The sequence below is a fragment of the Peromyscus maniculatus genome, chromosome 8 (genome assembly GCF_049852395.1).
Source record: "Peromyscus maniculatus bairdii isolate BWxNUB_F1_BW_parent chromosome 8, HU_Pman_BW_mat_3.1, whole genome shotgun sequence".
NCBI lineage: Eukaryota > Metazoa > Chordata > Mammalia > Rodentia > Cricetidae > Peromyscus > Peromyscus maniculatus.
In genome coordinates, this window is record NC_134859.1 from 11,843,237 (window position 1) to 11,904,184 (window position 60,948).

At 46.0% G+C, this 60,948-nt stretch overlaps 3 protein-coding genes, 3 non-coding genes and 1 pseudogene across 8 annotated transcripts in view; all 7 read right to left on the bottom strand.

Moving 5' to 3' along the window:
• Positions 1 to 1,546, bottom strand: part of LOC102916488 (olfactory receptor 1f45-like) — a 3,969-nt gene extending 2,423 nt beyond the window's left edge. Inside the window, exon 1 of the mRNA XM_076577499.1 lies at positions 605 to 1,546. Coding sequence (XP_076433614.1) covers positions 605 to 1,539 — 935 coding nt within the window. The 5' untranslated portion in view covers positions 1,540 to 1,546. The remainder of the gene's footprint in view (positions 1 to 604) is intronic.
• A 25,656-nt stretch (positions 1,547 to 27,202) lies between these two features.
• LOC102905459 (olfactory receptor 1f45-like) lies at positions 27,203 to 29,879 on the bottom strand. Its single transcript, XM_076577504.1, has one exon. The coding sequence runs from the start codon at positions 28,181 to 28,183 to the stop codon at positions 27,245 to 27,247; it is 939 nt and encodes a 312-aa protein (XP_076433619.1). The 5' UTR covers positions 28,184 to 29,879; the 3' UTR covers positions 27,203 to 27,244.
• A 6,569-nt stretch (positions 29,880 to 36,448) lies between these two features.
• Positions 36,449 to 37,145, bottom strand: LOC107399918 (non-histone chromosomal protein HMG-17 pseudogene; annotated as a pseudogene). Its single transcript, XR_013053124.1, has 2 exons — positions 36,982 to 37,145; positions 36,449 to 36,627 (listed from the first exon to the last, which is right to left on the bottom strand). The product of XR_013053124.1 is annotated as a non-histone chromosomal protein HMG-17 pseudogene (transcript).
• Positions 37,146 to 40,260: 3,115 nt separating this feature from the next.
• LOC102905773 (olfactory receptor 1f45-like) lies at positions 40,261 to 44,867 on the bottom strand. Of its 2 annotated transcripts, XM_076577506.1 has the most exons (3): positions 44,275 to 44,867; positions 43,999 to 44,130; positions 40,261 to 41,492 (listed from the first exon to the last, which is right to left on the bottom strand). In XM_076577506.1, the coding sequence occupies exon 3, from the start codon at positions 41,424 to 41,426 to the stop codon at positions 40,491 to 40,493; it is 936 nt and encodes a 311-aa protein (XP_076433621.1). In that variant the 5' UTR covers positions 41,427 to 41,492; positions 43,999 to 44,130; positions 44,275 to 44,867; the 3' UTR covers positions 40,261 to 40,490. The 2 variants fall into 2 exon arrangements, with proteins under 2 accessions (XP_076433621.1, XP_076433622.1); XM_076577507.1 differs by lacking the exon at positions 44,275 to 44,867 and having other exon boundaries at positions 43,999 to 44,248.
• An 11,772-nt stretch (positions 44,868 to 56,639) lies between these two features.
• On the bottom strand, positions 56,640 to 56,712 carry Trnar-ccu (transfer RNA arginine (anticodon CCU)). The gene has a single exon. It is a non-coding gene; the product is annotated as a tRNA-Arg (tRNA).
• Positions 56,713 to 59,200: 2,488 nt separating this feature from the next.
• Trnap-agg (transfer RNA proline (anticodon AGG)) lies at positions 59,201 to 59,272 on the bottom strand. The gene has a single exon. It is a non-coding gene; the product is annotated as a tRNA-Pro (tRNA).
• Positions 59,273 to 59,649: 377 nt separating this feature from the next.
• On the bottom strand, positions 59,650 to 59,722 carry Trnak-cuu (transfer RNA lysine (anticodon CUU)). Its single transcript has one exon. It is a non-coding gene; the product is annotated as a tRNA-Lys (tRNA).
• Positions 59,723 to 60,948: the final 1,226 nt, after the last annotated feature.

Consider the following 60,948-nt stretch of genomic DNA (forward strand, 5'->3'; position numbering starts at 1 on the left):
ACATTGATAGCACAAGACACAAAAGACCATGTTGTGACTACATCTTAACACAAGCACAAGGATCACCCACTCCCAACAAAAACAACTGCACCCATTGCCCTGGGATGGAAAACTCACATGGCTGTCACTCCATGACCAACCAGAGCCCAGTCTCCTAGGTAAGAGGCATGAAGATAGCCATTCAGAATCATCCCAACTCAGAAAGTACATCCCATCTGAGACAGGAATCAATTCCCAATTCCAACCACACCCAACACAGGCTCTGGCTTATCATTAGTCCCTTTCCAGTGCTGTCCCATTGAGACTCCTCCCCATTCCCCATGGCTGTGATCTCTTATAGTGAGAGGAAAAGTACAGGTGTGTTCATGGTGGATTTTGCCAAGGCATTGACAAGACAATCTGAATAAAGACATTAGTTAGAGTTTTTATCATTATTTTACCTAAGGAATTGTAACCTGGGTCTTGTATCCAGGATGGATAGTACATACTTTTTGTATAAAAGACAAGTGCTGTTTCAGATAATTGATAAAAACACAAAGGATTTTTGGACATTAGTTCCCTCTGTGATATTCACAGCCTTTAACATTTCTGAATAGATAAATATTTCATGGTAAGCACTTTCCTTAAAGCTCCTTTCATGTCCTTGTTTCTCAGGCTGTAGATGAAAGGGTTCAGCATGGGGGTCACCACTGTGTACATCATGGCAGCTGCCATGTCACTCCCAGCTGAATGTGAGGAGGAGGAGGAGAAAGGATTGAAATACAGGGATATGATGGTGCCATAGAAGAGGCCGACCACAGCCAGGTGGGAGCTGCAGGTGGAGAAGGCTTTCCATCTTCCCCTCGTGGATGAGACTCTCAGGAGAGCACAAGCAATAAGGACATAAGACACAAGGATGCAAACAAATGGGGTGATCATTAACAGCCCTGCAACATAGAGAATCATCAGCTTATTGAGGTGTGTGTCTGAGCAGGAGAGTTTCAGGAGGGGAGGCGTGTCACAGAAAAAGTGGGGGATGATGTTGTCTGCACAGAATGAGAGTCTAGCCATGAGCAGGGTGTGCAACAGAGCATTCAGGCTGGATACCACCCATGACCCGACCACAAGGAGGACACAGAGCTGATGGGTCATCTTTGTTGTGTAGTGTAAGGGGTGGCATATGGCCACATACCGGTCATAGGCCATCACAGCCAGCAGGAAATTGTCCATGTCAGCAAACACACAAAGAAAGTACAGCTGTGTGAGACACCCAGAGAAGGAAATGGCCTGATTCCTGAGTACATGAATGGCCAGCACCTTGGGGACAGTGGTGGATGAGAAGCAGACATCCACAAAGGACAGGTTGCTGAGGAAGAAGTACATGGGGGTGTGCAGGCGGGAGTCTGTGCCGATGGCCAGGATGATGAGCAGGTTTCCCAGGACAGTGGCCAGGTACATGATGAGGAAGAGCAGGAAGAGGAGCTGCTGCTGCTGCTGGGGCTGCCTGGAGAGTCCCAGGAGGAGGAACTCGGAGACGCTGGACTGGTTGCTGCCTCTCATGGTCTGAGCCCAGCTACAGAGAAGAGAGGCAGAAATGTTGGAGCTAAAGGGTTTGAGTGCAAGAAATCATACTACAGACACTGTCATGTAAAAAAAAAAAACATAATTAAACAAAAACCCTGCATTAGAGCTGGAGAGATGTTTTAACTATTATAATGCCTGGCTGGTCTTCCAGAGGACCCAGATTCCCAGCACCCACAGGGTGGACAGCAATAGTGTATAACACTTTCCCAGGTGATCTAGAGACTTCCTCTGGCATCTCTGGGCGCTGCGTTTTTGCTATACATACACTCAGAAAAATGCACACAGACATTACACACACACACACATACACACACACACACACACACACACACACACACACACACACACACACACACATATATTTAAAAAGAAAACCTCAGTTAGATTTGCTGACTCAGGATCAACTGAATCACACTGTCAGCTTCCAACACCCTGTCCTAGATTAATCTGGTCCACCAGATTCACCCTTGTGCAGATTAAATATAACATAAAAACATACATGCATGGGCTGCATGACATTTCAGTGTGTTAAAGTGTTTACTGAACAAACATGACAACCTGAGTTTGACCCCAAAACCCTTTTAAAGGTGGAAGGAGAGTACCAGCTCCGCAGTTATCCCTTGACCTCCACATGTGCATGGGGCATATGCACCACCCACACTTACCCACAATAATGCATGTTTTCTCTTAATGCATGCACAGATGGCCCTTCCCTGAAATCATGTACATCCCTGTTAACTTCCCCAGTCCTTAGCAGCTCATAGGAAAAAGAAAATAGCAAGGGTCAGAGAGAAATGAAGACACTTATCCCTAGCCTGATGTCCTGTGTCCAAGCACCCTGGATTCTCATGGTAGAAGGAGCAGAAGAACTCCCCTTAAAGGTATCCTCTGAAGCCAGGCGGTGGTGGCACATGCCTTTAATCCCAGCACTCAGGAGGCAGAGCCAGGCGGATCTGTGAGTTTGAGGCCAGCCTGGGCTACAGAGTGAGTTCCAGGAAAGGTGTAAAGCTACACAGAGAAACCCTGTCTGGAAAAACCAAAAAAAAAGGTATCCTCTGAACTCCACATATACTGTATACACAAACACACACACACACACACACACACACACACACACACACACACACACACACACACCACACCACATCACATCACAATAAGTGTAATGAACTTCCAAAACACAAAATGAGAAATACCTAGTTACTATTGTGTTCAACTCTAATTTAGCCTCATGGACTCAACACAGAGGAGTGAGCCTCATTTTCTAGTAAAGAAATTGGCATCAGCTCTGATATTACAGTACCTGACAATTCAGTGCTGTAACTGGCCCATGTTCACTGCTTGGACTTGCTGGGCAATGGTGTTCTTATTCTAAAGGTGGGAAAGTGTCAGAATCCAGGGAGGGTTCTGAGCAAATGAAAAGTGGGTGATCACCATCCTAGCCTTCTGTGCAGCAAGGAGGTTTGGGGGACTCAGGTGGGTATTTCCTGCAGCATCCTTCCCACTGGGCTAGACTCCCTGAGCATCTCATTAAAGACAGGCAGACAATAATTGTCCTGCCTAGCTCCTGGTCTCTGTGGACCAACAAGAGGGAGAAGGGTAACATCTTACTCCTGGGTCAGAAGTTGGGATAAAGCAGTCTTGGTGGAGACAAGTCCCAGAGGAAATTCCCTGAGTACTTCTTTATCTCAGCGCCCTAAGCCTGTAGGTTTGCAGTTAGTCCAGATTCTCTTTGTTTCAGCAGAAATACTGGAGGTATTACAGCTCAGTTTAGTGAATGTTCTTCTTTCTTTCCTACCTGGCCATTTACTACACAAGACTTAAGGCACATTTCCAGATGGGAAGATGGGAGATGAGACTGGAATAGATGGAATTAGAACCGAAGCTGACCCGAAAAGAATTTGATGGAAAATACAGGGAAAGGGGGGAAAGATGGAAGAGTATGGAACCAGCCATGACTGAGAAACTCCATGCACCAAGAGTCGACCCTCTTTGCTGTCTTCACGACACACAAAGGATCACCCATGTCTGTAAATCTATAGATTCTTAAGAGTGTGTCTCCACCAGCCCCACCTAAGCGCTACCTCATGACTGGACTCAGAAATCTCCTGAATGCTGTGTTTAAAGGCATGAGCCACCATTCGAAGCCTGTTTATGTTTTCTGAGACATCACACAGTAACCACCAAGGCTGGCCTGGATTTATGTGTCAGCTTTTGTTATTTCCTTCCTTATTTCCTTCCTTCCTTCCTTCCCCCTCCATCCCTCCCTTCTTTTTTTCCTTTCTTCCTTCCTTCCTTCCTTCCTTTCCCTCCCTCCCTCCCTCCCTCCCTCCCTCCCTCCCTCCCTCCCTCCCTCCCTCCCTCCCTCCCTTCTTTCTTTCTTTCTTTCTTTCTTTCTTTCTTTCTTTCTTTCTTTGTTTTTTTGAAACAGAGTTTCTCTGTTTAACAACCTTGACTGTCCTGGAACTCACTCTGTAGCCCAGGCTGACCTTGAACTCACAGAGATCTGCCTGCCTCTGCCTCCCTAGTGCTGGGATTATAGGTATGGGCCACCACCACCCAGCTATTGCCTCATTTTCTACAAGAAGGCTGTTGAACACAGTTAGCAAAGTCATAAGTGGTTATTCATACATCTCTAAGTCAGTTTCTGCTAACCTGAATAGACTTTTATAACCTTAGGAATTTGTAAACCCTAATCAAACATACTTTATCAAACATATGTGGTTTCTTATCTAAAATTTATTTGAAACTTGGTGTTGAACAGTTACCAAGGACAGAAGTAATTATATGTATATCTCTAAATTAGATTTTGTTAATCTAAGTAGACTTTTATAACCTTAGGAGTTCATCACACAAAGATTCATGCTAGGGCTGGAGAGACAGCTCAGTGGTTGAGTGGCTGTTCTTCCAGAGGACTCTGGTTCAATTCCAGCACTCACATGGCAGCTCACAACTGTCTGTAGCTCCAGTTCCAGGGGATCTGACACACTCACACAGACATACATGCAGGCAAAACATCAATATACATAAAATTTAAAAAATTAATTATGGTGATATTTTATTTGCACTGAAATGTGATTTTATTTGTATGTTAATAAATGAAGTTGCCTGAGGGTCAGAGCTAATAGGAAGCCATAGCAGAAGCTGGGCAGTGGTGGTGCACACTTTTAATCCCAGCTCTTGGGAGGCAGAGCTAGGCCTGTGTGTTCAAGGATACAGCCAGCATGGAGACACACACCTTTAATCTCAATACCAACCTTAGAAGAACTGCAGATCTGTACAGACTGGCAGTGACGAGGAGGTCATGTGGTTGGGTTTACAACCAATGAGAAGGCAGAACAGAAAGTCAATAAAAGGACAGACACAGGAAGTAGGTCTCTTTCTGAGGGGAAGGATGACAGTGGCAGCTAAGGGTAAAAAAGGCGGTTTTAAGTCTCAGCTCTCAGCTACTGCTCTGACCTCTTGGGCTTTTAACTCTGCAATTGGCTCTGTGTTTCTTATTTAATAAGACTGTTCATCTACAATTAATAGCAGTCCAAAATATTTTGGAGATCTGCTATTGTTCCCTTAGTCTAAAGAGGACATACAGTGATAAACTGAGGCCTCATTGGACTAAGAAACTTTATGACTGCTACCTTAGTTGGTTTATATCATGTAGCCATCTTACTCATGATGGTGGTGAAGTTGCAATGCATGTACTTCTTAAATCTCACTAAAGATGGCTGCCAGTCACATGATTCTTCTATCCTAATGAGGTCATCAGTCAACATGGAGGCAAGTCACATGGTTGCTATTTAAAAACAGCTATTCTCCTAAATAAGGGTTGAATTTGTTACATATACAGTGAGTAGATCTATTTTTTAAATAAGAGTTGAATCATATATAGCAAATTAAGCTTCACTCTTTTGTTACATGTTTTATTTTGTTTTGGTTTTTTGATTTTGTTTTTTTGAGACAGGGTTTCTCTGTGTAGTTTTGGTGCCTGTTTGGGTCTCACTCTGTAGACCAGGCTAGCCTTGAATTCTGCCTGCCAGAGATCTGCCTGGCTCTGCGTCCAGAGTGCTGGGATTAAAAGCATGCGCCGCCACAACACCCAGCCTTGTTTTGTTTTGATTTGGTTTTCGGTTTCACTGTTACAAGTTTTAAGCTAACTTTTTGTTTCAGATTTTATAGATTGTTTAATCACATCCAAGGAATTTTCAAATCCTGAGCTAAGTGTTTACAAAACAGTTTTTAAGAATTTCTAAGAGCAGGGCACAGAGAAATCATAAAGATAAAGATTTTTAGTCGGGCAGTGGTGGCCCATGCCTTTAATCCCAGCACTCAGGAGGGAGAAGCAGGCGCATCTTTGTGAGTTCCAGACCAGCTTGGGCTACCAAAAAATGACACGGAGACATATTATTAACTATGAAATGTTGACCTTTGCTTAGGCTTGTCCCATTAGCTCTTATAATGTAAATTAACCTATAACTTTTAATCTATGTTCTCTTACATGGCTGGGTTTCCTTTACTCTGTACTGCCGCCCATCCTGCTTCCTCCACATCAGGCTGGCAACTCCTCCTTTCTTCCTCCTGGAGCTCTCTATCCCCAGATGTCCCCCCTGTCCTCTTCCTGCCTAGCTGTTGGCCATTCAGATCTCTACTGAACCAATCAGTGACACATCTTCACACAGTGTAAAGGAATATTCCACAACAAGAGACTTCTGGGAGTGTAGAGCAGAGAAAGGTTAGATGTACAAGAATTTGGATCACTTGTTTGTGCAGTGGTGGAGGTGGTTAGGATTTGGGAGAATTTGAAAAGCTAGTGTGCCATCTTCAGCCACTGAGCTGGACTGAGGACCTCTGCCCCAGCACAGGGAGGCCTTAGTGAGGAGACAAGGAAGGCTCACAGGCAGGAGCTCCATCTGAGGGAGGCTCTATACCCAACACTGCTTGCAGATGAAGCTCCCAGACAGGAACTAGGTTACATCCAATTGAGTTATTGGCCATGGAAATCTCCAACCAACCTGGGCTGTTACCAAGACAATAGGTTGCTCTCCACAAATGGACAGTAAGGCCCTATTGCTCAAGACAACACCCACACAACTCACTGAACATGGAGAGGTTGAGCTGGTGCCTACATAGAATTTCACCCCTCTTTTCTAGTGTCTTTGGTGAGGGAAGGTACTCTGCAGGCTACCAAAAGAAAAACATAAACACCAACTCAGCCACACAACCTTTGCTCTACAATGCTTTCCTGCATGCAAAATATGCTAAGGCAATGGAGGCACCAAGCTTGTGGGAGTAACCAACCAATGTCTGATTTGACTTAAGGCCCACTCCATGAGGTGGAACCCATACCCAACACTGCTTGCATGACCAAGAATCAGAGACTAGATAGCCCAGAGACCTAGGGTAAAACCAAATATTAGTGGGCTTAAAAAAAAAAAGTAGTGATAAAATGACTCTTAATGATATTCTGCTGTACTCAGAGATCAGTGAATAAGGATTCAGCCATCATCAGAGAAGCTTCCTCCTGAAGAAGATGGGAACAAATACAGAGACCCACAGCCAGACATGATGCAAAGAGAGACCTTGGAACATACAAATCTAACTGGGATGTCTCCATCAATTCCCTCCCCTCAGAGCTCAAGGAACCTGGAGAAGAAGGAGGCAGAAAGAGTGTAAGAGCCAGAGGGGATGGAGGACACCAGAACAAGACCCTCTGAATCAACTAAGCAAAGTTCATATGAACTCAGAGAGACTGAAGCAGCGTGCACAGGGCCTGCACAGGTTGAATATCAGATATCCCACACATTAGATATTTACATTACAACTCATAACAGTAGCAAAATTACAGATATGGAAGCAGCAAAGAAAATCATTTTATGGCTGGAGTGTCATCACAATATTAGGAACTGTATTAAAGGCTGCAACATTAGGAAGGTTCAGAACCACTGGTCTACAGCTCACAGGTGTGCTGTTAAGTTACTAAATATAAGATTTCTCTAGTTTTGTTGTGTTTTTTTTATGTAGGGGCTTAGTGCTATGAACTTGCCTCTTAGAACCATTTTCATTGTGTCCCATAAGTTTGAGAATGTTGTGAATTCACTTTCATTCAATTTTAGAAAGTCTTTAATTTCCTCTCAGTTTCTGCCTTGTCCCATTTTTGCATTCAGTAGACAATTGCTCAGTTTCCATTAGTTTGCAAGCTTTATGTTGTTGTGGATATCCAGCTTTAACCCATGGTGGTCTGATAGGATTCAGGGGGTTATTTCAATTTTCTTGTGTCTTTTGAGACCTGCTTTGTGTCCAAGTATGTTGTCAGTTTTGGAGAGTTGCAGAAGGTGCAGAAAAGAAGGTATAATCTTTTGTGTTTGGGTGAAACATTCTGTAAATATCTGTTAGGTCCACCTCCAGCAGAAGGTGTGCTTCAGATTAAAAGTGTGTCTTCCAGCCTCAAGATCCAGATCATAAGTATGCCCTCCATTTCTGTATTATAGTTCATTCCAGATATAGTCAAGTTGACATCCAAGAACAGCCATCTTAGTCATGTTCCTTTATAAACTTGGATGCCTTTGTGTTTGGGCATAGATGTTAGGAATTAAAATGCCATCTTGGTGGATTTTTCCTTTGATGAGTATGTAATGTTCTTCCCTATTTCTTCTAATTAATTAACTAATTTGTTAGATATTTTATATTAAAATGTCTACACCAGCTTGCTTTCTAGGTCCTTTTTTTGTTTGTTTTGGGTTTTTTTTAATTAAAATTTTTAAATGTATTTTAAATTAGCATGCAGAGAAATAGGTTCCATTATGACATTTTCTTTTTCATTATTACTAAGAAATTTTCTATTTATTTTATATACCAACCACAGATTCCCCTCTCCTCCCCCCTCCACCCCCAGCCTTCTTCTCCAATCCACCCCCCCATTCCCACCTCTTCGAAGGCAAGGTCTCCTATGGGGAGTCAGCAGAGGCTGGTACATTCAATTGAGGTAGGACCCAGCCCCTCCTCCCTGGACCAAGGTAGCTTAAGGTGTCCCACCATAGGCCCTGGGCTCTAAAAAGCCTGCTCATGCACCAGGACCAGATTTTGATCCCTCTGCCTAGGAGCCCCCTAAACAATTTAAGCTAAGCAACTGTCTTGCCTAACCAGAGGACCTAGTCCAGTACTTTGGTATCTTTTTCTAATCTTTGACTCTGAGGTAATGTCGATCCTTGATGTTAATGTGTGTTTCTTAGATGCAACAGGTTGAATTCTGTTTCCATATCTATTGTTGTTGTTGGTGGTGATGGTGGTGGTGGTGGTGGTGGTGGTGAGTGTGTGTGTGTGTGTGTGTGTGTGTGTGTGTGTGTGTGTGTGTTTCTCTTCTTTTGGTTTTGCTGGTCTGAGATTGTTTATTTCCTGTGTGTGCATGGTTGTAGTTAATTTCCTTAGTTGCAGTTTCCCTTCTAGTACCTTCTGTAGGGCTGGATTTGTGGACAAATATTGCTTGAGTTTGGATTTATCATGAAATGTCTTATTTTCTCCATCTATGGTGACTGACAACTTTGCTGGGTATAGTAGTCTGGCCTAGCATCCATGGTCTCCTAGAGTCTGCTGTATCCTTGACCACACAGAGATCTACCTAGCTCTTCTACCAAGTGCTGGGATTAAAGGTGTGCGCCACGAACGCCCAGCTCTGCTATGGCTTGTTATTAGCTCTGACCCCCAAGCAACTTTATTTATTAACATACAATTAAAATCACATTTCAGTACAAATAAAATACCACCATAGGGTGTGCCGGTGGGAGTCTGTGCTGATGGCCAGGATGATGAGCAGGTTTCCCAGGACAGTGGCCAGGTACATGATGAGGAAGAGCAAGAAGAGGAGCTGCTGCTGCTGCTGCTGGGGCTGCCTGGAGAGTCCCAGGAGGAGGAACTCAGAGATGCTGCACTGGTTGCTGCCTCTCATGGTCTGAGCTCAGCTACAGAGAAGGGCCATAGAGGTGAGAAGTGAGGGATTCTGTCACTACAGCCATTGTCTTAGTCAGGGTTAGTAATGCTACGATGAAACACTGTGACCAAAACCAAGTTGGGAGTAAAGGGTTTATTTTGCTTACACTTCCAGATTGTTGTTCATCATCAAAGGAAGTCAAGACAGCAACTCAAAGACAAAACCTGGAGGCAGAGGCCATGGAGGAGTGCTGCTTACTGGTTTGCTCTCATGGCTTACCCAGCCTTCTTTCTTATAGATCCCAGGACCATTAACTTAGGGACAGCACCACCCATATGCACCCATAATGGGATGTGCTCTCCCCCGTCACTCACTAAGAAAATACCCTATGGGGTTGCCTACAACCGGATCTTATGGAAGTACGGTTTTTTTGGTTTTGTTGTTGTTGTTTGGTTTGTTTTTGTTTTCTTGAAACAGGGTTTCTCTAAGTAGCTCAGTCTGTCCTGGAACTATCTTTGTAGACCAGGCTGGCCTCAAATTCAGAGTCTTACCTGCCTCTGCCTCCTGAGTGCAGGGATTAAAGGTATGTGCCACCACCGCCCGGCTGGGGGCATTTTCTTAATTGAGGTTCTCTTCTCTTAAATGACTTTAATTTGTGACAAGTTGACATAAAACTCTCCAGCAAAGCCCTGGTAAAGAAAATCTGCATTAGAGTTGCTGAATCAGGATCTACATGCAGTAGTTACTCTCCCAACTTCCCATGCCCAATCCTAGAAGATGCTAATCATACTGCACTTGTCTTTCAAATTTAATAAATAAAAACAAAACCACGGGAAGCTGAAGAGATGGTTCAGAGGTTGAGAGCACTGGCTGCCCTCCCAGAGAACCCGGGCTCGATTCTCAGCACCCATTCACGGCTGTCTGTAACTCCAGTTCTAGAGAGTACAACCTCCTCTTCTGGCCTCTGTGGGCACCAGCCACCAACGTGGTCCACAGACATCCATTCAAGCAAAACACTCATACATGTAAAAATAAAAATTAACTCTTAAATAAAAATAAATAAGTAAATAAAACCATGTATGCACACAGAGACCACCCCTGAAACCATGCTGGTCTCTGTTAACCTCCCCAGTCTTTCTCCGGCTCCTTTCGGAGCTCACAGGATCAACAGTGGATCACTGTGTTGATCTCAAGCCCCACCTGCCCTTTCTGCCTCATATGGAAGAATGAACATCACTTGTTGGTGATCTCTACTGCTATGCTAGTACATAAACAGTGTTTACTACCTTGGAGTTTCTGGGTAATGGTGTTCTTTATTCTAAAGATGAAAAAGGATCAGACCCTGGGAGAGTTCTGAGCCAGTGAAGAGTACACCTGTCCTGTCCCTCTGTGCAGCAGCCGGGTATTTACAGCAGCATCCATTCCCACTGAGTCTAGACTCCCCGAGCAGCTCGTTAAAGACTGGCAGACCGTAAGTGTTCCACCTGTTTCCTGGTCCCTGTGAACCAACAATGATGATAAAGCATGGCATCCCACTCCTGGGTCAAAACTTGGAAATGCAGCAATCTGGGTGGAGTCAAGGACCAGAGGAAAGCCTGAGAACTTCTTTAATTAGAGAGCTAAGCCTGTAGCTTTGAAGAATTGGTCCAGGTTCTTCTTACTCTTAGCACTGAAACTAGGGGTGTCGCACAACCTGAGTGACATTTGGTCATTTTCTCCATAGGGTTTATGGTGCATTTGCTGATAGAAAGTGCTAAGAGCATGGAAGGGAGTGAGCAGCATTACAGAGTCGGGGCTGGTCCCTTAAAGCAGTTGATGTAAAGTGCAAGGAGGAAGGAGAGATGGAGGAGGATCTAGCCTGCATGACCGAGGAACTCCATGCCAGACAGCGGACCTGTGGGATGTCTTTCTGGCTCACAATGGATCACCCACCTCCACAGATGTCCCCCAAATGAATACACCATTATTAATGTGTCTTCAGTATTCAGTTATACTGTATGCCCTCCTCACCAGTGTGTCAGAGCCATTATCACAAGCTATTGAAGCTGCAGGATTATGCAGTGAGAAATTCAGCTGTCATAAAAAGGCCAACCCACCAGAGCCAAGGGTTCTGATGGAATATTTAGACCAAGAATGCAAGGTGTATTGGAATTATTGCCTTTTGAGTGAATTGGCTGTTTCTGGTTGTAGATTTCTGTGCAATTAATTACAGCTATGATATCTCCCCATTACCACACATCTTCATGTAATGTGTATATGTAATCTCATGATTACATCTCAATCTTATGGGCATACACATATCCGTGGATGGTCAGAAAGATGACCTCTCTTTAAGCTGTACAGTTTTGATATAGAGAAAATATACTAGGACATGCTTTGTAACTACATCTATTGTCCCATGAGACTGTAGACACTTAAAAGCCTGCCTTGTTCCTTTCAGTCAGACTAACAAAAATAACAATCTCACCTCATTCTAACACAAACTGCACACATTGAGCTCACATTTACCTTAGAGCAAGTTCAAACTAGACTAAAAGTCTTTGTAAATAGATCCTAAGTTTAAAACTTTACAGTTATGCGCAAGGTCAGAGTCACAGGTGTCTACCAAGATCCCTAACACACAGCACCTAAGAAAAGCATGCTGAGTCTTCACTTACCAAGTCTGCTGACAACAGACCTATGTCTCAAAGTTTGTCTCATTTGGGCACCGTGGCCCTCCCTCTTACTCCTGAAACCTTGAAAATGTGTGTAGCCATGGTAAATGGCTGGGCTGTTTATCGCTCACCCTGGGAATGTACTTTTGATGGATGAGAGGCGACACTTGCAACTTTTCCTATTGCTCTTTCACAGCCTCCTGTGAAAGAAGAATCATTAGGCAGGAAGATGAGAACAGAGAATTAGAGCTAGGAAATTATAGACAATGAAGCCAAGAAAATGAGGAGAATAAAGAAGCACGCACAGAAAGAGCATGATGGGAATTGGTTTAATTTTGCCCTCAGGTACTTAGTTTTTCCTGAACCCTAAAAGAAGGCAATAAGGCTGGTCCTGAAAAGGTCATTACCAGTGGGTGTGTCCGCTTGGACTTAGAAAGAACAAGGACTGGGGACTGGCAGGCTATCCTCAGTGTCCACAAACATCCAAAAGCTTGCAGTTTCCTTCTGCCTGACTCACAGAAGAACAAGCAATACCCATGGGTGAGAGCAAAGAAATGTAAACCCAGGAATAAACTGTTGGAAGACATAACAGCAGGTGCTGTAAGTCTTCATTTCTGAGTCAGCCACAAACATGAGCCTGATAATATTATTTCATCATCAAGAATATAACTCACATTCCCCTTGTCTTTCACTGGTCTCTATGCTGTTATGGGGGGCGGGGGATATCCTGATACAGTAACCCAAACTTTTCATAACTGAGAGATCTGATTGCTTTGCAGTCGTGTTTATGATTGTTCTCAGGGGTCACTAAATGCTGTCACACCAATGTGGCAACTTCAGAGTCCTCCTAAGGAGATCTTGCCATTGTCCTCTCTGCTATCATTGTGTAGAAGAAAAAAATATTTATCTATTGACAGTCAAAGTCACAAGACATAGGATAGGAGAAATGGTGGGTGGCTAAGAGTTTATGCTGGATAAGCACTGGAGGGCCCCTGTTGCAAATCACCCTCTGGAGCGATGGAAGGATCTTTCTATTGGCACTTGGAGGAGACCCGATCCGGTGTTGGTGTGGACCGGGGGTTCTGTTTATGTCTTCCCTCAGGACAATGAGGTTCCTCTTTAGATTCCTGAGCGCTGAGTCCGCCCTGTGGTGCACTCTGGGATGACAGAGACCTATTGGGCCTTCGTGAAAAACTCTCCCCTTCTGATACCAATGGGTATTGAGAGCCCAATATGGCCAGCTTTGGCAAGCATTAACATAAGCCTAGGAACTGTAGCCATGCAGTTGGATTCTCCAGAAGGTAATGTATGGTAACTGCTTTTCCAAGTGTGTTTGAGAAAGTATCAACCCAGACACCTTGGAGAGTAAGGATAACCCTGAAGGTCACTGACCTCCATTTGTTAACAGTAGCATGCCATCTAAGCTATTCATTTTCAAAATCCTCTTCAAGCTGGTGTAGTACCTACTTTTCAGGCGTGGCTCTGTGCAACATTTATTGGCCTCCTGAAATTCACTTAGCCCCATTTAAATTTAAGATACCTTAAAATTTATGAGCCTAAATGTAGCCATTATAAGACCATTAGTTATGCTCCTTGTGAGCTGCCTGTTTTTCTTTATGGTTCTTAGTTGTTCTTTTGCAGAGCTGCCAGCCTAAGTCGTGCTGGAATCAAGAAAAATGGGCCTTGGCGGTTTGTGTTCCTGGAGTTGGATCCATGCCAGTGGATGCCCACACACTCCAGAAGAGAATTTGACATTGCTGCTGCTGCTGTTGCTGTTATAGCAGTGGTGGCCACTGCTGCTACTATTTCTGGGATTACCATTTCATAATTGCTTACTACAGCTAGCACAGGGGAGACCCTGGCAGCAAAAGTAGCTACTACAGTTAGTTAATCTTCCATTCTATTGGGCATGATAAATTCAATTCAGTAGTTATATACATCTCGATTGGCTTTGAAAATTATAAATTTATAAACTCAAGTTCTATTTGCTTTTGGGATACCATCTTACAAGGACTCCAATTTGCAGTAAGGCTTGTAAAGGAAGGGAATAGCTCAGTTGCCTTTAGCCTACTGGCTATGGGTGGGTTAGGATCTCTGTTGGTCTTTTCTGTGTTGAACACACAGATTGCAAGCCCAGTGCCACTTTGAGATCTTTGGCAGCAGTTAACCCTGCAGCTCACACACGATTGAGCCTGTATGATAATGAGTATTCAAAGATGGGTAATGCCTGGGGGGAGGCTCACCAACCTAAGACAGAGCACCTGTGTGGCCTGGGCAGGCATCTCCATGATGGGTAAGGTGACCTGCTGAGGTCCCACACAACCTAAGTCAGAAGTTCATTTATTAGTAAAAGGGGGACCTGTAGGGCCCTGGCCCCCATTTTGGGTAACTGTTGCCTTGCTTGCTGACCTTGACCTTGATATCCTCCCTATGCTAATTCCCTCCTGGGTTCTACCCTCCTGAATGCTTAAGGGACGTTCCTTGTATATATATATATATATATATATATATATATCCATCCTGCATAATGGGCGTTAACAGCTTAGATGCAAGATTTTAAAACATCAGTAGTGAACTTCTGCCCTCCGGGGTTCTCCCATTGTGCTATAAGCCTGTATTTAAGACCTCCTCCCTCCTTCAATAAACAGCATTCAGACCTCCTCCCTCCTTCAATAAACAGCATTAGGCTTTAAAACAACAACAACAAAAAAGAATTTATGCTGCTCTTCCAGAGAGTCCAAGTTCTGTAGCCAGCACCTATATGGGGCAGCTCACAATGGCCTGTAAGCTCAGCTCTGTGGGATCCAATGCCTTCTTCTGGCCTCTGAGGGCATCTGTAAGGGTATGGCAGTGTGCATGTGTGCATGAGTGAATGCATGCGTGCGTGCGTGCGTGCGTGTGTGTGTGTGTGTGTGTGTGTGTGTGCGCGCGTGCATGTGTGCGTGCGAGTGTGTGTGTGTGTGTATGTGTATGTGTGCGTGCGTGTGTGTGTGTGTGTGTGTGTGTGTGTGTGTGTGTGTGTGCACAGATATAAAAATAGATCTTTTAAAAAATAGCATAACACACTAGAATCACAGGATCTCTTTTGGGGGTAGTTTGTTAAAAAATAAAGCCCAAATTAGGTGATGAGAAACATCAGTGGAGTCCAGCCTGCTCGGGATGTGAGGTAAAGGTATTGAAGTCTAGGAGAGCTGTCCCCTGCGCTCCTTTTCCTTGCCCAGCTAAGCCTCTGGCAGAAGAAAGTCCAGCATGTGTCACCAGCTGGTGTGAATGTTATCATGCAAAACAGCACTGTGAAATCACAGGCCAGTCTAACGGTGCCAAGACTGCACTGTGACAGGAGGTGGCTGGGTCAGTAACATGTATGTCACACGAGAATGAGGAACTGAGTTCATGCCCGCCCTCCACGCACCTGCGGAAAAGGAAAAGACAGCTGCAGTAACAGGAGGACCCCTGGAACTCATCACCTAGGCAGGCTACACTAGTCAGTAACTCCCAGGTTCAGGGAGAGACCTTGTCTCAAAAAATTAGGTGTTAGTACACACCTTTGGTCCTGACACTTGGGACCCAAGGCAGGTGAAACTCTCTGAGTTCAAGGCCAGCCTGGTGTGGTCTACATAGGGACCAGGCCAGATAGAGCTGCACAAGAAGACCCTGTCTCCAAAAAAAATAACAATAAAATAAAATAAAAGGTGGAAAGCAACTGAGGAAGACTTTCAAAGCTGACCTCTGGTCTCCCCACGTGTAAGCGTGGATAGCACACATGCACCATCTGTGCACACATATACACAGAGAGAAGGGGAGGAGGAAGGGAGGGAGGGAGGGAGGGAGAGAGGGGGTGGGGGAGAGGCTGTTTCTCTATTCCATTAAACCAGCAGCTTCTGGTATACAGTAAACACATTGACTCCTCCCACAGCCTTACCTCCTGCATTAACTGTCTATCCGCTGTTCAGTAACCAATTATTCTCTATGGTAGTTATTTAGCGGCGCTCTTACCCTGCGAGGAAATGTCACAAAACACGACAGAATCCACTAACAAGAGTTTTATTAAGATAAGAGAGAAAGATGTACTCAGGCCTGCGGGAAAGACACATGAATAAAGAGATGGAGGCCGGGAATATGGCGCCGCTTATAAAGGCTGTGCACACAGGCCCATGTGGCTTCTCCACACATGCGTGCTTTAGGCAACCACGCAAAGCCATGGGGTCCTGGTCACAGGAGACATTTTGACCTGGAACTGGCTAGTCAGAAGTGACTAGGTTGGCCGGGCATGAGTGAACATGCCCAACCATGGGGCCATGTTGTGAATCCCTATTATCCCGGACTCTTGTTTTTTTGTTTTTTTTTTTTTTTTTTTTTTTTTTTTTTTTTTTTTTTTTTTGGTTTTTTGAGGCAGGGTTTCTCTGTGTAGCTTTGCGCCTTTCCTGGAACTCACTTGGTAGCCCAGGCTGGCCTCGAACTCACAGAGATCCGCCTGCCTCTGCCTCCCGAGTGCTGGGATTAAAGGCGTGCGCCACCACCGCCCGGCCCTTGTTTTTTTTTTAAAAAAAAAAAAAGAAAAAATGGTGGATAAGTGGGTATGGGGCGTCGTTTCTCTCAAAGACTGTTTCTGGCTGAATGGTGGGCCTCAGTTGGCTCTTGGGGAATGGGGAGGGTAGCTTGTGAAGTCCTGGGATGATGGTGGGGGTCCTGGAATCAAGTTCTGTCGTCCCTTGTTCTGCAGCTGTCCATCCTTCGTGGTGTGGCTGGGAACCTTTTGTCTGACAAGATACTGGTGACAGAAAAAGCTTAGAGAGAAAAGAATCATCATTATTTTATTTTTTGGACTTGACATTTACCTGAGGTAGATCTGGCCTGTCCAGATGGAGACATGTTAAAAAAGATAGCAGTGGTAGAATTAATGATTATTATGGTGTTTTAGTACTCTGCTTAATTTTTTACCTGAGACAAGCTTTATCAGAGGTAGTTTATTTAAGGCACCTGTTTCCTTCATTAGTTTAGCATTCAGGAAATGCAGGTGATCAGTTGCTGAGTATTTAACAATGACAGATTGTTACATTACATTTTTCCTTACTGCTTGGATATTTGTGACGGTCCTTTTGCCTCCGGCTCTGTGTGGCCCTGGTTGGGAAAGGAAGGGGTGATACCTTATTCCTCTGGAACTGGTGACAAGGCAGTGGATCCCGATGTCCTCTGGAGCTTGAGAGTACAAGGCCCTGTTTGTTTTACTGTATATGAAGAGAGATTTTTTGGGGGGATGGAGGTGAGATAAAAGGTTTTAGATGAGACAGGTGGACCCAGTGAGGAAAGCCCTCAAGTTTAGCAGCTGTAAGAGTCACAAGAATTACCTTGAAGGGTCCCTGCCACTTAGGTGGAAGGGGTGAAGGGTGCTGGCCTGGAGGAAAGAGAAGAACCTGATCCCCGATGTGGATTGGAGGTGGACAATTATTGTCACATGGCTGAGGTAATGAACAGTCTGCATAGCTCCATAGGATAGACCTTAGGTGACATAAAAGGGGAGTTAATTGGCTATCTGGAACAGCTGGAGGGTTGAATAGAAGACCTGGTGTTAGAACTGGCCTTCCATACATTAGTTCAAATGGAAAAATTGAAAGAGGCTTTTTAGGAAGAGCCCTGAACCTGAGGAGAGCTAGAGGCAATAATCTTACCCAGTCAAGGTGAAGTTCCTGTGACATCTTAGTAAAAATAGTTTTTAAAGACCAGTTGGTATGCTCCACCTTTCCTGAGGATTGAGGACGGTATGGGATATGAAAATTTCAAGGAATGTTAAGGGCCTTAGCTAGTGTCTGAGAAGTCTGAGAGGTGAACTCCAGGCCATTGTCAGACTGAAGAGAAGCAGGAACCCCAAACTGAGGAATAATTTCTCGGAGAAGAAGGTCTGCAACTGTCTGAACCCACTTATTAGAAACTGGATATGCCTCCACCCAATTTGAAAATGAGTCCACCATCACGAGGAGATATTTAACTTTCCTGACAGTGGGCTCAAGCTGCCAGCCGGGCGGTTGTGGCGCATGCCTTTAATCCCAGCACTCGGGAGGCAGAGGCAGGTGGATCTCTGTGGGTTCGAGGCCAGCCTGGTCTACAAAGTGAGTTCCAGGAAAGGCGCAAAGCTACACAGGGAAACCCTGTCTCGAAAAAACCAAAAAAAAAAAAAAAAATCGAGCTGCCAGTCAGTCCCTGGAAGGGAACCTCTAGCCTGGTGGGTGGGAAAAGGCTGACTCCTGTACTTGGTATTGGGATCTGTTTTTTTGGCAGATCTCACAAGAGGCAGTAATAGTTTTTAAGAACTGTAAGTCCTCAGAGGTGGGCTGCAGGTGAGCTTTTACGAATTGAGACAGAGCAAGATTATTAGGATGAAAGAGCTGGTGTAGATAGGAAAGAATTTGCCTAGTGTCAGGAGTTCCCTGCGAAGGTGTATGCTGTACTGCATGGATTCCCTGTGGTGGATGAGGTGAGACTTGGCCCTGGAGGGTTGCTGTCCTGGCTGCCTGGTCAGTCCAGCTATTTCCCTTAGAGATGATAGAGCTATTGGTCTGATGAGACCGGCAGTGGACAATTCCTGTAGCCTTGGGGAGGTGGGAAGCCTCCAGCATGGCCATTATTTGGCCTGAGTTAGATGTGGATCCCCCTTTTGCTGTGAGAAGGCCACGCTCCCTCCAAATAGCAGCGTGGGACAGGAGGATATGAAAAGCATATTTGGAGTCTGTGTAAACATTTAGAGATTGTCCCTTTGCCAATTGGAAGGCACGGGTGAGAGCTGTCAGCTCAGCCTGTTGGTTAGTGGTGTATGGGGGTAATGACTGTGCCTCTATTATCTCAATATCTGACACTATGGCATAGCCTGTTTTATGGGTCCCTTCATATAAAAAGGAGCTGCCATCTGTGTACCAGGTATAAGTAGCCTGAGGCAATGAGCCCTCCTGTATGTGTGAAGGGTGAGGTAACAGTTCCTCTAAGGTTTCAGTGCAGGAATGAGAAGGAGAATAGTCAGCATTAGGTTGAGGGAAGAGGTTTGAAATATTAAGAGGTGGACAAGTCCAGAAAGTAAGTGTGGCATCCTCTAGTAATGCCACCTGGAGAGAAAGAATTCGGGAAGGAGGTAAAGTTTGTAAGCCTTTATAAGCTAAGGTATGGGACATGTTGTGGTGAGAGAAAACAGTAATGGGTGACCCAAAGCTTAGTTTCTTTGATCCCGAATAAGGAGCTCTGCAGCTGCTAAGGCACGGATGCAAGGTGCCCAGCCCTGACTGGTAAGGTCTAACTTCTTTGACAGATAGGCTACAGGTGCAAAGGAGGGTCCCAGCTGATGCCCTAGAGTTCCCAGGGGAAATCCCTCCTTCTCTGTTACATAGAGGGAGAAGGGACGGGTTTGGTCTAGAAGATGAAGCGCTGGGGCCTGAAGAAAAGCCTGTTGGAGCTTCTGGAAAGGTTTAGTGACAGGATGGAGGAGGAGCTTATGTGATGAGCCCTGAGCTGCCTCGTATAAGGGGCAAGCAAGGAGAGAAAAAGATGGAACCCAAGACCGTAGGAAGCCAGCTATTCCTAGGAAAGACAGAATCTCCTGTTTAGTAGAAGGGACTGTAAGAGACTGGATTAGATGCTTTCTGTCTACAGTAATAGCCTTGTGGGTTGGAGTAATAGTTAGACCCAAATAAGTGACCTGGGGAGTTGACAGCTGAACTTTAGATGGAGATACCCTGTAACCTCGGCTGGATAAGAAATTTAGGAGAGCAGAGGTGTTAGTTTGGCTAACCTGTAAGGACGGGCTACAGAGTAAAATATCCTCTACATACTGTATTAACTTAGAGCCAGGAAGAGACAGAGAAAGCAGGTCAGAGGCCAGAGCCTAACCAGATAGGTGTGGACTGCCAAATCCCTGTGGCAGAACAGTCCAGGTCAGCTGTGTGGACAGGTGAGCGTCAGGGTCAGTCCAGGTGAAAGCAAAGATATTTTGAGACTGAGGATAGAAAAGAAGGCGTCTTTGAGATCTAGAACTGAGAAGTGAGAGGTTCCTGAAGGGACAGTGGACAGGAGAGTATAAGGGTTAGGCACTACAGGATGGAGGGGGACCACTGCAGAGTTAATGAGCCGGAGGTCTTGAACCAGGTGATAGGTTCCATTAGACTTTTTAACTGCTAGTATGGGGGTGTTAAAAGATGAAGAGGTTGGGTGGAGCAGCTTTTTCCTGAGGTCAGAAATGATAGGCTTAAGTCCTCTTAGGCTCTGGAGTGAGAGAGGGTACTGAGCTTGGGTGATATATCTGGTAGGGTCCTGTAACTGGATAGTAATAGGCTGATGGTGCCTAGCGATAGAAGGGTTCTGGGTATCCCAGACTTTTGGGTCTACCAGAGAGGCTGGCAGGGGAAAAGAACTGTTAGAGTCAGTAGAGTGAGTGGCCAGGAGAAGGAGGAGGGGAGCTGCTGGCGCGTCTGCGATGAGGCGAATGTGGGAAGTGAAAGAAATGGACGCTCCTACCTTAGCTAGAAGATCCCTTCCCATTAAAGGTCCAGGGCAGCTGGGCACCACGAAGAATGTGTGTGTGAGAGAGATGCCTCTGAAAATGCAGTTAAGTGGTGGTGTCTGATGAGGTAGGTAAGACTGTCCCCCAACCCCAACAATAGGGAGACGAAAAGGAGAGGTAGGCCCCCAAAACTCTCTCAGGACAGAGTAGGTAGCTCTGGTATCCAAAAGGAATGAGATGGGGCGCCCATTTACTTCTATTATTACCTTTGGTTCCTTGTGTGAGATGGGAGTGGCAGGGGCGGGAACCGGGTAGCATCAGTCATCACTGTAGGCCCAGCCTAGAAATCAGCAGGAGGGCGGTCTTCGTCTGGCATTCCTATGTCGCTTGGGACATTAGGACAGTCAGCTGACCAGTGACCCTTTTGGCAACATTTTGGACAAGGCCCTGTCGGTGCCCTTCGTGGGGCGGTGGTGCAAGCCCGGGCCCAGTGGCCTTCTTTCTCGAACTTGAAACAGGGACCAGATGGCTTTCAGGGAGCCGGGCGGATGGTGCTCGCCAGCATCTGGCAGCTCCTTTTCTGGGCTTTTTCATCCCTCCCATGGTACACCTTAAATGCTATCGCCAGCACATCTGCCTGTGGGGTCAGAGGGCCGTTCTCCAAACGTTCAAGTTTATCCCTAATGTCGGGGAAGCTCTGTGAGACAAAGTGGGTCATCAGGAGCTGCCTGCCCTCAGGGCTCTCCAAGTCTAAGCTAGTGAACTGAAGTAGAGCCTTGGTGAGGTGCTCCAAGAGGTGAGATGGATTTTCGTCCTTATCTTGAATTATCATTTTTAGTTTTTCATAGTTTACTGGTTTTAGGGCAGCCTTACTGAGGCCTGTCAGGAGACAGGTAATAAACCTATCTCTGGCTAGAGAGCCACCCTGGGTGTTATAGTCCCAGTGTGGCTCTTGGTCAGGAACTGCCTCGGCTCCTGGAGGATGTGAGGGGTTAGTCTGGTGAACCTCATCTGCATGAGTTCTAGCCTGTTTCCCTACCCGCCTGCGCTCCTCAGGAAATAAATTATTAGAAAAGTATCGTGTATATATCATGAACGGTGAGACTATAAGATTGAGTTATATATTGAAACTGTTTAATAAAGGAAGCCGAATTAGAAGTATAAGAACCGAGCTTAGGCCGGGCAGTGGTGGCGCATGCCTTTAATCCCAGCACTCGGGAGGCAGAGCCAGGTGGATCTCTGTGAGTTCAAGGCCAGCCTGGTCTACCAAGTGAGATCCAGGAAAGTCACAAAGCTACACAGAGAAACCCTGTCTCGAAAAACCAAAGAAGAAGAAGAAGAAGAAGAAGAAGAAGAAGAGGAGGAGGAGGAGGAGGAGGAGGAGGAGGAGGAGGAGGAGGAGGAGGAAGAAGAAGAAGAAGAAGAAGAAGAAGAAGAAGAAGAAGAAGAAGAAGAAGAAGAAGAAGAAGAAGAAGGAGAACCCAGCTTAGTTTCTATCTGAGAGAGTTCTGTGAGAGAGGATGGAACATGGACCTTAATCAGTCCATCCACACCGGCCACCTCTCGCAAAGGGAGAATAGTGGACGGGTTGGATGGTTGGAATCAGGCAATTTAGCAGTTCAAGAACCAGTAGCAGGAGGAGCAAAGGTTGGAGCCAGGGCAGGGCTTTGGAAACGACCACCGCCGAGGAAGAAACAGCTCCTGCCAAGGAAGAATCGGCTTTAGAGGAAGAAGAATCAGGGAGAGGAGCTGAAGGAACAGTCGCCCTAGGAGCAGGGGTGGGAGCCGGAGGTCGGATAGGTGGAGGTTCATTAGCAGGATCTAGTCAGAGATTCTGGAGTCAGAGAATCCTCCGGTTTAGGCATAGCTAGGAGCATATGAGCAGGAGAGAAGGAACCCAGAAGAGACGGTTTAGCACTGAGAAAGAAGAAAGCTATGATATAGGGCAACTCTTTCCATTTGCCTGTTCGCTGGCAGAAATTAGAAAATTCCCGTAAAATATCAGGAGCTAAGGAGCCGCTCGGCGGCCATTTTTTGTTATTTTCTAAAGCATATTTGAGCCATCTCTTAGCACAGAGATGGATAAGCTTAGGAATCTTTAAGTAAGGCATTAAGCTGAGAGGTTTTAAAGCCTCAAGAAGACAGCCTAAGGGAGTAGGACTGATAAGGTTGAAAGCCTTATTTCCCATATCTGCAGCGGAGGCAGAAAAATAAAAAAAATAAATAAATAAAAATGTGGAGTAGCCACATGGGCCTATGTGTGCAGACGCGGCCCAGCCTTTATAAGCCGGCGCCATATTCCCGGCTCCATCTCTTTATTCATGTGTCTTTTCCGCAGGCCTGAGCACATCTGTCTCTCTCTCTCTCCTGTCTTAATAAAACTCTTGTTAGTGGATTCTGTCATCTTTTGTGACATTTCCTCACAGGGTAAGAGCACCGCTAAATAACTAACAGTGGTGCATGCCTTTAATCCCAGGGCTCCGGAGGAAGAGGCAGGTGGATCTCTGTGAGTTCGAGACCAGCCTGGGCTACAGAGAGAATTCCAGGACAGCCAGGGCTACACAGAGAAACCCTGTCTCAAAAAAAAAATGCTATTATAACATGTATTCATTACCTTTCTGTTGCTATGATAAAACATCATGACCATGGGGCTGGAGAGATGGCTCAGTAGTTAAAAGCACTGCCTGCTCCTCCAGAGGTGCTGAGTTCAACTCCCAGCAACCACATGGTGGTTCACAACCATCTCTAGTGGGATCTGATGACCTCTTCTGGCATGAAGTTGTACATGCAGCTAAAGCACTCATATACATAAATAAATAAAATCTTTAAAAAAAAAACAAAAAACACCATGACCAAGCAACTTCTGGAAGAAAGATTTTGCTCAGGTTTATGTTTCAGGAGGATAAGAGTCCATCCTGGCAGGGCATGGCAGCAGGAGCAAGCAGCTGGGTGGGCGCTCACACCTTTAAACTCAAACATGAAGCAGAGAGCAGGAACCAGTGGGGTGAGGCCTTACTTCGCCGAGCCTGCCTCCCAGAGACATACTTCTCCAGCAAGACTGAACCTCCTAAGCTTCCCCAAACAGTACCAACGACTAGGGGCCAAATTTCAAATCCTGAGTCTATGGGAGACATTTCTCGTTCAAACCACCATGCAACCTGAGGTCAACTGTGTTTACAATTGTTTTCATGTGTTTTTACAGGTTACTTTCACTTTCTTCCTGATATCTTATAAAAATCATTTACATTGTATATTATATTGTGATTCTAAAAACAGATTTTACCTTTTAAGCATCATTTATATTAGCTATAATAAAATAAGCAGCAGACTTTGTCAATTCTATCTTTTTAATTAGGCAGTTCAGCTGTGTTAAGGACATTCACAGTTCTGAGTGTTTATTCTTCAGGATTCTTTCCATTTTGCATTATTGAAATTTTATTCCAATTAAACAAGGCCACATTCAGGAACCCTAGTGGAGGGCGGGGTCAGCTAGTCTAGGTGGGAGGTCTCTGCAGCCCCAGAAGGTCAACATCCTGGGGGAGGAAGCCACAGCTGCTAGTCTCTGCACACACTGATAATAAACACTGAGACTCCCAAGGTTTCACACACACACACACACACACACACACACACACACACACGCACACACACACACACACACACACACACCCGTTAGTGTGGCCCATATGGGTAACAGTTTGGCCAGTGTCCATGGGTCAATTGGCCTTGGAGCCACCCCAGGCAGTGCACATGTCAAAAGGCACACTAGACTCACTCAGGGTTTCCTCCAATCCCTACAAGTAACAAACCTTTATTTCCCTCTCCTCAGTCCTTGGCAGTTACCAAGCTGTTTCCTATCATGAATTTGACTACTGTAAGAACCTCACATAATGGGGATGATGTAGTAGCTGTCTTTTTGTGACTGGTTTATTTTCCTTACCATGATGCCCTCGGGGTCATTCATTTTGAAGCACATTAGAATTTCCTCTTCAAGGCTGAATAATATTACATTGTATGTGTGTACCACACTTTCACCTTTTGCTTAATCTGTTCATCCATTAGTGGACATTGTGTACAATGTGTGTGTGTGTGTGTGTATGTGCATATGTGTGTGTCTGAGTGTGCATGTGTGTGTGTGTGCATGTGTATGTCTGTGTGTGTACATGTGCGTGAGTGTACCAATGCCATAGCACTCATGTAGAGGTCAAAGCGTAATCCCAGGTGTGGACTATGTCTTCTATCTAGTTTGAGCCAAAGCCTCTTATTGTTTGATACTGTGTACTCCAGACTAGCTGGCCCAGAACCTCCTGGGGATCCTCCTGCCTCCACCTCTCACCTCACTGCAGGAGCACTGTGATTTCAGACTCACGCTACTGCATCCAGCAGTACATAGTTTATTGGGATCCGAACCTAGGTTCTCAGCCTGTGTGGCAAAGGCTTTACCCACAGAGCCTTCTCTGAAGCCCAACCAAGACAGTAAAATTATTGTTATTAGTAGTAGTAGTAGTAGTGATGCTAAGAACACCAGTATATGAACATCCCTTTGAGACTGTGCCTTCAGACATTTTGCGATCAAACTTGTAAGTTAGTGGTTGGATCATGCAATCCTTCTATTTGTTTTGAAGACCACTGTAGTGTTTTCATGGTGGCTTCATGATGTGCCACTGTTTTGTCTTCTCATTGTCTTGAACATGCTCCGCTGCACTGATTTCTCGATGTCCTCTCCAACCTTCAGTGTCTTTAGATGGCCATTTGAAGCACACGAAGTGGTTCTCTATTATCTATTTGCTGATGCGTTGCTATAAATTTCAATAATAATAATGAACAGTAAAAAATGCTTTCATTTGGTGTGTGTGTGTGTGTGTGTGTGTGTGTGTGTGTGTGTGTGTGTGTGTGTATATACGAGCATGCCTATGTGCATGTGGGTGCCATGCAGAGATCAACTTCCTGTGTCTCTCTCAATCACTCTCACCTTAGTTTTAAAGATACTCCACCTGTGTCCGACTCTCCCCCACAACACTTTGGTCACAAATTCGTCCACTAAGCCTAGCTTTTAAATGGGTGCTGGGGAGCCAAACTCAGGACCTCATGCTTGTATGGCAGAAACTTCATTGACTAACTTTCTCCTCAACTCCCCCCAAAAGTTCTTATGTTCTAAAAATGGAGGAAGAGCACAACTCTTCCTAATACCCAGCATTGTTTTCTACTATAGAACATGATGTGATTATTTTGGATGCAATCTTAATTTTGCTCAAAATATTCCTTGCAAAGTCTCTTGCCCACTCAATACAAATTAAAAGACAACACTCATGTGTTCATTTGTTCAACAAACTAGGTCTCCTATACAACTGTGTCAGGATCCCAGCTTTGCTCAGGACACCCAAGGTGCACAGTGTTGGCCCATGAGTCCCACAGGTCTCACCCCCGAAGAGGGTTCAGCAGGAGCCTTATGGGGACTAGAGTAGACTACATGGTCACCTGTGCACAGTGACTCCAGCGACTTTCTTGGAGGTGGGTAAAGAAAGGGGAGGCTTGCTTAACCTAAAAGACTCCAAAAAGGCTCCAAAGAAACTAGGAAGTGGTGGGGCAGGCCTTTAATCCTAGCACTCAAGAGGCAGAGGCAGAGGCAGATGGATCTCTGTGAGTTTGTAGGCCAGAGTTCCAGGACAGCCAAGGCTACACAGAGAAACCTTGTCTTGAAAAACCCAAAAACAAAATGAACAAAAAGGCTCCAAAGAGCAGGAAACTTTGACTTTTGAGGAGGCTTGAGTACCCAAGAAGAGGAAGGCAGCCATCTCATACACATGGGTTGCTCCATTGGAACTTTGCCCTCACACTCAAAGGCACGTCTTGGTGACGATGCGATGCCCCATAAGGTAGAGCTGTCTGATTAGATGACCAGAGACAAAAACACATCCCGTGTAATCAGGATTCAATGTGAAGCCCAGGAGCAGCCTTCTCAGCAGGAGCCTGAGGTGTTAGCCCACAGAGTCGCCGGTAACACCACTTTGACCCTACCCATACCTTGCCCACACAGGACTTCGGATTTCCCTGAGAGTTTCTAGCCCACACTTCATGGGGCCGGGTTGTAAAGCACACGAGAAACAAAGACATTTGGATCTAACTGGTTGGAGTTAGTCCCAGCAATGATAATTGCATTTCAAGGCTTCTTGGTGAGATTAACTTTCTGCCTGGGCTGAAGAAATGATTGCTGTGTGTTCTGAAAACATTTTTCAAAAGGGAAATGCAAAATTTTGTGAAGTAGAGGCTTCCAAAGTGATCCTCACACTTTCACCTGGAAAGGGAAAATGAACTTCCTTCTCTTTCTGCTTTGTGGCACTGGAGATCAAACATGGGACTCTATGTGCCAGGCAAGCCTATTACTGCTGAGCTATAACCCCAGCTAAAAAGGAAGGATGATTGTTTGATAAACACATTTAGGATAGAGTAATTGGCTTCACACGTTAAGAGGAGCAGGGTGTGGACTAAGTCAAGACTTGTGGATAAGCTTCTACCAAATGTGTTTATTCTATTTCAGGAAATACTCTTAGAGACAGATTGTATGACATCTGTGAGGTGGAAATGATTACTTACATGAGAGTGATACATAGACTCAGTATACACTGATCAGAAAGAGAGCATCTTCTTATGGACCACTTTGCGTAGTGCCCCTTTCAAGTCCCTGTTCCTCAGGCTGTAGATGAAAGGGTTCAACATGGGGGTCACCACTGTGTACAGCACAGTGGCTGCCGTGTCCTTCTCAGATGAATGTGCAGATAAGGGGTTGAAATACACGGCGATGATGGTGCCATAGAAGAGGCCAACCACAGCCAGGTGGGAGCTGCAGGTGGAGAAGGCTTTCCATCTTCCCCTCGCGGATGAGACTCTCAGGACAGCAGAGGTGATGCGGGTGTAGGAGACCAGGATGCAGACAAATGGGGTGACCATGATCACAGCTCCCTCTGTGAGAATCATCAGCTCATTGAGTTGTGTGTCTGAGCAGGAGAGTTTCAGGAGGGGAATGATGTCACAGAAGAAGTGGGGGATGATGTTGTCTGCACAGAATGAGAGTCTAGCCATGAGCAGGGTGTGCAACAGAGCATTCAGGCTGGCTACCACCCATGACCCGACCACCATGAGGACACAGAGCTGATGGGTCATCTTTGTTGTGTAGTGTAAGGGGTGGCATATGGCCACATACCGGTCATAGGCCATCACAGCCAGCAGGAAATTGTCCATGTCTGTAAGTTCAAAGAGAAAATACATCTGCATGAGACACCCAGAGAAGGAAATGGCCTGACTCCCGAGTATGTGGTTGGCCAGCACCTTGGGGACAGTGGTGGAGGAGAAGCAGACATCCACAAAGGACAGGTTGCTGAGGAAGAAGTACATGGGGGTGTGCAGGCGGGAGTCTGTGCCGATGGCCAGGATGATGAGCAGGTTTCCCAGGACAGTGGCCAGGTACATGATGAGGAAGAGCAGGAAGAGGAGCTGCTGCTGCTGGGGCTGCCTGGAGAGTCCCAGGAGGAGGAACTCGGAGACGCTGGACTGGTTGCTGCCTCTCATAGGTCTGAGCCCAAGTGAATAGGAGACAGTAAATTCAAAACCTAAATGGGCATGGTGTGATAGAGCACCAGGCAGGATCACATTTGCAAATCAGTTCATAGAATTGATAACCCAGGATGCGCCCAGCCTGTCTACACGTCTGCTTTCCAACACTCAGCCCTGATGTATTTTCTACCTGAGCATCCCTGAGGCCACACAGCCTCTAAGAATAGCTATGTCTGTTTTTACACCTCTCAGCTCTCCTTCCAACTCCTCCTCAGCTCAGAACGTCAGAGAAACACTCTGTTGGTGTGTGTTTGTCACAAGCGATAACAATGGATTCAGGCTTCCACACTGGCTTCTGGCCTCTGGAAGGAGGCAATAACTTCAACCCTGAGTAGGCAAATACATGTGCCTCCACTGTTATAACCTTACCTGGGAAGGGAGGTTGGTGCTATCCAACGCTGTTCACCTTGGCCTAATTTCGGGGTTTGTGATGTCTTGGAAACACTGGCGAGTCCTAAGCTAGTGAGAAGCAGATGTATAGGGTCTTGGTCTTCTGAGTGGGAAAGAGTTCAGAACAATCACAGAACAGTCATTTACGGCAGTCTCTTTGGCTACTGGGACCAGTATCCCTCAGAGCTTCATTAGAGACAAAAAGAGAAACTCTCATCTACGTTTTTGGCCCCTTTGGACCAAACAACAATGATAAAGAATACCAGCAAAGCTTACATGCAATGGTTAGAAAAAATGTATAGGCTTCAGAAATGAGTCCCACATTGGTAGACACAGATCCCCAGTGGCATTATTTACGACATCAGCTCTCATTGCTTTTGTGATCTGAGCCTGTGCCTACTGGTGTGGAGATGAAATTTTTATATTCTTGTACCTTCTTGTGTCTTTGCTCTCTAGTGTCTGTTCACATCCAGCAGTGATCGGTGATGTCACATCATCTTCAGTTTGAGGCAGGAAACTAAGGGTATACACTGAGCTGGACTTTAGATAAAGTAAAGCCTGAAGCCAAGAGGCAAAGTCTATAAGGAACTTGGCCTTTATAGTAGATGCTTTTTGAGGTACCTTTCCAACTCACACGGTTTACTGCTTTCTTTGGATGGAACCCCTATCCCACATAGGCTCAGCATGGTAGGTCTGGGACGCCATGTCCTCCCACACACATCTCCACAGCAGGTGGAGGTGACACCATGTTCCTACCACACACATCTCCACAGCAGGTGGAGGTGACGCCATGTCCTACCACACACATCTCCACAGCAGGCAGAGGTAGGATGAAGTTCCATCTGTGACTATCACTGTGAGGATGGGCCATAATGTGCAACTCCAACCCTCTTCTGCTTCCCTGTTCTTACCTGAGAAACAGACAGGAACTAAAGAAGGAAACACGCAGAGCTGGCTCCGCCCCTCACCTGAGGTCCCAGGCAGCCCCAGTAACCTGGACTGACCAGCTCAGCTGCCACCCAGGCCCACATCCAGGGCCTTGGGTCGGTCCACCACAACATCTACCCCATCTATGTCCTGCTGGAGCATGTAAAGGGCCTGGTCCTGCGGAATGATACCTGCAGGATCTCCATGATTCCGGTGGCTGGGGGATATCCAAGCAGAGTTTCAGAGAGGGCCCAGTGATGAGATGGTGTGCTAGAAACCTGAGGCCTTGAACCAGACCACTCACTGCAATGAACATCTGCAAGTAAAGATGATTGTACAAAAGGGTGAGCTATGTGACACACAGTTCCCAGTGCCACCGGGACACATGAAAAGGTGTTGGAGAGGCAGGAAAGACAGAGGACGGAAGAGGGTTTTTGTTTGCTTGCTTGCTTGGTTTTTTAATTTTCTTTGGGACAGATGCTGCAAGGGTGAGGGACAGATATGGGAGGACTGGGAGATGAGCAGAACTGGAGTTCACGATGTGAAATTCCCAAAGAATTAATAAAGAAATTATGTTTAAAAAGAAAGAGAGAGAGAGAGAGAGAGAGGAAGGAAGAAAGAAAGAAAGAAAAAAAGAAAGAAAGAAAGAAGGAAGGAAGGAAGGAAGGAAGGAAGGAAGGAAGGAAGGAAGGAAGGGAGAGAGAGAGATGCAAACAGGCTAGTGGTGCACACCTGTAGTTCCACTGTGGAAACTGAGGCAGAATTGTAATTCAGAGACTTGCCTGAGCTTCATAGTAGAGGAAAGGAGGAGGAGGGGGAGGAGGATGAAGGAGGGGAAGAAGAGGAAGAGGAAGAGCAAGGCAAGGAGGGGGACGAGGGGAATTGTTTGAAGAAAGCCCTTCCTGGTTTTCCAGTTCTAGATTTAAATCATTTTCTGATGACTGCTATTTTTAGCCGCATTTTGCTAAAGATTAATAATTGTAAATGTAGAAATAAATTGCACTAGTTTATAACAGGAAGAATTCATGTGTGTATGTGGGTGGTTTATAACAGGAAGAATTCATGTGTGTATGTGGGCGGTTTATAACAGGGAGAATTCATGTGTGTATGCGGGTAGTTTATAACAGGAAGAATTCATGTGTGTATGCGGGTAGTTTATAACAGGAAGAATTCATGTGTGTATGTGGGTAGTTCATAGCAGGAAGAATTCATGTGTGTATGTGGGTAGTTTATAACAGGAAGAATTCATGTGTGTATGGGGTGGTTTATAACAGGAAGAATTCATGTGTGTATGGGGTGGTTTATAACAGGAAGAATCCATGTGTGTATGGGGTGGTTTATAGCAGGAAGAATTCATGTGTGTATGTGGGTGGTTCATAGCAGGAAGAATTCATGTGTGTATGTGGGTGGTTTATAACAGGAAGAATTCATGTTGTATTTGGGGATGGGTGGTTGTGTGTACGAGTATATGTGTTTGTATGTACATATGTATGCTTGTGTATGTGTTTGTGCATGTGTGCATATGTGGGGTTGTTTCTGTCTGTGTATATGAATATACAAGGGGTGTGTATGTGTGTTGGGATGGGTGTGTATATGTATGTATGTACAGGGGATATATATGTGTGTTGGGGTGGGTGCATATTCATGTTGGAGTTAGCATGTAAATGTGTGTATGTGGGGGGTGCACATGCATGTGGAGGCCCCAAGTTGATGTCAGGTGTCCCAGTTACTGTGCTATTGCTGTGAAGAGAGACCACGGCCGAGGCTGCTCTTATAAAAGAAAGCATTAAATTGGAGCCTTGCTTGCAGTTTTAGAGGGTTAGTGTTTGACCATCATGGCAGGACGCAGACAGGCATGGTGCTGGAGCAGTAGATGAGAGCTTTACATCCTGATCTGCAGATAGTAGGGGGAGGGGCGGGTAGGGAAAGAGAGGGAACCTGGTGAAGACTTTTGAAACCTCAAAGCTCACCCCCAGTGACACACCTCCCCCAACAAGGTTACACCTACTCTGACAAGGCACACCTCTTAATCTGTCCCTAGACAGTCCACCAACTAGCAATTAGACATTCAAACACACGAGCCTATGGGGGCCATCCTCACTCAAACCATCACATCGATGTCTTCCTCAGTTGCTCTCTACCTTTTAGATTTAGGCAAGGTTTTTTGCTGAAGCTAGCTATCACCATTTCTAGTTTAACTAGTCAGCTTGGCACAGGGATCCCCGTCCCTGACTCCCGAGGATTAGGATTACAGATGGCCACCTGGTTTTCACATGGGTTTAGGGATCTGGACTCGGTCCTTACACTTGCATGGTAAATGTGTGTACACTGAGCCTTCTCCACATTCCCAACAGTTTTAATAAATGAATCTTGATTCACCAGCGGATTAATAGCTGATAAACAAATTGTATTAGCATTCCCAGGCGCACCATGCATGGGCTGGGAGCAGTGGGGCCAGGGGCAGCGACCAATGTTAGAGACAGTTGCCTCAGAATAGCCAACGGCGGCAACAACACTTGGTTCCATTACCCAGATCTGGTTACCAAATCGGTGCTCTTTGAGACTGGGTTGAACAGCCCTCCAGGAAAACGGAACCAACCATTGAACATACATATTCTCTCTCTCTCCCACCAGAAGGAAACTCCCTGAACAAGGAAAGGCCCCGAGACCCAGGCCCCAGAATGTCTTTTGCTTCTGCTGTGCCTTTACACATCTGCTGCTGCTTTCTTTCTCTGGTATCAGACATGGTGTGAATGGGTGTGGGGAGATCCCCACTGCCTGTAATGTAGTGTGTTTATCTCATAGAAACATCCCATTCTACTGGACATTTTTACCTATGGATTGTTATGAAGATGGTTGCTCCTTAAGCTATATTGTCTAATTGATAATAATAATGTTAGCTTATACAGAGTTTTTGATAAATAAAAATAAATACAAGGAAATGTTATACAGCTAGGGTCTATGAGCTTTATCTAAGGAGCTGCATAGATCACAGTTCAGGTTAGTGATTAAGGAAAATAATTTGAGTCTCAGGAGCCAGGCTGGCTCTAATTCTCTTAATGCTGAAAGACCCAGTCATAGGTTTCAGTGTGCACCATCAGCTGAAACAACTGATAACTTCAGGTTAGATCAGATGCTTTGATAATAGTGTGTGTGTGTGTGTGTGTGTGTGTGTGTGTGTGTGTGTGTGTGTGTACGGTCATTTATTTGTTCTAAAACATGTTTATGTTATTATTTTACACAGTGAAATATGAACACAAAGAAACCCCACACAACAAAACAATTTCACATTAGGAAACTGACGTTAAATGCTTTGAGAGGGCTCCATGAAAGCAGGTCAGTAAAAACTAAAGAATAAAGACTGTTGGCAAATTACCTGTAGGCTACAAAACCATAAAAGATTAGGAAAACAAGTTTCAAAACCTAAAATAACTCATGACTGATACTGTAGTTCTCTTACTATAGGAAAGCAAGGCAAGATGGCTCAGTGGTTAAGGGCACTGAGTACTCTTCCAGATGACCTGGGCTTGATTCCCAGTGCCCACTGGGTAGCTTATCACTATCTGTAACTCTAGTCCCAGAGGATCCAATGCTGTCTTCTGGTCTCCATGGGCACCAGGCACACATGTGGGACACAGGCATTAAATAAATTAATTTTAATGAAAGGAAAGAAAATGGCTAGAAGTCATAAACCAGTGTCTGAAGGGTGGGGCTAATCCAGGAAGAACTAGGGATTTCAGAGGACTGGCACACTAAGCCAGATATCTACTGACTGGGAATGAGTGTAATGATATACCTGACTTAAAAATAAATGTTTAGAGGATATGAGTTTACTAAATTCAATCAAATCTCATAAAAGCCAAACTTTTTTTTAATGTGGCCAATTTTAAAATACAGTGGAATAGGATGAATTATAAAATCCAATAATCTGAATGTTATAAATTCATTGCATTCATTAATAAAGGGAGGTATCACAGAGCACATCCCTAATGTGTCAAAGAATACAATCAGAACGTTGAGTACTCTAACTCAATTAGAGCAAAGCATAAAAATGAGTCTCTTGTAGCAAGAGCTACCTACTTAAACGATGAAGCTTCACCATCACCCGGGAAAACTATCATCTCTGAAGCTTTTCCTGCCTCCACGGCGCTGCTGCCCCTCTGCCTCACCACACTGATCTCTCATCCCATGGCTTCTCTGTCTGCCTCAGTAAACTCCCGAGACAATTCCTTATGTGTCCCTGTGTATGTGAGCCTGTTGGCTAGACCCTGAGCTCCAGCCCTTTCTTGGTATCCCCTGCATCAGCACAGGGTCTGAGAGTCAGTTGATATTCACATTTTTGTTGAGGAAACAGCCCTGTGTACAGACTGTGATGAGCTTTCTTGTGGGACTATCTTTGGACTGCCAGTCGACAAATAATGACTCAGAGACTAATTAGTAGTTATGAAAGCTTGGCCTTAGCTTAGGCTTTTTCCCAACTAGCTCTTATAACTTAATTAACCCATATTTTTTAATCTATGCTCTGCTATGTGACTTGGTTACCTCTTCTTAGTATGGCACATCTGACTCGCTCCGAATCTGTTGGCAAAATTCTTTGATAATAGTTTTAAGATGAATAGCCCCAGAAAACAATCTCAAGTTCACAAGGACACATAGCTGAGTTATAGATCCATTAGGTTAGGGTCAGAAATACAAAGCTGCCCAATTGTTGCTAGCTGATGTTCTTTCCTTTCTAGATTTGGTTGGTGATCAGAGGTGATGATTAATTCCTTATACCCATTTCTGCTCTCAATCTCCTAATATAAAAAAAAACTATTGATGGGCTATGGTGGCACATGCCTTTAATTAACCTCAGCACTCAGGAGGCAGAGGCAGGTAGATCTCTGTGAGTTCGAGGCCAGCCTGGTCTACAAAGTGAGTTCCAGGACAGCCAGGGCTACCCAGAGAAACCCTGTCTCAAAAAAAAATTTTTTTTAATTTAAAAAAAAGTACTGATGAGTGGGTATACACCCTAAAGATTTAAAGTAGAGCTGACTGATTTTTTTTCCAAGCCAAACTGTATTCAGCTTTATTAAAGATACTTTCCATAAACAATCACGGTTTTCCAGGCAGGACATGGGCAGACAGTCATTAACAGTATACAAGAACTTCCAAACTCCCTTCTTGTATAGACTGCCAAAATCAGAAAGCCACTATAAAACCCGATGAGTCTTCATTCGATGCTTTGAAAAGGGGGGAGAGCTTAGAGTGAGGGCTGACAGTTCACACTGAGGATGTTGTTTAACAACTTTTCACAAGCCGATCCTGACTTTCAGGAAACCAAACGAACACTGCAGGAGTATCAATCTGAAGATCCACAATCTTTTATAAAAGGAACCACTGCTCTTTTGAGGACACAATGATACCACTGCAAAGTCCAGATTGCCCAATAGACCGGCGAAACCAATTGTGGGGGTCAGGTTCCAACAGGTCTCTGTTTCTTTCTTTTTTTTTTGTGATATATATTTTTTATTTTACAATACCATTCAGTTCTACATATCAGCCATGGGTTCCCCTATTCTCCCCCCTCCCATGCCCTCCCCTTACCCCCAGCCCACCCTCGATTCCCACCTCCTCCAGGACAAGTCCTCCCCCAAGGACTGTGATCAACTTGGTAGACTCAGTCCAGGGAGGTCCAGTCCCTTCCTCCCAGACTAAGCCAAGTGTCCCTGCATAAGTTCCTGGTTTCAAACAGCCAACTCATGGAATGAGCACAGGACTTGGTCCCACTGCCTAGATGCCTCCCAAACTGATCAAGCCAATCAACTGTCTCACCTATTCAGAGGGCCTGATCCAGCTGGGAGCCCCTCAGCCTTTGGTTCATAGTTCATGTGTTTCCATTCATTTGGCTATTTTTTTTCAATAATTGAGTAAAACTGAAATTTATTATATGCCACAGTCGTCCTAGGGACCTCCATGCTATATATATAGCCTCCATGGTTCTATGGGTTGTGGTCTGATTGTTCATTTTATATCTAGAATCCACCAATGAGTGAGTACATACCATAACTGTCTTTCTGGGTTTGGGTTACCTCACTCAGGATGATTTTTTCTAGTTCCATCCATTTGCCTGCAAATTGCATGCTTTCATTGTTTTTCTCTGCTGAGTAGTACTCCATTGTGTATATGTACCACATTTTTTTCATCCATTCTTCCGTTGATGGGCATCTAGGTTGTTTCCAGGTTCTGGCTATTACAAATAGTGCTGCTATGAACATAGCTGAGCATGTATCTTTATGGTATGTATCAGCATTCTTTGGGTATATGCCCAAGAGTGGGATGGCTGGGTCTTGAGGTAGTTCGATTCCTAATTTTCTGAGAAACCGCCATACTGAGGTCTCTGTTTCTAAGGGAGTTAAGTCTATGTTGATGGTACAGGGGAGGAGGATATAAAAATGACTTTAGAGTTTCACACACACGGCATTTTGTGTCATGGTGGTCACATATGTCAACACCAGGACGTCTCTCCTGGGAGCCAAGAGGAGTCTTTCAAAATTATCAGGGAAAGATGTTTTCCAACATCAGCCATCATCAATCCAGCTTGAGAGACATTTTGTTAGTGACACATGTTCCTTCCTTCCCAGAAACAAGGAAGTGGTCTGTGTGCTAACAACATAGCTTTAAAAAAAAGTAAAACAAAATTCTGCTTTTCTTCCCTCTGTGTAGCTTTGCGCCTTTCCTGGAACTCACTCGGTAGACCAGGCTGGCCTCCAACTCACAGAGATACACCTGGCTCTGCCTCCCGAGTGCTGCGATTAAAGGCGTGCGCCACCACCGCCCGGTCCAAATGTCTGCATTTTTATAAGACTTGATAAAAAATAGCATACCAAACTGCAGTACACGGTTATCAAAGATGCACACACTTCAGTTGGCATCTCTGGCACCGTCAGCTTTCTGTGCCTGGTCTGTTTTGGCGTCTCCATTTTCTGCAGGATTATTCGCATCCTTACCAGCATCGGCCTTCCCCTTCTTCCCTTGGGACCTTCTCTCCCTTCTTTGCAGGGGCCTTTTTAGGCTTGGGCTCTGTGTTGGTTTTTGTGGTGCTCTTACCCTGTGAGGAAAGGTCACAAAACACGACAGAATCCACTAACAAGAGTTTTATTAAGATAAGGGAAAGGGACAGATGTGCACAGGCCCGCGGAAAGATGCATGAGTGAAGGAGGCCTCTGGAATCATGGCGCAGGCTTATAAAGGCTGGGCTGCAGGTCCATGTGAATATTCTACACATGCGCATAGATCACGTGGTTGCATTGCGCACTTTACACAACCTCGCAAAGCCACAGGGTCCGGGTCACGCCAGATATTTGATCTGGAAATGACTAGGCAGAAGTGACTAGATCCCGCCGGGCATGCTCAACCATGCCCAACCGTGGGGGCGTGTTGTGAATTCATATCACTCTGGCTTTGGAGGAGCAGGTTTAGCAGACAACCTTGCAGATCTTCTCTGCGGCTCCTTGGCTTTATCTCCGTTGTATCCCTTATCCCCTTCAGACTTTAGACTTTCTTTTGGGCATGGTGGTGGCGGGGGGGGGGGGGGGGGGGGGGGGGGGGGGGGCGGCATCCAGGGGTCGTTCTCGATGATTCTTCACACTGCTCCCTGATTCTTTTTCATATATAAAAGTTTAGGTTTGTGATTCCTTTCAGATTCCTTGTAAAGATAAGTAATAAAGTAATTGGCCCTTTCTTTGTAACTGCAAAATGCAGCCTCCCGATAAAAGACCTGACTGAGAAGAATACCCTGCTTGCCCACACAGTTAATCTATAACAAGTTGCTTGGGTATGAATGTATGTGGGTTCTTAAGATAATTTGCTTTTCACCTGTAATATATAAAATGTTTAATCATGTAAGAGATATGGAAAACAATATTTTTTACTGTTTGTTTTGTATTCATTGTAATCATTCATTTGAAAGACAGAATATAACCATTTTGTAATTTTTATATTGCCTGAAAGATTTTGCTGGGTTATATAAGCTGTAAGGGACAGAATAGAAATAGAATTAGAGAGAGTTACAATGAAAACATCAAGAATGAGGGAAGGAAACCATCAAGAATGAGAGAGTTAGAAGGAACTATACTGGAAACATCAAGAAAAAAGATAGAGCTAGAAGGAAACCATCAAGAGTGAGAGAAGGAAATCACCAGGGGAATAAAGAATAGAGAATGCAAAAGAATACAGAAAGGTCTGAAGGAAACTGTCAAGAGAGTGAGTGTCTTTTCCCCAAACCCTCTCAGATGGAGAAGTCCAGCAGGCACCGATGCTGTGGGTTTCCCTTTGAACCCTGTGCTGCCTGGAGACTGGTCCCCTGAGCAGCAATATCCATAGAAAAACCACATCTCAAAACAAAATAGGGTGAACTCTGTCATTTCCCGGAGAAACAATCGTCGAGGAGCCCAGCCACAGTGGCTTTAAGGAGCCATTACTTCTAGCCTTTTCCGGTCAATGGCCTGCATGTCAACTGTGGGTCACCAGTTCTTGGCACCAGCTGCTGCCTCTCATACTCACTCTTGTGTTCTTCCTGGGTCTCAGCAGGCAAGGTCTGCCTCCAGGGAGTAGTCCCTACTGGAGAGTGTCAGCAGGTGCAACGGCACACCCCACAACATGTCTTCCCTTGGTAACTTGTGATGGTCAAGGGTCAGGAAGGGCAAGCATTTGCCAGAAGCCACAACAGATGTGGAGACGTTGTTTTACAGGGCAGTGAAGAGGAAAGGTCTGTATGTCAGTTTATTGCAAAAACTAACAACAACGGGGCCTTTCAGAAAAGACAGACCTGGACTGCATTGACTACATTTTGCAAATGTTTTGAAACAGGATCTTGTGTAGCAGAAGTAGCCTCGAACTTTTGATATAGCTGAGGCTGGCATAAACTCTTGATCCTTCTGTGTTTGCCTCCCGAGTGCTGGGATACAGGTGTGGACCACTACACTCTTTTTTTTTTTTTTTTAAGGCAAACACCAAAGCCTCGTGTCATGGCACATGCCTGCAATCCCAGTAATCAGGCGGCTAAGGAAGAGAATTGGTAGTTTAAGGGCAGCCTGAAACATCTAGCAAATCCCACTGAGAGCAGGATGGAGAGAGAAAGTAATGCTTTCAAAGGATAACTATAAAAGTGGGCTGGAATGTAAGTCGTGGGGAGAATGCTCAGCACACCCAAGGCCCTCAGTTTTGAGCAACGCCAGAGTATCAGTCAGTCATCCGGGCTTAGCTGTCAGATCAGATCTCACTACAGTCAGAAAGTTAGATGTGGGCTGGGGGGTTGCTCAGTGGTTAGAGCACTTGTTGCTCTTGTAAAGGACCTGGCTTCAACTCCCAGACCCATGTGGTGGCTCACAACAGCCTGTAACCACCCAGCTGCTGAAGTCTTCTGGAAAGGATGGGGTAACTCTAAAAATAATGGATCTGAGAGAACACAAAAGCAGAGGCTTTTCGGGGAAGTGGGGCTTAGTCCACAAGGGAACAGGAAGAGGCCTGGCAGCGGGTCTAAGCAGAGGGAACATTGAATGTTGGTTTCTTTACCGCGTGCCACACACATGACCTCAGCTACGTGCACTCCTAAGGTTATACAGCCCATCGGGAAGCTCCTAAAGGGTCCCAGGTTTTTGTTCTCCTCATCTCTGGGGGCCTGAAGATGTGTCTCCTCTGAGGCTTCTGAAATGCTTTTATTGATGGTAGTAGTCATATTTCACAAAAGGTGCTTTTGTGGCCCAACCTCTAGGAAGACCATAATGGAGGACACATATGAAGATTGCCCATTAGAAACACCTCAGATGTTTTCTTAATCTCACTGTTACCCCACCCTGCAGAGCTCCGGCTTACTTGTTCAATACGAAGATTTTACACTATAATAGATTCCTAGGTGATCACAATGTTCAACTGCACATGTTACACATATCTTCCTACAGACTCTTATTAAAACAGGACCATCTCCTAGAGGCAGGTGAGATGGCTCAGTGGATAAAGTCACTCACCACAGGCTTGACTCCGTGAGCTGGATTCCCGGAACCCACACAGTTGAAAAGAGATAATTCACTCCTGCAAATTGTCTTCTGACCTCCACATTACAGGTCATGACATGCATGTTTTCGCGCGCGGGCCCGCACGCACACATGCGCACACACACACAAATACATTTAAATAAAAACAAAAACATTTAAACATTTTTTTTCTTGTTTATATTTGAGATAAGGTCTTACTGTGTAGCCTTGGCTGGCCTAGGACTCTCTATATAGACCAGGACCTCAAACTCACAGAGACCCACCTGCCTCTGCTACGGCACCACACTTAGCTCAAAAGTAAACCTTACTTCAGACAGGAGGTAGTTCGGTCTGTCAGGTTCTTGCCTTCCAAGCACCAGGGGCTGAGTTTAATCCTCAGAACCAACACAGAAGCAGGACACAGTTGAGTGTGTTTGTAATCCCAGGGCTGAGGGCGTGAAACCAAGTGGAGTCCAGGGGCACACAGGCCAGCCAGTCGAGCCTAATTAATGAGCCTAAGGTCCCATGAGTGACACTGTCTCAAAAAAAAGGTGTACGGCTCCTGAGAAATGACATTCAAGATTGACCTCTGTCCTCAGTTCACACATTCACAAACATATACCAAATGTATGAACATGAAGCATAGACAGACAGACAAACAGGCAGGCAGACAAAAAGTAACAAGCTGACTGGCACACAAAATAATTTTAAAGTTTAGTATGAATGCTACAGAATGTATTTCAGTGGTAGAGCTCTGACCTAGAACCCCAGAAACAAACAAAAGCGAGACCAAGTCCCATTATTTGGTAAACACATTCATGGACCTGGTCAATGAAACAATTGTTTTTGACTGAGCCCAACACAGTCCAGTTGCTGAATTGTGCTCAACTCGGAAATGTGATAGGGAACAAGGATCAGTCCAAATCTTCTCATTAAACAGAAGTCCTTCTCTGGACTACTTTGCGTAGAGCCCCTTTCAGGTCCCTGTTCCTCAGGCTGTAGATGAAAGGGTTCAGCATGGGGGTCACCACTGTGTACAGCACAGTGGCTGCCGTGTCCTTCTCAGATGAATGTGCAGATAAGGGGTTGAAATACACGGCGATGATGGTGCCATAGAAGAGGCCGACCACAGCCAGGTGGGAGCTGCAGGTGGAGAAGGCTTTCCATCTTCCCCTTGCGGATGAGACTCTCAGGACAGCAGAGGTGATGCGGGTGTAGGAGACCAGGATGCACACAAATGGGGTGACCATGATCACAGCTCCCTCTGTGAGAATCATCAGCTCATTGAGGTGTGTGTCTGAGCAGGAGAGTTTCAGGAGGGGAGTGATGTCACAGAAGAAGTGGGGGATGGTGTTGTCTGCACAGAATGAGAGTCTAGCCATGAGCAGGGTGTGTAATAGGACATTCAGATTGGCAGTGACCCACGATCCAGCCACCATGAGGACACAGAGCTGATGGGTCATCTTTGTTGTGTAGTGTAAGGGGTGGCATATGGCCACATACCGGTCATAGGCCATCACAGCCAGCAGGAAATTGTCCATGTCCACAAACATGAAAAGGAAATACATCTGTGTGAGACACCCAGAGAAGGATATGGCCTGACTCCCGAGTATGTGGTTGGCCAGCACCTTGGGGACAGTGGTGGAGGAGAAGCAGACATCCACAAAGGACAGGTTGCTGAGGAAGAAGTACATGGGGGTGTGCAGGCGGGAGTCTGTGCCGATGGCCAGGATGATGAGCAGGTTTCCCAGGACAGTGGCCAGGTACATGATGAGGAAGAGCAGGAAGAGGAGCTGCTGCTGCTGGGGCTGCCTGGAGAGTCCCAGGAGGAGGAACTCGGAGACGCTGGACTGGTTGCTGCCTCTCATTGGAGTATGAGCAGGCACCTGATGATTAAATCCTGAAACTTGGGAGTACGGGTGAAGACAGGACAACTAAAATTACAGAGAAATAGGTGAGAGGAGTTAGCGAAAGTGTGAGCACTTTGCTCCCTGTGGTGCCTTCATTTCTTCCTCAACACCATGAGCCAGCGTGTGTATGGGTTGTATATGTATGGATTGTGTGTGCATGGGTTGTGTATGTATAGCTGTGTGTGTATGGGTTGTGTGTGTATGGGTTATGTGTGTATGGGTTATGTGTGTATGGGTTGTGGGGGGGTTGTGTGTGTATGGGTTATGTGTGTATGGGTTATGTGTGTATGGGTTGTGGGGGGGGGTTGTGTGTGTATGGGTTGTGGGGGCGGGGGTTGTGTGTGTGTATAGGTTGTGGAGGGGGTTGTGTGTGTGTATGGGTTGTGTGTGTATAGGTTGTGGAGGGGGTTGTGTGTGTATGGGTTGTGGGGGCGGGGGTTGTGTGTGTATATAGGTTGTGGGGGGTTGTGTGTGTATGGGCTGTGTGTGTATGGGCTGTGTGTGTATGGGTTGTGTGTGTATGGGCTGTGTGTGTATGGGTTGTGTGTGTATGGGCTGTGTGTGTATGGGCTGTGTGTGTATGGGCTGTGTGTGTATGGGCTGTGTGTGTATGGGTTGTGTGTGTATGGGTTGTGTGTGTATGGGTTGTGTGTGTATGGGTTGTGTGTATATGGGTTGTGTATGTATGGGCTGTGTGTGTATGGGTTGTGGGTGTATGGGTTGTGGGTGTATGGGTTGTGTGTGTATGGGTTGTGTGTGTATGGGTTGTGTGTGTATGGGTTGTGTGTGTATGGGTTGTGTGTGTATGGGTTGTGTGTGTATGGGTTGTGCATCTCAGGAAGGATGTTGGACTGATTATGACAGTAGTTCCTGGTCAGCAATGTGTGCTGATTGAACTTTCTATCATTATTTCCCTTTTTGATCTTTAAGACAGGTTCTCCCCAAGCTGTCCTGAGTGGCCTTGAACTTAGAATCCTCCTGACCTTGCCTCCCAAGTTCATGGGTAACATGATAGCAATGCCTGACCACCTAATGGTTTTTAAAAGTATAATTTTTTAAATTATTTTTATTATATGTGCATTGGTGTTTTGCCTGCATGAATGTCTGTGTGAGGGTGTCAGATTCCCTGGAGCTGGGGGTAGAGACAGCTACAAGCTGCCATGTGGGTGCTGGGTCCTCTGGAAGAGCAGCCAGTGCTCTTAACCACTGAGCCATCTTTCCAGTCCCCAGAAAATAAAATAAAAGTGTGATTTTTAAGAAATTACAGACATAGCCTGGTGGTAGTAGTGCACACTTTTAATCTCAACACTTGGGAGGCAGAGGCAGGCAGATCACTGAGTTCAGGGCCAACTTGATCTACAGAGCAAGTTCCAGAACAGCCTACAGAGCTGTACAGAGAAACCCTGTCTCAAAAAACCTAAAAAAAAAAATTTACAGACATAAGAAATCTAGCTGAGTTAGGAGGGAGGGTGTGGTAGTATATGCCTGGGATCCCAGAATGCAGAATGTGGAGGCAGAAGGGTCAAGATTTCAAGGTCATCAGCTACATAGTAGTCTAAGGACAGCCTAAGATACAAGCAATTTTATTTAGATGTCTATCAATGGATTAATAGACAAAAAAAATATGGTATATATATATATATATATACATTGTGGTGTTTTATTAAAAATAAGAATCAGGAAAAACAAAAACAAAAAAACTACATTTCTATTTGTTTGTTATTTTGGGTTTTGGATTTGTTTTTGTTTTTGTTTTTCCAGACAGGGTTTCTCTGTGAAGCCCTGGCTGTCCTGGAACCTGCTCTGTAGGCCAAGCTGGCCTCAAACTCATGGAGATCCACCTGCCTCTGCTTTCCAAGTGCTTCCTACCACATGACTTCATTTCTTTTCAAATGGGAAATCTAGGTTAAAAAAGGTGGCACAAACCTATAATCTCACTAATCCAGAGGAAGAGACAGACAGATCTCTGTGAGTTTGAAGCCAGCCTGCTCCACAGAGTAAGTTCTAGGACAGCCAGAGCTATAGAGAGAGATTGTATCTGTTTTTAAATTTTAATTAATAACATTTTTAATAATTAATGCATAATAATAATAAAAACATTAAAGTAGAAGGGAACCTACTTCAAGGGACAGGGACACCAGAGGGGACAAAAAAGTCAGTAAAAGATGAGATGAATTATATGTGATCAAAGTATATTTTATACATGTGTAAAACTGCCACAATTAAACCAATTTTATACAATTAATCTATATTAACAATAAAATATAAAAACACAAAAACTACACATACCCACACAGAGTGGTTGCCATGGATGCTGGCAGGTTGCAAGCATTTAACTCCCAGTATTATCGATGTTATCAGCATGATTAACCATGTTGCTTTGGAGGAAACATGGACTCTCCATCCTCTCTAATCTGAACAAATCACAAATTCCTGTTTGCTCTGCAGACCAAATTAGCCTCATCCAAAACCACTCCCAGACTGATAATCACATTGTGCCGCTCTCTAGCCTCATGTCTACAGAGCTCACCTCCAAGTGCTAAACCAGGACTCCTTGGCTAGGTGCACTGAGCTGAACTTGTAGGATTAGAGCAGAAGAATGAATCAGAGGTCTGGGCAGAAACTTGGCCAACCTGGACTCTCCACAGTCAGGATCCCAGAACTGGCAAGACAGACGCTGGTTAGAATGGGTGATTATAAAGAACGGTCAGTGACCTCAGGACTGTTAACGACGTGGTTCCACTTAAAACTAAGGGGTGTCCCTGGAAGGTTCCATCTCCCATATGCAATATCAAGTCCTACTGACCTGACTGAGAGCAGATGGCAGTCCTCGATGTCACCAGAAGTGTTGGGCTTGCATCATTTTTTTTACTTGGCCGGAAGTTGTTTGTCTGAGGGTGGGGGAAGTGTCACTGGTGTTGTTGGGCTGTATGCAGGAGGCTCTGGAGCCTGGCCTCAGCCCTCAGAACCAGAAGGCCATCTGAAGGAGTCACAGGACAAGCTCGTCAGAGGAGCTTCCATGGCCACTAGGGCCATAGTCCCTGAGAGCCTCGTTAGAGACGAGCAATTTGTCCTTTCGCCTTCTTGGGCTCTTTGGGGTCCAACACTGATGATAAAGACTTGTCACCTGAGTTTCTGCCTCTGGACTTAAACAACACTGAAAATGGAAGAATATTGAGGGTGATTACAGGCAATATCCTTCTGCTACAGAAAACCTCAGAATCCAGTGTTTTCTCTTTTACCTACCCGGTTCAAGTTAACGTCATTGTTGAGCAATGTGAAGCCATGTAAGAATCAAGAGACTGACCTTCAAGAGCTGATGAGATGGCCCAGTTAAAGGCACTAGCCACCGAGCACGATGACCTCAGCTGATCCCCCAAGACCCACGTGCTCCAACTGGCTCTGGCTGCTTGTTCTCTGATAGCCACACGCACTATGGCTTGCTTGTGGGCACGCGCAAGTGCGAGAGCGCACACGCACGCACACACACACACACACACACACACACACACACACACACACACACTGTGTTGGTTTGAATGAGAATGGCCCCTATAGGCTCATATTTAAATGTTTGGTTCCAGGTTGGTGAACTGTTTGGGGAAGGATCAGGAGGTGCGGCCTTGTTGAAGGAAGTGTGTCACCAGGGGTAGGTTTTGAGGTCTCAAAAGCCCGCACTAGCTAGGTTCAGTCTCTTGCCCTCTGCCTCCAACTTATGGATCAGATGTGAGCTCTCAGCTGCTGCTCCAGTGCCACGCCTACCCATCTGCTGCCTGCTTCCCACCATGATGGTCATGGGCTGACCCTCTGACATTATAAGCAAGCCCCCAATTAGATGCTTTCTTTTACAAGTTGTCTTGGTCATGGTGTCTCTTCACAGCAATAGAAAATAAACCAAGACACACGCACAATGTAATTTTTAAAGTTTTAAAAAAGAGAGCCGGGTATGATGGCGCACACCTTTAATCCCAGCACCTGGGAGGCAGAGGCAGGTGGATTTCTGTGAGTTCCAGACCAGATTGGTCTACATAGTTAGTTCAGGCCAGTCAAGGATACATAGTGAGACCATGTCCCCAAAAGAATACAAATGAAATAAAGTAGAAAGTTAATAAGCTTCTGAATTTCACAGCACTGTACACTCTTCCTAATCCACTGCTACCTGTTATATGACTCTGGGAAAGCAACTGACCCCCTTCCTTACAGTCACAAAACTTTCCCCTCCATCGAGCGAGGAAGTAAGCCATCTCAAGGAGCTGTGACACATGACCAGCTGAGACAATTGATATTAAATATCTCACGACTCTTGACCTCATCAGAGCCCTTGCCCACCAGGCAGAGGCCATGTACTAAGTCACATTTGCATCACTCTGCTTAGTCACCTGTACCCTGGGTAGATATTGTCTGGAGATGATGCTGTGTGCACATGCACCGTCATATGCCGACAGTCATTTTCACAAAGAGCCATGGGACAAGTCTACTCGTTTGTTTTTTTTTTTTTAATTTTAGAGGAAATAAGAAATAGAAACCATTGCTGAGTCTATTTACAAACTGATAGAATGTGGATTCTAATAAGTAAAAGAGAAATCTTGAGTCCCATGGGTAACCTTCTTCAAGAATTTTTCTCAGGGTTGGAGAGATGGCTCAGCAGTTAAGAACATTTCCTCCTCTTGCAGAGGCCCCAGATTCAATTTCTAGCACCCACATGGTGGCTCAAAACCATCCATAACTCTAGTTCCAGGGGATCTGATGTTCTCTTGTGAGCTCTGCAGGTACCATGCATGCTTGTGGTACATAGACATGCAGGCAGGCAATACACTCATACACACAAAAATTGTTTTTTAATTAATAAAAAAATTTTCTCTATAAGCCAGGCATGGTGGAACATCCTGTAAGTTCAACACTTGGGAGGAGAATTGGGAGTTCAAAGCCAACCTCAGCTACATAGTGGGGCCAACCTTAATCGAATGAGACCTTGTCTACACACACACACACACACACACACACACACACACACACACACACACATACACACCACACACTTTTTATCTATAGGTGCTTATTTATTGTAAGGTTGCCATAAAGCATTTGATCTTACACATTGTGAAGTTCCCTTTCCTGGATTAATACCACTAACTGTCCATAAAAATAACCACACACTCTGAGTCAGAAATGTCACCTGAATCCTTGAAATTATGTCTTTTGGAAACTTAAGGTTAGAATGCAATTGTCCTCAACAAGTTTATGTTTGGAGGCTTTGTGTCTCGTTACTTCCCTATTTAGGGAAACTGGAAGCTGCAGGTCTGGTGATTGCTGTGTCCTTCTGGACTCTATCTTGCCTCAAGCACCTGTCTGCCCCTCACTCTATGTCCTCTCTGTCATGAGGTGGACAAGCACTCTTAATTCATACTCCCATTCACATGCTCTTCCCAAGCACACTCGGGCAGACAACCACAGGCTGACGGCTCCAAACTACAAGCCCAAAACAAACCCTCCCTAACTGAACTTTTTCTGTTAGGTAGTCCGCTCTAGGGACACAAAAGTAACTAGTACAAAAAGTATGTTATTCTAATCTGCCCTGGGTTATTTATTACCCAAATTCTTTATTCATGTGTCTTAATTAATACTGTTACTACAGATAACTCAAAACTAAAACCTCAGGGTTATAATGAGCTCTAATAGCCTCATCAGACACTAATAGATAAGTTCTGCCCATCCTATCTCCAAAAATAGTCCCCCCAAATCAAAATAAAACAAATAATACACAAAGCTAATTACAAAAAAAAAGCCCAAAAGAGAATAGTCATGAATTAGTAAATGGGTTATTTGAAAGTGATAGAAAACAAACTTTAATCAGCCTAAAGAGAAACGGGATCTACTGATGGATGTAAATGCAAAGTTCAAACTGTCTTTTTTGGAAGTCTGTGTTTTCAGATATTACTAAATTCAGGACCCCGTTGATGACGTCACAACAATGCATTTCCTCTTCACTTTGTTTCTGTTGTGTGATTTTTTTTCTCGGGAGAAGTGAAGAAACGTCTCTTCAATACAGATAGTGTGAGCATTACAGCTTGGATGTAGAGGTATCCTGGCAGTCAGGAGCCAAGGAGTACCACAAAGTCACTCTAAGCGTAGCAACTTAAAACTGCTGCAGGGAAGTTTCCCCAAAGTAACAACTCTGCCCCAGCAGGGGAGGGTTCCCCAGCCAAGTCCCAGAAGTGTAACAGCTCTGCTCTCCTAGAGGAAGTTTCCCCAGAGAAAGTGTTAGAGTTCTCTTCCGCTGAGCAGTTACAGCTGGGATCAGAACCAGTGAAAAGGTTACAAAGTACAAGAAACCTCACTGAAAAGATTTATTGGTAGGGGGAGGGGGAGGAAAAATCCAGGAAGGTGGCTGCCTCTAGTGCGAGAAGCCGCAGCAAACTGAACTGAGTACAGAGCTTCTTGGGAGGAGGGGATTGGAGCTTTCCAGGGTGGCCTGGGATTGGTAGACTTTTGTGATCTGATTCTAGGGCATGCTCAGGGATTGGTGGGATTTCAAGCTCAGGGACCTCAGAGATTGGTGGGATTTTGAGCTCAGGGATTGGTGAGATTCTGTAGCCTGACTCTGGGGCAAGCTCAGGAATTGGTGGGATTTCAAGCCTCCTGGGGTCAAGTCAGGGTCAGGGTGTTTTTCCTTGGCCCTTTTCACCCTACAGATAGGACATCAACAAAGGGAGTATTCCATCCAGAGCCTTTGTGGTGAGCCGATGACGTCACTGGGTTATTTTTAGGATTGCTGCTGAGTGATTACTTACAGGACCATGAGTGAGGTTCACGGGAGGACAGGTGAGGGGTGCCCACAGGAGCATGGGTAGGGCTTAGGGGAGCTTGGGTGAGCGTTCACTTAGAGGAGCATGAGTGAGGGGTTACAGAAGCTTGGGTGACTCGAAAGCAGCTTCCTCACTGACGAGTCCCACCCCAGCATGACAACAATTCACCAAAGCTGCACCACCTGAGTCCCAACTCCGACCAACTTCCTACTGCTGTAGCGTATGTAGTCGGAGGACGGGTTAGGACAGGACAGGGTGGTAAGGCTCGGACAAGAGTCAGAGGACATCCTTCTCAGGAGGGAATGTTAACAGCCCCGTTATCATTGCACAGGCCTACCTGTCCCTGCACGCTTCGCTGTTTGGTTGTCATGACAGCAGGGCCAGAGTATTCTGTAGTCTCCATAGCAATCTGTCCTAAATCTTTCCAAATCTGGCCAAAGGTCTTGTCAGGCCCAGAAGAAACAGCTTCACTGCAACAGCTTCTATTCAACTTCAATTTATAGACTTTCTCTTGCCATATAACATATCTGTCAATAACTCCAAAATCACACCTTCCCAGAGCAACAGTGACCCCCCCCCCAGACCAACGGTGACCTCCCAGGCTAACAGTGACCCTCCTAAGCCAACGGTGACCCCCCCAGACCAACAGTGACCTCCCAGACTAACAGTGACCCCCCCATACTAACAGTGACCCCTCCAGACCAACAATGACCCCCCCAAACCAACAGTGACCCCCTCAGACCAACAGTGACCCCCCAAACCAACAATGACCCCTCCCAGACTAATAGTGACCCCTCCCAGACCAACAATTACCCCTCCCAGATCAACAGTGATCCCTCCAGACCAACAGTGAACCCTCCCAGACTAACAGTGACCCCTCCCAGACTAACAGTGACTCCCTAAATCAACAGTGACCCCTCCAAACCAACAGTGACAGCATGCATACAGCTTCTCTCCACCTTGAGTTGCTAAACCAGGTAAGGCTGTCATCTTCCCCTCCTGGGACACAAGCACAAACCTGAACCAGCCATTCCCATGGGAGCCAGGATATTGTGGACATCCTAGATCATGGACCAAATGTGCCCTACTATAGTTTTGATCTTAAGACATTTCATCTCAGTTGTGAATTTAATGAGCTAGATCTAGAATCACTAGGAAGACAAGCCTCTTGGGCATGCCTGAGAGAAAAAACTTTTTTTCTATCAAGGTATTTAGCCCAATAAGATCTCATGGTTCCTGAACCTCCCCCTTCCACTTTGTCTCAATTAGCCAATCGCATTAGATTGTAAAGTTGTGCTACAGCCAATGGGGTGAGACACATTCACCAGCTGCTTCAGGGATGGAGGACCAAGGCCGTCTTGGCAGGCAAGCTCAACATCCCTACTGGGTTTCTAGTGCGCCCTTTCTACAAAGAGGAACTGCTTTGCCAAGTGACTTTCTCTTTTTTAGTGTGCTCCTTTGTGCGACACCAAGATTTATTTTGCTAACAATTGTGGGGCTCATCCGGGATTTCAAATCCATCTGAGAGAGTGTTTAGATCCCTCCTTTAGGGGAAGAGTGTCCCACCCCCATTGTGGTGGCCTCCGTGATCTCAGGTGAATGGCACTCTTGGATCCATAGCAATTCCAGGACAGAAAGTTTCTCAGGAATGTGAGAAGCCCCAAGAAAATGCCTTCGAGACCGGAAAGCTCCCATGCAGAAGACCATGGTAGGAAATGCAAAGATGGCCCAGTACGCCTTGGTGGCTGGGCCATCCCAGGGTTGAATAAGAGAATGAATGAGATGTGTCACTGACATGAAGTGAGCATGGAGTCCTGATCCATAACTCCAAAGGTGTCCTTGCTGGCTTCCGAAGGCTAAGTGCCCAACAAAGGGCACTGTCCCACGAGGGAATTGGTTGGAGATGTATGAAGCATCCAAACTTAGAGTACAAGAAGCCTCCATTACTAGATACTTAGATTCTGATTGGTTATCAAAGTGCAAGAAACCTCTATCAGGTAGGGATTCGAGTCTGGTAGGTTAACTCTTATAAAGCCAGGATGAGAAACAATTAAGTTTTTTAAAAGTCCTAAAGAAATAAATTCCCCAGACAGGGAATAACTACTCCTCTGGTTGGCCCAGAGGCTCCTCAACTCCATTCAGTATTCACAAATCTGTCTGACTTCAGCCTAAGAGAGAAAATGGTGCTAAGGTCACACTCCCCTTCCCAGCCCATCCATGAGCTCCCAGTGCAACAGCACCACCTACAGGCACTGGGCACACCTACACTTGCCCTCTCCTGTCATGGTTCCCTTCCCGATCGCCTTCCCAGCCCATCCATGAGCTCCCAGTGCAACAGCACCACCTACAGGCACCGGGCACACCTACACTTGCCTCTCCTGTCATGGTTCCCCTGCCCGTGAAACTTCAGGGAGGTCAAAACAGGTCTAGGTGACGCCGCTTGGAGTTCACGGTTACAGTGTGTGCTAAGACATATGGACTCCCTTTTCTTGGAGTGAGACCATGAAGTCATTCCTCTGTCTCTTTGTTTTTCTTTTTTCCTTTTCCAGATTCACATGCCTAGGCTACATGTACTGTCTTCTCCTACATCCAGGCTAACCTAACTCAGTGCCTTTATTTATTTTTTTTTTCAGAAGAAGAGTAACTGTCCACATCTAATCTGTGAGACATGGATCCCAGAGAGACTTGTGTCCTGATGGCTAATTTTATCATAGAGCTGCGCTCACAATAAGCAAAAAGTAACTATATTGTATTCTCACCATCTTGGCTGGTGACCTTATCAAGATGAAGACGACAAGAGAATTGGTTATCACCTTAGTTAGTGACATCATCAAGATGGCCATAACCGCCGGGCGGTGGTGGCGCACGCCTTTAATCCCAGCACTCGGGAGGCAGAGCCAGGCGGATCTCTGTGAGTTCGAGGCCAGCCTGGGCTACCAAGTGAGCTCCAGGAAAGGCGCAAAGCTACACAGAGAAACCCTGTCTCGAAAAACCAAAAAAAAAAAAAAAAAAAAAAAAAAAGATGGCCATAACCATGTGACTTCACTGCCATCTTGGTTACCACACGTTGCATGAATCAAAATGTTAGCACCAGTAATCCACCTGAGCTCCCAGGGGATTCCTGCACCTCTATAATTTCCTGCATTACAGCCCAGGCACATGTCCCGGTTCTCTTCTCCCAACTTTGTTTTCTTTTCTGGTTTTCACCTGGCTTGGTGCCTAATGGAATCATGGAAGTGGGAGACCCAGAGGAGACTCCAGCATGATTCTACTGCCCTGTGATGAGGCCATTGCATTTTGACATTAGACCACAGAGATGATTCCAGACCTCCATGGTGGAAGTGGTAAAGGGAAGCCGGAGAAGCCAGAGGTTCCTCTAAATTAAAGTGACCCCTGAGGACTAGATCTTCAACTGATCTTAACTGTTAAAAGAAAGTATTGATTCTGGTCACCTGCATGGTCTTAAATATCACACAAGAAAGTGTAACCAAGGACTAAAATGAGGGGTGTGTTTCTTTAACAGTCCAAAGATCTCACTTCCCGGACATTAGATTTAAACCCATGTGGGATGTCATCCATACAAATTTATCACTCGTTTTTTTCTTTTTGATAAGAAAAATAGCCAGGCGGAGGTGGTGCACACCTTTGATCCCAGCACTCAGGAGACAGGGATAGGTAGATTTCTGTGAGATTGAGGCCAGCCTGAACTACAGATAAGTTCCAGGACAACCAGGGATACCCATTGAAACTTTGTCTTAAAAAATAAAAAAGAAAGAAGGTAGGAGACTTCAGACCCTAGCTCTCTGCTACACCTATCTAAAGCTAAGGGAGACAGGTCCACTCTTGCTCTAGTTTCATTTTCTTCCTATCTAGAGCCAATTGAGAGGGCCTTCTGACTCTAGACATGCCAACAGCTGTCTAGGCATCTGAAAGCAAATCCTGGGCTCATCACTCTGGAAACCAGCCTTAGAGGCCAAAGAAAAACAAGGCGCCTAATTGATAGAGGCTGTAATCTTGAGACAGGGTTTCCCCGTGTAGACCTGGCCATCCCGGAATTCACTCTGTAGACCAGGTTGGCCTGGAGGCTCAATCTCTAAAAGAGATTCTAATGGACTTTGATTTGGACCTTAAAGAAAATGTCCTCTAGCCGGGCGGTGGTAGCACACGCCTTTAATCCCAACACTCAGGAGGCAGAGCGAAGCGGATTGCTGAATTCAAGGCCAGCCTGGTCTATAGAGTAAGATCCAGGACAGACACCAAAACTACACAGAGAAACCCTGTCTTGAAAAACTGGGCGGGGGCGGGGAATGTCCTCTGTTCTATTCTCCTGGCTTCCTGCCTAGCTTGTAATGCCAATAGCTCTCCCATTTCTATTCGGGTACCAGCCAAGGACTTCCCTTCCTCCAGACACCTGGTTGGTATCCAAATAAAAGCACCCACGTGCTTTTGGGTAGGCCTGCTGGAGGGGTACCCTGCTGCCAGGCCCAATGGCCTCATCTAGCTGGAAGAAGCCAGGGCTGTCACTGCCCCAATTCCACAATGGCAGTTAGGGTTACTGGTATGGATTCACAACACACCCCCACGGTTGGGCATGGTTGTGCATGCCCTGTATTTCCGGGTCAAAACATCTCCTGTGACCAGGACCCCGTGACTTTGCATGGTTGTGAAAAGCACGCAGCACAACCATGTGATCTATGCACATTCATAGAATAGCCACATGGGCCTGTATGCACAGGCATGGCCCAGCCTTTATAAGCCAGCGCCATGATTCCCGGTGCCATCTTTACTCACGTGTCTTTTCCACAGGCCTGTGCACCTCTGTCTCTTTACCTTATCTTAATAAAACTCTTGTTAGTGAATTCTGTCGTGTTTCATGTCATTTCCTCGCAGGGTAAGAGCGCCGCAAATAACCAACAGTTACCTCTTGTGGGGGTTGTGAAAAAAGGCTGGAAGTTCAAAACTTTGGGTGGGCAATCTAGGGTAAAAAGATCCCAAAGAAAAGAGACCAGTTTCCCCTTGGCTACAAGCCAAAAATGTCCTTGGGCCCTTGGAAGCCTCATCACTGACTGAGGCCAGAGAGGTCAAAGGTATTGGGGGGAGGGGCTGCTCTCTGATATGTTCCTAGACAATTCTAGGGTTTCTTTTTCAGAGCAGGGGGAATAATACAATAGCACTAAGGACCTGTTAAGAGAAAAGTCCTTCTAGTCGAGAGAATAGAATCTGTGGTCAGAGTGAACCCTCCTCACTGTTACTGTTGCTTGGTCAGGGGCCACCCCTAAGAAGAGCTCACTTTATGTTTAGGTCATCACTTGTCACAACCATCATTGACTGTGACTAGAGACTTCAAATGGCCAACATGGTGGCTAAGACTGAAAGAAAAATAAAGAGGGGATGGTGAGAAACAGCTTTTTCTGTCGAAAGTATCTAACCTGACAAGGGCCGGATACCCTGAACCTTCCCACATCCATCGTCAAGCAGGAAATGCCCCTACACACACACACACACACACACACACACACACACACACACACACACATACACACAGCCAATCCGGTGGGGGCATTTTCTCAGTTGAGCTTCCAAAATAACTTCAGCTTGTGTCAAGTTGGCTTTTAAACTAGTCAACACACTGACAGAGCCAAATTATACTCTAACACAGTCTGCCAAAGTGTAATGTAGAAAAATGTTGAGTTCATCGTGATGTGTGTGTAAATCACTGGTACAAGAAGAAAATAGCTAAAGATCTTCAAACCAAAGTGGGGGGGAGGGGGGAGGGAAGGACCTATAGGAAGAAGCCAAGAGTTAAAAATTGATGGAGCTGAGATTTGCATTAGGGGTGTAGAAGCTAACAAAACAGCATTTGTCTGTTTGTTTGGAGACACAGTCTCACTACATAACCCTGGCAAGCTTAGAACCCACTATGTGCACCAGGCTGGCTTTGAACTGATAAAGGTCAGCCTGCCTCTGTCTCCCAAATGCTGGGATGACATCACACTCAGCTAACAAAACAAATATTTAAAACACCGGAGAAAAGCTGGGTGTGGCAGCTCACACCTATAACCCCAGCTCTGGCAGAGGCTAAGGCAAGGTTATTCCGAGCACTGGGGAGGCAGAGGCAGGGGGAATCCCTGTGAGTTCAAGGCCAGCCTGGTCTAAAGAGTGAATTCCAAAACAGTCAGGCTACTCAGAGAAACCTTGTCCAGAGAGAGAGAGAGGGAGGGAGGGAGGGAGGGAGGGAGATAGAGATAGAGATAGAGATAGAGATAGAGATAGAGATAGAGATAGAGATAGAGATAGAGATAGAGAGAGAGAGAGAGAGAGAGAGAGAGAGAGAGAGAGAGAGAGAGATTGAGGCAAGTTGGGAGTATGGCGCTGGCTTATTATTCCAGCACTTAAGAGGACAACAAAGTAGGATCAAGGGTTTGAGGCCATCCTTGGCTACGTACTAGGTTTGAAGCCTGCCCGGGCAGATTGGGGGAAAGGAGGGAGAAAGGGAGAGAAAGAGCAAGGGAGAAGGGGAAGAGATACCAAGCCCATCTTGAGCTACACAGTAAGATGCTGTCGAGAAGAGGATAGAATGAGAAAATAGAAATAAGAGAACAGAGGTGGGCTCCAGTTTAGAATCTATTGCTGCTTTTCGCCTCCATTCCCTTCCTCCTCCAGCTTGAGTCTTGTGGTTTAAACCCAGCAGATCCTTTAACCTGAACACAAACACCTGGAACTGTTCTTCTGCGGGTAATTCTCCCCACCCTGCACTGGGAGGCACCCTGCATTCTTCAGTCGGAGGGAAGGAAAGAGGAGGGGGGTGAGGCCGGAAGGTGGAGGGAAGTAGAAAAAGATGGAAGGTCAACAGAGAGGAGAGAAAACCGCACATGCCTGCCTACTCTAGGATGCAGTCAGGGACTGCAGCGTGCTCTGAGCAACCAGGCCCCTCCCCAGAATATAGTGAAGTAAAGTCGGGTTTTAAAAAAGACCGATTATTAGATACTGATTTATTGATTTCTTTAATAATTTACTAAAACGCTGCTTATACTCCCTATTTGCCAACCATGATTTCACTTGCTACCTGAAACAGAACGACCTGGGGAAAAAAATAGCTGAAACAATTGGTCATCCCTTAACAACCTGCTGACTGCCACCTACGCTTCTGGGAAATCTTGCTTGCTTGCCCACTCCACCTTGTGGTTCTAGAGTATAAAATAAAAAACCAAACTGGACTTGTCACCAAAGCCTCACAGGAGCTGTGCTGGCTTCTGCCCACCAGGGACATCTCCCCTCTTGCGCCCTCAGTGATGTCGGAGTGCTAACTCCAGGAAGGTGCCCTGGAGCATAGCTGTCCTGAATTCACAGGCTCCTGGGCCTTAGGCTATCGGAGTGCTCACAAAGTCACAGACCAGTGAGAGAGAATTCGCTGGAGCCCAAATCATAGACCAACACCAAGATTCTCCCCCCTCCCCTGAGTTTTTCCCACCCCGAAGGAACTATATAAATGTCACAGAACTAGACATTCTAAAACAGAAATTCAAGCAGTAGATTATCCACGACTCTGGGGGAGTCATTAATCACTGTGCCTCAACTCTGCGATTCTTCCAGGGCCCTTCGGTCCTTACACAGTCACCTGTCAGAGGGGCAGCCCCACTTCCGTTCTTCCTGTGACCTGACTACTTGCCAGCTTCTAGTCTCCCATTTTCTGCCTCCCAAAGCCTTCAGCGCTGATAGGAACTGGGGCTTGTTTTATAAAAACCTCTTCCATGTTTTATCATCCAAGTAGACCAGAATAGATTAGATTTTCTTCGTGGGATTGAATCATATTAATAAAACAAACAAGTTGCATGTGATGGGTTACTCCTGTAAGGGTAGTACTCAGGAGGCTGAAGTTGAAAGAAAGTTCAAAGCTAGCCTGGTCTATATAAAGAGAGAGAGAGAGAAAGAGAGAGAGAGAGAGAGAGAGAGAGAGAGAGAGAGAGAGAGAGAGAGAGAGAGAGAGAGAGAGAGAAATGTATTTAATTCTTTCCCTATTAATGATACTTTTCCCTCTTCTTTTATCCAACAGCTACAATAAAACATCTTGTAAGTAGATTCCTGTACATCTGAAAGCCTCCCATCTCAGGCTAGACACTCTCCCAAATACAGCCGGCAGCTCTGGGAATTTCAGTGCTATGAAAAGGGTTTGACAGAACAGAATATTCAGTTACAGACTAGTGTGTACCTGTACCCAGAACACTACACCCTTCCTGCCTAGAGCAAATGCACATCTTTTCGTCTTTTGAGTATTTTTTTTTTCCAGTATGTAATATGTGTTGTAGTTGACATAGCTGATTTTGCAGCTCAAAATGTTACCCAGGCGCGGGTGGTAGCCTCACACTACCCCAGGTGGGACTCGAACCCACAATCCCTGGCTTAGGAGGCCAGTGCCTTATCCATTAGGCCACTGGGGCAGACAGTTCTTGTCTCCCTTGAAAAATATTAAAAGGAATACTTGCTCACTGGTGGTTAAACCGTCGTTCAGTAACTGGGGTGGACATTTATTTACCCAGGACGTCTTGCCCGAGTCTCTACAGCCTTCCAGCCCCAGCGCCCTCGCATACCCGGGCTCCTCTGGCTGGGCTCGTTCCGGATCCTGCGCCCTCCAGCCGCCGCTCAGCGGGGACCCACGCCTGCACTTCCTTCCCGGAGCTCTCTGGCTCCGGACACACCGCATTCACCTCGGGATGAAGACTCGGATAGCACTAGAAAAATGGGAGTTCCCGGATGAGGCTCGATCGCAGAAGTCAGAGCCTTCTCCGCGCGTGCAGCCACGGGACTGGACGCCACCTTCGGAGCTTGGCCACTGTTCAGGACCCTGGAGATTCGGCCCTGAGCCTCACTATGCAGACACCGGCGCACCAGGGGTATTGGGGTGCCAGCCAAAACCCCACAGAGCTGCCCGAAGCGACTTCTTGGTGGAGTTTTCAGGAAACGCTCTCTTCGTTCGTAGTAGCTGGCAGTTTACACAGTGGTGAAAATCCCGCAGACTCTGGAGCTGTTCGGATCCGTCTCCACGCCGCCCTCCAGCTCCCGGAACCTTAGAGGGACACCTTTCTCCTCCTTTGCATCTATCGGCGTCCTCTGCACTGGAATCTGCCTTGCGCTTTCGAACCGTCGAGCTGGGAGGCCGAGGCTCATCTAGGCCTCTGCAGCGGCGAGCAGGCTGCCTGCGGTCTTGGAATACGCTTCCCATCCGAAGCGCAAAGTCTCTGCTAGTTTAAAATCCTTTGCGTTTTTTACGGAAAGCAAGAGAAAAAGGAAGCTCCGACTACGACCTGCAAAGCTGAGGTCCTAGCTAGTTTCGGGCTCGTATGTGCGCCCCAGGAACATGAAAGATGCTAGACCAGCGGCCCGAGAAGGGCACAGACCTCCGACGACTCTACAGGTCATGCTGGGACCCAAGAACAGATTCTGATGACTAGAGATCGGCGATCTGGTGCCAGATTTGCCCTTAAGGACTACTGGCAAACTTCAAACTGGCATTTATTAGCAGGCCAGATGTCTTGTAGATTGTACCACAAACTCCGATTTCTTTAATATGTTTTGTCTTAAGTAGCCCAGGCTGCCTCAAACTCACCATGTAGCTGAGGATGACCTTGAGCTTTTAAATGTGTTTTTGTCTGTTTGTTTGTTTGTTTTAATCATAAGAGTCATACTAAATTTTTTGGCAAAAATGCTACACAGACTCTGGGACTAGTCAGCACGTACATGCCAGCTTGGTAAATCAATCGGGACCTTACTGAAGAACCATTTGGTTGAGCTATATTTCCAAATGCCTGGATGGTTGGGCTTGTTCATAGTAACTGGGTCATCTCTGACCCTGGTGTAAAAGGTTCCTTCCTCTTCTCTTTCGCTTTAGGTTGAGTGCAGGGGATTTAACCAGAGACCAGGGCATGCTAGTCAAGGCGCCACCGCTTTCTTCTTGAACTCACTCCTTGAAGGTTTTGAAGAATGCAGCGATAATAAACTCAGGAAATGTAATTTTGTTCTCCACAGACCCTGGAGAGATATCTGAGGGTCTCAACATCTTAGGACATCTCCTCTCCCAGAAGAAAAAACGTTCCAGAAACAGCAACCAGTGGGAATGGGGCAGGCAGGTGTTTTCCTATGCATTCTCATCTGCGCAGCACAGATTCCAGGGCATCCCAGCCGCCTGCTGCAGTTCTCTCTGCATCCCCCGGGGCGCAGAGCGATTGGCAAACGCTTTCTAAGTAACTATTATTCTGAGACACTGGGCACCTCCCCAGGGTTCCCGTGGTCATTACATTTGGCTAAGAATTACTTTACTGTCCTGAAAGTTCTCAGCTGTGGCTGGTTGGAACTGGGGAGGGGTGGGGGGGAGGGCGGGAGTGTTTCGCACTTAGCTCAGGCTATCCTGAGTTCTCCTGCCCCATCCGCCCTAGCGCTGGGATCACAGGCCTGCACCATCCTACCCACTTTCAAGATTGTTTGGAGGTTTTTGTTTTTTTCGACGTCACACCTGGATTGATTTAAAAAAAAAAAAATCCAGCATTTTCCATTATTTTTATGCATCAGGTTAGTTTGAATAATCCCAGCCATTCTTGTTGGTTGAAAATTTGAATTATGGACTCAGTGATTGCTTGCCTAGCTCTGGGCTCCAACCAGATTAACTCACATGCCTATATGCCCAGCACTTGAGAAGTGGAGGCAGGAAGATCGGAAATGCGAAGTTCCGGATCAGCCTGAGTTACAGGAGACCCTGCCTCAAACAGAAAACAAACAAGAAAAAAACGACTTTGAGTACTTTAGAGGTTTCTGTTCATCTGTTGTTTAGTCAACCCTTCTATGTAGACAAGGTTGACTTTGAATTCTGAGCATCTCCACCTCCAGGGCCAGAAGCATAGGCATATATATATGTTAAGTAGTTCAAAACAGGAAGGGCTCGTCCGGGATTTGAACCCGGGACCTCTCGCACCCTAAGCGAGAATCATACCCCTAGACCAACGAGCCTTAAGAACTAGAAACATCTGCTTCTTTTAAGGGCGGTGATAGACTGCTATGGTTGGCTTGAACAGGTCTAGAGAGAACTGAATTTCAAATCTGTCTGGACGGGGTAAATTCAAGGGCAGGGAAAACTGCCCAGTCCCCCCACTCCAACCAGAGCGTCAAAAGTAGAGCAGACTGTGTATCCCGTGGCCCTCTCCTGCTTCTCGAGAAAGACAAGACACAGCTTCTAGCTTTGACCTAAGTCTGAGTTGTTCTCTGTCCTGTAGCTGAGATAGGAACTGAGAGAATTTGGATGAAGAACTTGGAAAGAATGAAGAATGCCAGCAATGGACCGCCAGTGTAGTCTCTGGATTCTATTAGTCCAAGCTAAAATACCAACTCGCCCAACGTGGGGCTCGAACCCACGACCCTGAGATTAAGAGTCTCATGCTCTACCGACTGAGCTAGCCGGGCGTCTTGGGAATCTGCTATTGAATAAACAAATTAGTAAGGGTCGCCTGAGGGTACTGGAAATTAAGTGAGTTAACAGATTTATGTAGGACACTAGGACTATTTTGAAGCTCCCCGAAGAGCAGATGCTCAGCTCCAACACCTGCTCCTTCCCTCAGGCCAGGGACGCTGTTGCGTTTGGGGTGAACCCCAGGGCTGGGAAGTGTACCCTAATCCTCTTGAGGCCAATACGCCGCCCTCCCCAGGACAAAACGATTGCCTAGGAGGCTTACGGGCTAACCCTCCAGCTCCCATCTTCCCTCCCCGCAGCCCCCGACCTAGGGGGGGTCTCACACCTCTGTCTCCAGGTGGCGCCTCCCCCCCCCCCCCCCCCGTCCCCGCCTTCTAACCGCACAAAACTAGCTTCCCCTAGCCAGTTCCGCACCGAGTCGCGTTCGGCTCTCACCTCACGAAAACATATTCATAGGTCTGGCGGAGGAGGAGCGCATCTGAACCTAGGACCGCACCTGTGCCGGGTCTGAGTCTACACCAGTTAGAAGACTCAGCTGGTTGCTGCCCCGACCTGGGCTTCTCCGCTTTCCCCAGCCCAGTTTCCCCAGATGGAAGCCTAAATGGGTCGCTTGCAGGTAGGGCTAGAACCCTGGAGTCTGGAGACTTACCGTCCCAGGTCTTTGGACCTGTGGTCTAAGGACCACATAGCCTGGGAGCTGGCTGGCACGGGGTATCCCTAAGGAGACCTGAGTCGGTAAACTATGTTCCAGCTGGGGCTCAGAGAGTGGGTTAGCAGAGCCTACTTTGACGTGACAGGTGAGGCTCCAACCTGGCTAAAAGCACTGACTCCAGCCAGCCCAAGAGTCCCCAGCACCTGGCTGGATTGCACTCCCAGGGGTCATGTCCAATGACCCTTGGACAAGGAGATCATCCTGGTTCAACCAGGACAGATTCGACAAACAGGAACTTAAGCCAGCAGGTGCTCGGTCACTGTGACGGGTGCTTACCCTCATCTACTTTTTAAGTTTCAATTGTGTGTTTTCAAATACAGAAACGTTTGCTTCTTTTTTTCCAGTCCAAAAGATGGAAGGACTTTTCCGCCTCAAAGATATTCCCATTGTTCTCAATTCTCTGAATATAGTGAGCGTGGTTGTGTTATCATCTGTCCGGTGACTTCAACTTCTGAAATCTTCGTAATTTTCTTTCTTATGCCTATTGCTTATGTCGTGTGGCCAGAT

Bases quoted from the DNA above. Each gene is read 5' to 3' on its own strand.
- LOC102905459 (XM_076577504.1), bottom strand. From the start codon at position 28,183: ATGAGAGGCAGCAACCAGTCCAGCGTCTCCGAGTTCCTCCTCCTGGGA.
- LOC102905773 (XM_076577506.1), bottom strand. From the start codon at position 41,426: ATGAGAGGCAGCAACCAGTCCAGCGTCTCCGAGTTCCTCCTCCTGGGA.